This window comes from Strigops habroptila, chromosome 7 (genome assembly GCF_004027225.2).
Source record: "Strigops habroptila isolate Jane chromosome 7, bStrHab1.2.pri, whole genome shotgun sequence".
NCBI classification, from domain to species: Eukaryota; Metazoa; Chordata; class Aves; order Psittaciformes; family Psittacidae; genus Strigops; species Strigops habroptila.
Window position 1 is genome coordinate 26135040 of NC_044283.2, and position 71796 is coordinate 26206835.

General features: G+C 38.9%; 2 protein-coding genes across 10 annotated transcripts; one reads left to right on the plus strand and one right to left on the minus strand.

Annotated features, from left to right (window-relative positions):
- Positions 1 to 13965: 13965 nt before the first annotated feature.
- Positions 13966 to 31102, plus strand: GUF1 (GUF1 homolog, GTPase). 7 transcript variants are annotated; one of them, XR_004389932.1, is made up of 18 exons: positions 13966 to 14355; positions 15325 to 15436; positions 16878 to 17026; positions 17259 to 17339; positions 18058 to 18135; positions 18372 to 18455; positions 18952 to 19016; positions 19978 to 20181; positions 21715 to 21854; positions 23109 to 23232; positions 23617 to 23749; positions 25279 to 25422; positions 25991 to 26124; positions 27947 to 28048; positions 28664 to 28783; positions 29341 to 29451; positions 29683 to 29719; positions 30753 to 31102. XR_004389932.1 is itself a non-coding variant. In XM_030491866.1 (17 exons), exons 1-17 carry the CDS (start codon positions 14218 to 14220, stop codon positions 30888 to 30890), a joined length of 1983 nt encoding a protein of 660 aa, XP_030347726.1. In that variant the 5' UTR covers positions 13966 to 14217; the 3' UTR covers positions 30891 to 31102. The 7 variants fall into 7 exon arrangements, 3 of the variants coding, with proteins under 3 accessions (XP_030347726.1, XP_030347728.1, XP_030347727.1); XR_003992205.1 differs by having other exon boundaries at positions 29341 to 29390; XR_003992204.1 differs by having other exon boundaries at positions 29341 to 29719.
- Positions 31103 to 34045: 2943 nt separating this feature from the next.
- On the minus strand, positions 34046 to 42214 carry GNPDA2 (glucosamine-6-phosphate deaminase 2). 3 transcript variants are annotated; one of them, XM_030491869.1, is made up of 8 exons: positions 42046 to 42214; positions 41689 to 41739; positions 40383 to 40546; positions 39970 to 40071; positions 39287 to 39469; positions 38762 to 38946; positions 38492 to 38666; positions 34046 to 35081 (listed from the first exon to the last, which is right to left on the minus strand). In XM_030491869.1, exons 3-8 carry the CDS (start codon positions 40504 to 40506, stop codon positions 35023 to 35025), a joined length of 828 nt encoding a protein of 275 aa, XP_030347729.1. In that variant the 5' UTR covers positions 40507 to 40546; positions 41689 to 41739; positions 42046 to 42214; the 3' UTR covers positions 34046 to 35022. The 3 variants fall into 3 exon arrangements, with proteins under 3 accessions (XP_030347729.1, XP_030347732.1, XP_030347730.1); XM_030491872.1 differs by having other exon boundaries at positions 34046 to 36345; XM_030491870.1 differs by lacking the exon at positions 41689 to 41739 and having other exon boundaries at positions 42083 to 42214.
- Positions 42215 to 71796: the final 29582 nt, after the last annotated feature.

A 71796-nucleotide genomic window follows, 5' to 3' on the forward strand; every position in this document is an offset into this window, starting at 1 on the left:
ACTGAGTGACATGGACTGGTGGATAGGGATAAACTGTTGACTCTTTCTTCTGAAAGAAGAACAAAAGCCAGTGTTAGTATTAGATTCAAAGCAAAGAAACAAAACATTCATGGGTGACAGACCTGTAGAACTGCTCCTCAAAGAAGTTATGCATGTTGAATATTTACATGGATCTGAAACAAGTCTATGAAAGATAAATCCATCAAGACTTACTAAATGCATAGGAACAGTATGCAGCTCAAGAAATCCATAAACTAGAATTAGTAGAAAACTGGGAAATGTTTGGGGGAAGCATTCATTTTCTTTCCCATGCATTCAATCCTTGTCATTGCTAAAGAGACTTTCTGTTTTGACTTATATGACCATTCCTATTCTTCATGTTTGTGAAGGAGGAAAGCACCCAAAAGAATACAGATTCAAATATAAGAAAAGGGCAGAAACCCACTGCATGAGACCATAACATCCTTAATTCTATGTGGGATGAATCTATTGACTTCCAATATTTACCAAAACTCCTTCTATGTATGGCTTTAACTATACCCCTCCTTCCACACAGCTTTTTACTTCTGATTAGAGTCCTTGTTCTCCTGTCTCTGTTCTGAGTTATCCACTTTTCAGCTTCTGACTCATAATACATATCTTCCCCATCCAGCTTTTTTCTGCTGGACGCTGGTTTTATAGGGCTTTTGCTCAATAGATTGTGAAGCGTTTTATACAGGAAGAAGGTATCATTGCTGTTACACAATTGAAAAGGGGGTTTAGGAAATCTAAGTAAACTCGCTAAGCCAGAATACAGCTGAGACTGAAATTTTAAACTTCTGAGACCTAGGACGAATTTTTTTCTATTATTGTATTGTAATGTTGCTTCTGTGGCAGCCTTATATTAGACTATTGACAAGCTTTAAAATAAAATGTAACATTATTTAAACAAACACAATGAAGATATTCAGCATTTGAGAAGTGTGTTGCATAATATCTACTTTTCATGTGCCTTTTAGCAGAATATCAAAACTGCAACACTGCACCCTGTGTAATCATAATGACTCTTCCTAAAGTGGACTGTGAATAGCAGAGGTGGAAGCATTTGAGCATCAAAGTTTCTTCTGTGTGGAGGTCACAAAGTTCCTAAAGACAAACTGTAATTACTTCTTTAGAATAAGCACACACAGACTCTGTAAACTGCAAAGGTTTCAAAAGAGCAGCTACAGCATTTTGTGTTGATAATCTATGGATCACAACTTGCCTAGAGGGAATGTTAGCTACAGAAAATGAGTTTTACTTTTTGGAAAAACACATAGATTAATTTGGCATCCTTAAAAGGCTTCTCAGGCAAAATTTCACCTTCCTTTCTGTACCGAGTAATTATGTACAGAGAAGCGTAGCCAGGCGTGCGGCCAGGTAAAGGACAGAAACAGGTGTTGGTGATTTGTAAAACATGCAATAGACTTCTGGATATAGATACTGCTTTGCTCATATTGTTTCACACATATAGGTGGTGCATAGGACAGAATGTTAAACTAAGAGAAAAACATACAGTAAAAGCTTTCGTTGATTGCTGCTATTTTGCTCCCACAGGAGGCAAGGAAAGGGAAGAAGAAATAAATTGAAATCTTGGAAATAAACTTAAATCACCAGAGAAAGCCTTTACTAATAATTAATCTGGGCCTCCTAATGAATTTCTATTCAGCTGAGTATATCCTGACCTTGCCAAAAGTCAGACAGATGCCACACAGATCCTGCAAGTTACTAATAGGAAGAAAGGGGATAGCAGCACAGGGTCTATTCCCTTGAGCAGCAAAATCTGCTGCAGACGAGCCCTTCCTGGGCCCAGCCCAATTCGAATAGGAAAAAGATATATGAGACACATTTGTCTACAAAAAAATCCCACACACTGACAGTATGCTGGATGACAAAATGGTGTGACAGGGATCTGTGAATTTAGGATTCATCCCAGCTGAGGTCATTCAGGGTGCAGGCTTGTCGTAACACAGCATGTACACTCATTCATAATCCAAGCAAAGGATTACTGCCGCAGCCCATGCTGTAATTGGAGACCTTACATAAAGACCTTGTTGCTTATAAATCTGTAAAATCTTAAGTCTTTGAGCTTAGACTCTCCATGCTTTTTATTTTCAAGGTGAAAATTGAGTGAAAAAATATTTGCCATTTTCTAAGGCTCATTTTAAACATGATGGTTTATGAAAGAAAAAGTACTCGATCAAGTATGAAAATGAATGATCAGCATTAATTCAAATCATATCTGTAAATAGAATCTCATTCTCAGTGCTTTCAAACTTCCCAGACTTCATAGTTAATATTTCCTTAGCCCAGGTTTTATGTGTTGTTACTCTATATCACAGTAGCCATTATCAGAGATGGATACAGAAACAAGATAAAACATATCAGCTAAAAGCCAAATGCCGAAGTTCAACAAAGACCCAGGGTAATTTTTTCCTATCAACATCAAGAAGATCCACAGCATAAAAAACAAATAAAAATATATACTACAACTATAGGTGTATCAGAACCAAAATTCTAATGGGTGAATTGCTTTTGGAAGCACTTATTAAAATCATCACTATTCACTATTAAATTTATTTTAGCATTAAATAAGGAGAAAAAAATCCCCAAAAAACAACAAACCTGTTTTGCTAGGGTAACTATGAAAAGAAAAAATGTAAATTTTTTAAAGCAAGTTTTACTACAGTGCTTGCTGTATATCACCTTACTCCTTTTAAAACTCATTTCTAAAAGATAAAAATGAAAAGCCTGGCATGAATTGTACTGTTGCGCAGCTCTTACTTATTGCTACATATTGAAGTACCCAGAAATATATCATGTAATTTTCAGAGACATTCATTTATCTTGGTGGACAAGTCATACAACATAGATATTGCTAGCTATTAGGAAACTAATATACACAAAAAAATTAAGCACAATGGTACAGAATGCGTGTATCCTTCTATTGTCATTGAAAATAAAAAGCAGGCATACAACTGTCATTCAAAAGATACCATGTTTTAAAAATCAAATCTTCAAAGCTGCCCTTTTGGAATACCTTCAATATTTGTGTTCAGTATGAACAATCCTTTCTCTTCTGCTCAGAAACATTTTCTTTACCTGCAACTTTTTTTAGGCAATAACCATCAAAAAGATTTTAATTGTCCCTTCTCCACAGTTGGATGTATCTAGCTTTCTAACACAGACAATTAATGAGAGAGAAAAGCAATTAAAATTGGGATTAATGACCTTGGCCTGATGTATGTCTGGAGGGAACAGAATAGAAATAGCAAGGATTGTGGATTTTATTCTTTCCAGATATGGTTCATATGCCCTGATGAATACTGTTTTCATTCTCAGGACTATCGATATATTGGGACCTCATGTTTAAACAATAAAGTGCTAAATTGCCTTTTATGTTTCCAGAAAGTAAGACCTTAAGAAGAGATGGTGAGCCAATAGAGCTAAAGATGATATAATGAACAGCAAGAAAAATGATGAAAAGCGTGGAGGCAGAGATTCTTCATGCTGGTGAGAAGGCAAGGGGGGCATGATTGAGGGCAAGGGTAATGCACTAGAGGCCTTGGCTAAGATTTCATGCTCCCAGTAAATACCACCTCCTGCTACTGCTGCTGAAGGAAACATACTGGTCTGGGCAAACCGTTCACCTCACCCAGTGAGGTGTTTCTTACGTTCTTACTGCTCTCAGCTACCATTGTAAGCTATCCTAAAAGTATATATTTAATCATTGAAAAGATAAAGGTGAGTTAGGCTTATCAAGTTATGTACAGTTTTGTTCTATTAAATGTATGTGGAAATTTAAGTGAGGCCATTTTTTTGTGGATAATGAAATTAGTCATATTAAGCTGTATATATCCTCTTTGATTTTCTCAATTTTAATTTTCCCAATTTTTAATTACTGTGGGAAAGTATTGCATTCCCACAAATATTTCTGGTTAATGCAATTGTGACTCCAACTGGGTTTATAACTACCAAATATGAAGGAAGAGTTAACTTCAGGTAGCAGTTGAGCAGAAGAATGGAATAGATCCAATACAGAAGATGAAAGACCTTGGGGTGAGGAGAATTGGGGATGTGACAATATGTCACAGCATGCCACACTTCATGTGGCACACAGAGATTTTGTTCCTACAGCACACAGTCAAGGAATCCTGAAATGGGGACAGATAGCAGACGTGTCTTGGAAGTAAGCCTAATGAACCAGCAGCTGCAGCAGACAGTAACTGACTCGTTTGCAGTGACACCAAAGGAAGTACCTATTTCCTTGGGGAGCTTAGTAACACCACATTTGCTCAGACTTCAAATGCAAATTGGGCCAAAAGGCCAATGCCTTAGAGAAACTGAAAAGATACCAAACACTCAAAAGGCTGAAGTAGCTCAGAAATTGTCTTTTGAAGGTGGAGATGGACCAGGAGCACACTTTGATTTTACAGGTTCTATGCTATTCAGAATGTCTATAATTAGTAGGTACTCACTCTCATATACTGCTAGTAGCTGAAACGTATTGCTGCTTAAGGGGCTTATCCACCCTTTGCGTGACTAATACTTTAAAAAAAAATTATTTATTTATTTCATCTTGACATACATGCAGCATTGTTTTGTTTGGTTGGTTTTGTAAATAATTTTTCTGTCTTTTTTGCTGCTTTCTGTTAATCATCAAATCACTTGTTTTCCACGCAGCTATTGTGATTGTATAGATGTAAAATAACATGCAAAGAACTGAATTTTGTCTTGAAAGTCAGTTCATACTGACTTATGTTGGTTGAACGCCCTACGAAAAAGCAGAATCAAAGCCACTGATTTAAAAAAAAGTCAGGTCAAATTGTAAGTAGTCTAAAAAAGCCATATGCTTTCTGTAAATAAGAAGATGAGAACTACAGGTACATGGTAAGAGTTGTTTAGCAGAGTTAAAGATGGTTAAGTGCTGACTCTTTAATGTTTTCAGGAATCAAATCCATTTCCTCAGACAAAAAACTTCCAAATACATTGATCCATTAGGTGATTCACTTATTAGATGAAAAATAATATTTGTTATACGGAACAGTTAATTTCCAACAAAAACCCAATCTGGCAATATTTATGTATGTATGTCACACAATAATGAGGGTTGAATTCTTTACATTCTAATAGCAATACCAGAAAATATTGCAGAATTAAATTTTAAAATAGCTGTATCCAGAAAATTTGCATACAAAAACTTTTAAAAGTGCTGCCTGACAAGCTCTGTGCACCATTAACATGGCTTTTCAGCAACTCTGTCAGTTCCAGAACAGTGGTAGAGAGCAAACATGTTACAGCTTTTAAAGAGAGCAATTACAGACCTGTCAGATGGATGTCAATCATATGCAAAATAGTGGAATGGATGCTACAGGACTATAATTAAGAATTAAAGGAGGAGAACATAATTAATGCCAATCAATCTGGATTTGTGAAAAATATATCCCATTAAAGTAACTTGATCTCTTAGTTAAAATAAAGTTATAAGACAGCTTGACAGAGGTGATGGATAACACCCTCAATAGAAAACATGTAGATTTCTATATGGTGTGTGAGTTTGAAAACATGCAATATTTGACTATGAAATTGCAACAAAACAACATTTACACTGCAGATCAAATGGATTTGTATACTTATTAGGTCTCAAATGTACAGTGAGAGGAAACGCTCATCATCATATACTTCTGTTTCTAGTGGAAGTCTAGCAGAGTTTTTCCTTGCTCGTATGTATTTTAACAATTCTGTTTAACAGTGGGTAACAAAATAATTTCTAATCGTCTTAAAAACAACACAGAGATTGAGGATTATTTAGATAATGAGAAGGACAAGTTACTGATGCAAAGCAATCTGAATTGTATTGCAAGGTGGGTATGATCAAATCTGGTATTTATGATGTGGCCAAAGGTAGTTACCCATCGAGGAAAAAAGCAGTGTCTGCTTAAATGGTGTCAGCATCAGTTTCAGAAACTTTGTAGCAAAACGATTACCCTTCAAAGCATAAATAGGTCAATAATGAGAAAAGGAAGGCTATGCTACTAGCCTTTCCTCATTTAAAAATCATTAGTAGAGAACGATGCAAATATGATAGGAAAATCGATTCCTGGGGAAAAAAGGAAGAAAAATAATACTAGAAATGTAATTCCTTCAACCAAAACCTCAGGGAACCTAGCCTGGCTTACAAAGAAAAGCTTAATGCAGGCCTACTGATCAGGTAAGAACTTATACAGGAGAGAAAGTTTCATTGTGGTCTTTTCAGTCCTGGCAACAGGCAGCAGATAATAGAATAATTCAGAATAGAAATAAATCCACCTTTTTAAGGATATAAAACTAGGAAGCTGTTAGAGTAATTGTCCCATGTGGCAAAAGATTCTGCATCACTGACAGCCTTCTAAATCAAGACTCCTTGCTTCTTATTAATAATGATATTCTAGCGCAAAGAAGAATGAAATCCAGAGAGTCTTAGAAACTTTCTTATGTATAGGTGAAACATAAAGAACATCCTCCTTTTTTTCTTTTTTTTTTTTTTGACTTTTTATCCAGATGCATCTGGCATTTTTTCAGTATTTTGAAATATCTAGACTGAACATTAGCTCAAATGACTTTATTAAATGTATGTTTTATCTATTCAGCATGCTATAATATATTGTTTACAAAGCATCCTCTAAAATTTAGAACATTCCTGCAAAACTAACTGGGTAATACAAGGGTGAAAACACACTTTAAAATGCCACATTTGTACAAAGAAAATATTTCATTAGAAACAAAACACTGCTAATCAGTAATTTTTACCGTTCAAGCATTTTTCTCAATATGCAGTTTGTTAAAATGATGGAACCTACTAAACACGTTTGAACTATTTTGTAAACACCAATAAAGCTAATAGGAATCCATCTAATATTGATTAAGCCTTCTCAACAAAATCTTAGGATAGGCAATTTTCCATTAGACTGGTAAACTCATGGAAAGCTGCTAATCACAGTCTATATTCTAAGAAATTATAGGGGAGAGGAAGGGAAAGAAATATTCTTGATCACTGATCATTAAAATATTTTTGAATTATGAACCTAGGGAAATAAACAGAATATAAGTCAAAGATTTCCAATATAAAAAAAAATAGCAATTATTCTGTATGTATTTTATTATATACTCTTTTTCCTCTGTAGGGCTAGAAGCATGTAATTTGGCATCACAGAAAAAATGGAAGCATTCTCATTTTTTCTTTTTATCAGATAGACTATAATAATCTCAGGTGTTTTCTTTCACAGACTGAATCACTACTGTTTCACTTGGAGAAATCAATAGATAACTTGAGGAAAATTTGGTGACTCATCTTCTGGTTAACAAACAGCCAGACCAGGTAAGTTAATTCAGGTGTCTGCTCAGGCACCACACTCTGCCACATAGACATATATTTAGAAGATGAGTGTTAGTGACCTGTCCTATAACGTATTTAGTTTAGGAGTTCCAAGGCTGAAATTCATTAGCCTTGGTTTTGTTTGCTTGTTTGCCTAGTGTCTTTTTTTTAGGGTAAATTTTGTCCTTGTAATTCATTTCATTCAATGTAAAGCCTGTGAATTTGGCTTGGGAGAATACATTTTTCAGAAAGGGGAAATTTCTGCTTATCTTTATAATAAATACCTTTATTATAAATGATCTTTAAGGAATTTATTCTCTTTTAACATCTGCTGGCAGTAGTGCTTCCCAGTGACAGGAAAGGCTTTTGCCACAGCTATTCCATTTGCGCAGTAACTACTGGTGGAGAATAGAAATCTGCGATTTCGTTTACCCAGCTCATGTTACAGAAACAAATGAAATAAGGAAATACTCCTTCCTCCCCACCCCCCCACCCCCCTTTTTTTGGAGGGGGGGCGGGAGGGGTGTTCGTTTGTTTTTTGTTTTTGTTTTTCCCAGTGCTGCATGGAATCTTGTTCTGGTTTTATTTCTACATTTCCACAGTCTCACACTGCTACCAAAAATTGCTTCCAAATGACGTGCATTGCTGATAGCAGGTGATACACTCTCTGCTGTGCTTTGCTTCACTGATTACCAACCTGCTTGGCCTTGTGCTTGCATGTATATATATTACACTAAGAAATCTTAGCTGCATTTTACCAGTTGATATTTTTACTACGGGATAAATGCTTCTTTACCATGTATATTATTCAGTGCATTATGGTATGCTATTCCATTCTGTGACTGTCACAGTTACACAGTTAAGAAGTTGAGCAGATGACTGAGATCACTGACTGTGTAAATGCTTACTTTTGCAATTTTGTCAGTTTATGGGAAAACATACAGCTCCTGTTAAAACTCAGGCTATGATACCATGTCAGCTAGGGAACATATTTTTTTCTGTTGAACACAACTTCCAGGAAATAATACATAACACTGCCTGATTTGCAAGTATGACAGAATTACATTAATTCTTCAGCTGAAATAATTATTGATAGGACATCCAATGCTGCGTTCATGTGTAGCCATAAATACTTGGGAATTAGGCAAGAAATTAATAATCTTTTTCATGTTTTCAGTCATGAATCTGTAAATATTTGATTTTACTATTTTATGTGGTTGGCTTCAATGCTACTCAATATAGCTAATGATAGGTACATTCAATTTATCCTCATTATAACTAATGGCTTTTGAAGTACAGGAAATGTTAACCGTGTACATACATCCATCATATTTTGACACACAAATGGATCACTTGAAAATTCATGTTTATGCTACTGATTTGCTGTCCCATAAATACTTTTACATTAATTATTCTGCTGATGTGGACATCTTTCCATAATTGTTCTAGTAAGTGTGTTCCATTGCATATGGAGCTTAAGGCAAATTGATGAAAAAATATTAATATTTGCTTCATACATTTATCCAAGGTGAAAAGTGGAGATAAAGACAGATGGCTTTGTCATTTTTACTGTGCTCTATCCTGATGGACCTATCTGAACTTAATGTATTGTGTTCACATGACTGGAAGCCATATTTGAAACACAGTTCCATTCCAGCTTTTCTTAATTTATTTTAGAATTCTAAAACACGTGAACCTGCCAATAGCTTAACATTAAGGATTGCTGTCTCCCTGCATGGACCAGCACACACTCCATAGGTATTCACTCCATGCCAACAGGACAAGAACGAGTTCCAGCACGAAGACACAGCAGATAAGCTTATTCAGTAACTACTCCAGCACACCTCGAATCCTGGCTGTATTCAGCTAGCTTGGTGTGCAGGCAGTGCGAATACAAGTCTTGGTTCCTTAAGGAGTAGATACAGAGGGCAAGCGCATCCTTTAGTCAACCTTTATTTGGGTTATAATAACTTTTGCAGGTGTTTTTGTGACTATGCGTTTGCTAGTGCAAACGCGCGATTTAGCTCACTCTGCAGTTGCTTCCTGGAACTGCTCACAGGTGCTCTCCATAAGCAATTGCCGAGGTGAGTACCTCCAGAGAGGACGCCTTTAACACCGGAGCGGGGGGAAGCACCGCATCCAGGAGCCTCAGTTCGGAGCTGCAAGAGCGACCGAGGGAGCCTCAAGCTCTCGACAGGACTTGCCCAGGAGCCGGCAGCTCAGCTGACGCGAGCAGCTGACTCACAGGGGGCGGCGCCAGGAGTGACGGCACCAGCCCTCAGCGGGTAAAAACCCATCCCAGGGAGCGCGAGCGACCAGGGCGTGGCGCGGCAGTTTGCGCAGGCAGGGCGAGCGGGCAGCGAGCGGGATGGTGAGCACTCGCCTCAGGACCAGGGCCCGCTCTGGGAGCTCTGCCCCGGCGGTGGCCAGCGTAGGCACCCAGACAGAGCCGATGAGAGGGGAGGCTGCGGCGCAGACCTCGCAGTGTAGAGTGTGCCTCGACTGGTCTCTTGAGGCGAGGGTGCACAATGGACAGGGCTGCACTCGGTGCGCCCTGGTGGAGGTCCTCCTGCAGCAGGTGGCTGAGCTGCGGGAGGCTGTTGGAGAGCTAAAAGATGCCAAGGAAGCTGAGAGGAAGGTGGGCTGCTTGCTCCAGGCCCAAACTGTGCAGGAGCTGCAAACGTCCAGCATTGCTCATATAGGAAAGAAGGAGGGCAGCAACCCAGGAAGCTGGGAATTAGTCACGAGAAAAACTAACAAAAAAGGAGGAAGAGGACAATTAACGGCAAGGGACTTCCTCCTAAATCTGATGTCCCCACCCAGAACCGCTTCGCAGTTCAGCAGGGGGCTAATGAGAAAGCACCCACCACACCTAATGAGCATCCTGCTGATGCACCAGTAAAAAGGATCACTACTGGTGCCTCCAGGAAAAAGTGGAGGGTCATAGTAGTAGGGGACTCTACTTTGAAAGGCACAGAGGCACTCATCTGCCAGCCTGATCCAGTCTTGAGGGAGGTGTGTTGCCTGCCAGGGGCTCGGATCAGGGATGTTGCTGAGAGGCTGCCTGCTCTAGTAAGTTCTGCTGACTATTACCCCCTTCTAGTGGTCCATGTGGGTGCTAGAGGTATAGATAGCAGTAGCCTGGAGAACATTAAGAAGGACTACAGAGCCCTGGGAGAGGTGGTTAGGGGCTCTGGAGCTCAGATAGTTTTTCATCGATTCTCCAGGACAAAGGGGAGGACCTTAAAAAAGCTAGGCGCGTTTCGCAGGTTAATGAATGGTTAGAATGGTGGTGCCATAGTCAGGGGTTTGGCTATTTAGAACATGGGGCTCCATTTGGGAGGCCAGATCTACTGGAGGCTGGTGGAGCTGGTCTGACAAAGGGGAAGAGCTGTTTTGGTAGGAGGCTTGCCAGGCTGGACAAGAAAGCTTTAAGCTAGATGTGTTGGGGGAGGGGAGCATTGATCCATCCCAACACTCCTGGTCAGTTGCCAGCACCTGTAATAAGTGCTTGGAGCGATGTAGAGATGTTCCAGCTACCCCAGCCATTGAGTCGGCTGCATTTGGAGCTCGGCTAAGGTGCCTCTATACAAATGCCCGTAGTATGGGGAACAAGCAAGAGGAATTAGAGATGTGTGCAAGGCTATGGGAATATGATGTCATTGGTATCACAGAAACATGGTGGGATGGCTCCTATGACTGGAGTGTCGGAATGGAAGGTTACAGGCTGTTTAGAAAAGACAGGCCAGGCAGATGGGGAGGGGGCATTGCTATCTATGTCAGTGATAGGCTAAAGAGTATGGAACTCTGTCTGGGGACGGGTGATGAGGTAACAGTGTTTGTGGGTCAGGATCAAAGGGAAAACAGCAATGGGGGACATTACGGTGGGGATCTGTTACAGGCCGCCTGATCAAGAGGACTCTGTGGATGAAGCGCTCTACAGACAGATAGGAGCAGCCTCACGCTCGCAGGCCCTTGTCCTCATGGGGGACTTCAACCATCCTGATATCTGTTGGAGGGACGGTATGGCCCGGCACAAGCAATCCAGGAGGTTCCTCGATTGTGTGGAAGACAACTTCCTCTTTCAAGCAATAGAGGAGCCGACGAGGAGAGGTGCCATGCTTGACCTCGTGCTCACCAACAGGGAGGGACTGGTTGGAAATGTGACGCTCCAGGGCAGCCTTGGCTGTAGTGATCACGAGATGGTTGAGTTTGAGATCCTCAGGACAGTGAGAAGAGCATGCAGCAAGCTCACTGCCCGGGACTTCAAGAAAGCAGACTTTGGCCTCTTTAGGAACGTCCTCAGTAAGGTTTCATGGGATACAGTCCTAGAGGGCAGGGGGGCCCAAGACTGCTGGTCGATATTCAAGGATCACCTGCTACGTGCTCAAGAGTGTTGCATCCCGACTAGAAGAAAGTGCAGCAGGAGGGCCAGGAGACCTCCATGGATGGACAAGGAGCTGCTGAGGAAACTTAGAGGGGGAAAAAGAAGCTTATAGAAGGTGGAAGTGAGGACAGGCGGCCTGGGAAGAATATAGGAGCATTGCCCGGGAAGCTAGGGACCAGGTTAGGAAAGCTAAGGCCCAGCTAGAATTAAGTTTGGCAAGGGATGTAAAAGATAACAGGAAAGGATTCTATAGATATGTAGCAAATAAAAGACAGACTAGGGACAATGATGTGGGCCCTCTCCAGAAGCTATCAGGAGAACTGGCTACCATGGATTTGGAGAAGGCTGAGGTTCTTAATGACAACTTTGCCTCAGTCTTCACCAGCAAATGCTCTGACCACACCATGAAAGTCTTCGAAAGCAAATGCAGGGACTGTGAGAATGAAGACCTTAGGCCCACTGTAGGAGAGGATCAGGTTCGAGACCATCTTAAGAACCTGAACGTGCACAAGTCTATGGGACCTGATGAAATCCATCCACAGGTCCTGAAGGAGCTGGCGAATGAAGTTGCTAAACCACTGTCCATCATATTCAAAAAATCCTGGCAGTCAGGTGAAGTTCCCGATGACTGGAAGAAGGGTAATATAACCCCCATTTTCAAGAAGGGGAAGGTGGAAGACCCAGGAAACTACAGACCAGTCAGTCTCACCTCTGTGCCTGGCAGAATCTTGGAACAGTTTCTCCTGGAAAACATGCTAAGGCACATGAAAAACAATGAGGTGGTTGGTGACAGCCAACATGGCTTCACTAAGGGGAAATCCTGCCTTACCAATTTGGTGGCCTTCTATGATGGAGCCACAGAACTGATGGATAGGGGCAGAGCAGTTGACGTCATCTACCTGGACTTGTGCAAAGCATTCGACACTGTCCCGCATGACATCCTTGTCTCTCAATTGGAGAGACATCAATTTGATAGATGGACCACTCGGTGGATAAAAAACTGGCTCGATGGCCGCACGCAAAGAGTTGTGGTAAATGGCTCGATGTCCAGTTGGAAACCTGTAACGAGTGGTGTCCCTCAGGGATCGGTGTTGGGACCGATCCTGTTCAACATCTTTGTCAGCGACATGGACAGTGGGATTGAGTGCGCCCTCAGCAAGTTTGCTGATGACACCAAGCTGTGTGGTTCGGTTGATACGCTGGAGGGAAGGGATGCCATCCAGAGGGACCTTGACATGCTTGTGAGGTGGGCCGATGCCAACCTTATGAAGTTTAACCAAGCCAAGTGTAAGGTCCTACACCTGGGTTGGGGCAATCCCAGGCACTGCTACAGGTTGGGCAGAGAAGAGATTCAGAGCAGCCCTGCAGAAAGGGACTTGGGGGTGTTGGTTGACAAGAAGCTTAACATGAGCCAGCAGTGTGCGCTTGCAGCCCAGAAAGCCAACCGTATCCTGGGCTGCATCAAAAGAAGCATGACCAGCAGGTCAAAGGAGGTGATCCTGCCCCTCTCCTCTGCTCTGGTGAGACCTCACTTGGAGTACTGTGTATAGTTCTGGTGTCCTCAACATAAAAAGGACATGGAGCTGTTGGAGCGAGTCCAGAGGAGGGCCATGAGGATGATAAGAGGGCTGGAGCACCTCCCGTATGAAGACAGGCTGAGAGAGTTGGGGCTGTTCAGCCTGGAGAAGAGAAGGCTGTGTGGAGGCCTCATAGCAGCCTTCCAGTATCTGAAGGGGGCCTACAAGGATGCTGGGGAGGGACTCTTCCTTAGGGACTGTAGTGGTAGGACAAGGGGTAATAGGTTCAAGTTTAAACAGGGGAAGTTTAGATTAGATATAAGGAAGAAGTTCTTTACAGTGAGGGTTGGTGAAGCACTAGAATGGGTTGCCCAGGGAGGCTGTGGATGCTCCATCCCTGGCGGTGTTCAAGGCCAGGTTGGACAGAGCCTTGGACCACGTGGTTTAGGGCAAGGTGTCCCTGCCCATGGCAGGGGGGTTGGAACTAGATGATCTTAAGGTCCTTTCCAACCCTTACGATTCTATGATTCTATAACCACTGCTTAGCGGCGGTGACACCTGAGGTGGTCTGTACAGCCTCTCAGTTTAACCCGACCTAACGCCGCGCCCGCCCCACTTTGTCACGGCCACCGCGCGGCCAGCCGCGACAGGCGCACGCAGGGCGCGGGGCTATGACCACGTCCGCCGCCGCAGTGGGAGCGCTTCCGGCGCGCGGGGCGGTGCGTTCAGCGGCGCGACCGCTCGGTTCCGTGTTGTGCCGTGCCGTGTGAGTCGCCCTCTTCCCGCGCGTGGGGCGGATCGCTAGGCAACGCCGGGGCGAGAGGACGAGAGGGGCGGCTGCGGAGCCGTGCGCGGCCGTGAGGGGAGCGCGGCCGCGATGCGGCCCGGGGCTGCCCAGCGGCCCTCCGCGCTGTGAGCGGGTCAGCCCAGCCCCGAGCGCCATGGCCCTCGCCGGCAGGACGGCCATGTGGTGGGCCCGTCTGCGGAGCCCCTGCCCGTCCGCCGCCCCGCTCTGCCTGCCTCCCTGGCTGCTCGCGTGGCCGGCGGCCTGCGAGCGTCTGTACAGCTCCCGCGGCAAGGTGAGTCCGCACTTGGGTGCAGCGAGTCCCCGAAGGCGGCCGGCGGTCCCGCCTGTAGAAGGGCTCTTTCCACACAGGCGGTGTCACCTTGGAGATAGGGGCGTTTGCGTCCCGATGGCAGTAGCAGGACTTGCCGCTCCAACCCGAGGCACCCTGCAAGGGACGCGGCAGACAGTGCTGCTTAGTACTGTGTATTAATGCTAGCAAAGAACTCTGGGCTTGCTTTCTATTCCTCTTGTCCCGGGGCTGTGTGCATGGCCTGTGTGAGAGAGATGAGCTCTGTGTATCTGAAATCAGTTTTTCGGTGAAGTGTAACTGATTGCTTTTGGGGGTCTCCTGGTTCCTGAAGCTGAAAGCTTTGAAAAGCAAAAAAAATTATTTTTCTTCGAATTGTCAAATTACTTGGAATGAGCAGGAATAGCAGAAAGGAAACTTTTTTAGCGTTGGATCTTTCTGTGTGTGAACCAAGGAAGTCAGACTGGTTTTCTGCTTTTTAATTTAGCCGAGATAAGTGTTACCTGTAGTTTCCTTTTCCACAAAGTCTGCTTGCTCCTTATGATAAGGTCACTGGTACCTGAGCTGCTGGGTAATGTCAGTGTATTCTTATCATGCTTGTAAAGAATGATGTCCATAATGGGCCTCTGAATACAGTTTTCTTAATCCTTAAGTTTAACAGTTTCACAAACTTGAAACTGTTTTAAATTTTCCAACTCCCTATATTCGTAAGAACATGGTACCTTTCACAACACTTCCCAGCATACTTGCTGATTATTCAGAGCAACAAATGATGTATGTATGTATGAGTAAAGTGAAATCCTAGCATTTTAAACACTGATGATTTAAGGTTTTGTGTCTCTATTCAATCTATGCCTCTTATAGAGCAAAGAGATAATTCTTTTCTAAAGGCCAGGTCATATTGTACATAGAGACTGTAACCATGGTTTATGAAAATAAATTTCTGTTTTTCAGGAAAAATTAGATATGTCGACGTATCCTGTTGAAAACATTAGAAACTTCAGTATTATAGCTCACGTAGATCATGGCAAAAGTACGCTAGCAGACAGATTGTTGGAAATTACAGGTAAGTGTTCTCACTTACACTACCTTTTCTTGACATATAAGATGATGGGTAAGTTTCTGTAGCTTTGATTATTACTAAAATTTCTAGTGTCTTTGCTCTTCTAGTGCCAGGTTGCTAGTGCTTTTGGGCTGCCAGTTGTGTAGTGCTACAGATGTGAGTATGGAGGAAGTGTGTAACTCACTCAAGGAAGTATGTATTTTAAAAAGAAACTGAAAAGGAGTGTACTTTCTTGTTCAAGATGCTATTTCTGTGATTCCTGACCAGTCTTCCATTAGACCAGTACACAGCAAGTTTATGATATTTACTACCAGTGTTTGGAATGGAACTCTGGATAGAGTAGTTTTCAAGTATTATTGAAACAGAGGAAGTTCAGCTGCTTGTTTTTAGGTGAAAGTAATGCTATGTCCTCTTGTGAACAAACTGTAAACAGCTGCCTTTCATGGTGGTGGTGCTCACTGGTACTGAAGCTGCTACTTTGATCTTTTAAGATGCTGTATTGTAAGTTTTAGAAATGTACAGCCCTATGTTGGTTTAGATTTAGTGAGTAGAATAACTGTCAGTAATTAAGTATAAATTCCACGGATTCTCAGCTGCTATATATATTTGCTTTTTCCTTCACTTTATTGGTGAAGATGTAATACTTTCCTCTCTAGAGGTATTTATTTTGTCCTCACTGGAGTGCTTCTTGGACTTCAGTGTTTTTATTCCTTTTAAAATGAAAGCGAGAAACAGAAGTGCTAAGGGATCTTCATAACTGTAAGTGATTCTGAAACTAGGCTTTCCTTGGAAGAGAGAAGCAGAGGTTGCCATTGGGGGTTCTCTAAGGTAAACTGTAAAGCAATTGCTGTATCTCCGAAGAGGAGATTAATTTCAGAGAGTCTTGCTTTTTCTCATTAAAGGGGTGAACAAAACAAAACATGGGAGAGAAGCTTTTGATAAAAGTTACTGTTTATGATTACCTCCTATGTGTCACTATGGGCAGTTTTACATGGTGCCTGTGATAGAATGGAGTTTTGAATTCAGGTCTGTCAAGCTCTATGATAATGCTCTTCTTACACTTGGCAGTGGTTGGAACTGTGAGCCATGCAGCTGTTCTCCAGTGACAGGAGGTGAAGTTGCTTTAAACATCAAAATTATTTAGCACCAAGTGGAACTTCTGCTACTTCTTAATCTGGTGTTTTGTATCCTGCTTATTCAGGAAAGTATTTTATATAACTTTATATGTAAAAAAATATTTCATAAATGTTAAGAGTTGAGGCATAATTTTATTTTTGAAGTTTAGCCTAATCAGATGGACAAGCTTCATCTGCAGCTGCAAGTCCCATGTTCTTCTGGTTAATAGCACTTTCAAGAATTATTTATTTTGAGAGCTTATCTACTAAATGAGGTAAGAAAACTGTTGTGGTGTTGGTTTGTTGTTTTTTTTTTTTTTTAATTTTAGGAACAATTGCTAAAACGGCCCATAATAAGCAAGTGCTGGATAAACTGCAAGTTGAACGTGAAAGAGGAATTACAGTTAAAGCACAATCTGCATCTCTCTTTTACAATCATAAAGGAGTAAACTACCTCTTAAATCTTATTGACACGCCAGTAAGTTAAGTATAAACAGTGTTTAAATCACACAAAACTAAATGTCTTTATATTTAAAAGAGGAGATTTGTAGTTTCTTGTGTTTATCCAATTTCTTTTTTTTCTTTTCTTTTTCTTTTTTTTTTGTAAGAGCTGTGAACATATATACAAATGAAAACATCATAGTATAGAAATCTTTGCAAAAGACTCTAGAAATACTTAAAATTGTAAAAATCTTTTTTTTTCTCCACAGGGCCATGTAGATTTCAGCTACGAAGTATCACGGTCGCTGTCTGCCTGTCAAGGTGTGATACTTGTAGTGGATGCAAATGAGGTGGAGTTCTTAATTCTTGTTTTCTACTTAGAGTTTCAGCAATTTCTTTAAGTAAGCTAGAGAGAAAGTCTATCTCCGTAGAAGTATTATGTTGCAGAAAAAGTGTTGAGAGTTTTAAAAAAAATCTAGAGACAAATACTTGTGTGTTTATAGACATAGCAATAAAAGCAGAAGATTAGTGAAGAATCAGATCTCATTTTACAGAGTATGAAATTTGCAAATGGCAGTCTGGAGATAATGATAATGTTATTATTAAAATGTTATTTTAATAACGTTATCATTTATTAAAGATAACTTCCCTTTGTCTTAGTCCATTTGTGAATAGCTAGTTGTGAACAAAGAATCTGCTCTTTGAGGTACCTCTTATAATCTTGGCTATTCAGAAATAAATAACATACACAAAAATATGTACTAGGTGCATAATGTATGTATAATACTGTGTTCTCTATAAATAATTCCATGCAAGTGGTCACACATACAGCATTATTAGTTTGTCTACTTATATTCAGATTATGTGAAATGATAATTAGGAATGTTGTTTTCTTTCTCAGCAATGTGTATAATCAATAACCTTGACTTATTTTCCATCCCCCAAATGAGGACTGGATAGAAGTATTCTATTGTAGAACCTTGTATTGTATAGTAGGCCTAAAAAAATCCCCTACTACCAAAACTCAGGAAGATTCCATTTTAAACTTTTATAATGCTTATTTTCTAGGGTATTCAGGCTCAGACAGTGGCAAACTTCTATCTTGCTTTTGAAGCACAGCTTGCAATAATTCCTGTCATAAATAAGGTAATAAAGGTTTTAGAGTTTCATATTAAATAGTTGGGTTGTTTAAACGTATAGAAGATTGAAATGTATCTTCAAATAGAACAGCATAATGAAAAATAACTAGAGTGTAGTAAAGAAATCTGTGTATTTACTCTGTTTAATATTTTACAGTAATTGCTGTGAACTAAAGGTTCCTTGATTTGTATATTTGAAATTTACAGTGCTGGATCATATGGAAGATGTTTGTTGTTTTTCAGATTGACTTGAAGCATGCAGACCCTGAAAGAGTTGAAAAACAAATTGAGAAGCTGTTTGATATCCCTATAGATGAATGTGTGAGGGTAAGATCTCATAAAGTTTTATAACATTTATAACATGGCATAACATTTTATAACATTGTATAACTATATCTACTTCATAGCTAATGAAAGACATGTACATGTGGGAAATCAACATTTGTCTGCCTGTTTTTGACATATGTGAATTTCTTCAAAGTTTGTCTCTTGGAAGAGTGGAGAACATACTTCTCTGTTAAAAAAACTAGTATGTCTTGATGAATTACATCAGATAGATTTTACGTTATTTCTCATTGTGGTCTATAAATTGTTTTAATTTGTACCATACCAATAATTGCTATTCAGGAGAGAAAAAATCTGTTACAGAATAATTTATAACCAAAGAAACATTTCATAGTCATAGCATTCTATAGCGTGCTTCAGAGTGTTTTTATGGATAGAAGTATTATCTGTGGTCACCAAAACTGTCTAAGTAAACATAACACTAATAGATACCAAGTATAAGACGCATCTTATAAAATTGTTGTTGGACTTGTTTTAGATATCTGCTAAACAAGGAACAAATGTTGAAAAAGTTCTTAAGAAGATCATTGAGAAGATTCCACCGTAAGTCTTGATTTAATTATGAAACCTTGTGAGGTTAATTAGGAAACCATGAGTTGCATTTATACAGTATTGGCAGTAGTTTTGCAATTTAATATTGATCTGATTTAAAGTCAATACTTCATAAAGAGATGTGGGAGAAATCTTATGTTGGTTTTTGACAAACTTGTTTGCCTTATATGACAAAGTAACCTGCTCAGTTGATTTGGGACCAAAAGTGGATCTTGTCTGTCTGGGTTTCTCCAAGGCTCTTGATAGGGTTTCGCACACTCTCTTCCTAGAGAAAATCATACATTATGGTCTAGAGAAGTGGTCTCTGCAGCGGGTGCATAGTGGCTGCACCCAGAGGGTGGTGGTGAACAGCCTCTTTTCAAATTGGGAACCTATCACTAGTGAGGACCGCCAGGGATTGATACTGGGCCCCAGCGCTGTTTAGTATCTTCATAAATTATCTGGAAAATGGGATCAAGTGTACCCTGACCAAGTTTGCTGATGATAACAGAGTGGGGAAGTGGACACTTTGGGAGAGCCACCCTGCGGGAAGATGTGGATAACAAGAACCTCATGAAGCTCAACAAGGACAAATGTAAGGTCTTGCATCTGATAAAACATAATCCAAGAGTGCAGCACAGGATTACAGTGCAGTACAAGTTACTCACAGGGAGTTTCCAATTGGACACGAGGAAGATTTTTCACAATGAGAGCAATCAGCCAGTGGAATAATCTCCTCAGGGAAGTGGTGGATTCCCCAATACTGGACACTTCTAAGATTCAGCTGGACAGGGGGCTGGGCCATCTTGTCTAGACTGCATTTTCCCAGAAAGATTGGACCAGATGATCCTTGAGGTCCCTTCCAGTCGGGGATTCTGTGAAATTTTTGGGGGGTGGGAGTGCTTGCTCATTAAATGTTGAATGAGAAACACACTATGTAATATATGGGTTTATTTTTTTTTTCTTGTGACAGACCCCAATGTAATACTTCTGATCCTTTGAAAGCTTTAGTATTTGACTCCACCTTTGATCACTATCGAGGTGTCATAGCTAACATTGCACTCTTTGGTGGGGAGATTCAGAAAGGGCATAAGATTGTGTCTGCACACACAAAGAAAAGATACGAAGTTAATGAAGTTGGAATTCTGACTCCATATGAACACCCGACACATAAGCTGTAAGTAAAAATTTTTTAGAGTGGAACAAATAATAAATTGGTCTAAGATATAAAATCCTGCATTTCTGGTTGATTTTTGCTTTGAGTGGCTGGGAGACGTCTGGGATTTTAGTTCTTATTCTTTGGTGGTGGTTTTTTTTTGATTACTTGTAATTTATTGCTCAGTGTCAGTCTTCTTATTTTGGGCATGCTGCGGCAGAAGTTTTTGGGGACTGTTTTTAGGATGCTGCTAGGGGGAGGAAGCCATTCTGTCATCTATAGTACATGGAACATCTGGGCAGCTAGGTTTTCTTAAGACTTAGCATTTGATACTCTTATTCAGCTGTCCAATTTATTTCTAGGAACTACCGTGTTTGAGAGTGGAAGGGAATGGGGCTTCATCTTAGTTATTGCTGCAGCATATTTTGAGGGTGGAAAACTTAAAAATCCATGAATACAACAGCTTCCGGAAACTGGCTTCTCATAGCAGCAGTGGGAAGAAAAACAGGTCCTTAGAATTAGTGGAGAAGTTTTATCAGTTTGGATCTAAGTATGTGTTTATGACTTTATTGGGAGATTCTCAGTGAACCTATGTTACTGTGTCTGGTGGATTGAACCCAGCCAGCAACTAAGCTCCCAGCCAGCCATTTGCTTTCTCCCCCAACCCTAGTAGGATGGGGAAGAGAGTTGTAAGAGGAGGAAAAGTGAGGAGGGACTCATGGGTTGAGATAAAGACAGTTTAATAAGTGAATGAAAGAGAAAAAAAATAAAAACAAGTGATGCAAAGGCAATCAGTAACTCACCACCTCCCACAAGCAGGCTGATACCCTGCTAATCTGCCAGTAATGGCTACCTTGGAAAGACTGCACTGATGTTATATGGCTTAGAATATTTCTTTGGTCAGTTTGAGTTTGCTGTCCTGGCTGCGTCACGTCTGTCTTTTGCCCACCCCCAGCCTATTTGCTGTGAGGGGCAGAGTGAGAAACAGAGAACACCTTCATGCTGTGCAAACACTACTCAGCAATAGGTAAAACATTGGTATATTATCAACACCATTTTAGTCACAAATCGAAAACATAGCATCATACTGTGCTGCTATGAAGAAAGTTAACTCCATCCTATCCAAAACCAGTACTGTTTTTTATCTACCATGGATTCCTCTCCTAACAGCATTACGTGCTGATGGAAGGCATTTGTCTCTTGTTTCTCCCTCGTAGTATACAAAACTTGCTGTGATGGCACCTGAGAATTCTTCTGGCTTCTGTGTCCTAGATCCTTGAGAAGCTCCTTCTAGCTCCAGCTTTTAAACTGGGAGTAACACAGAATTCAAAATCTAGAACTACAAATGTACTATTTAAATGTAACAGAAATAGAGTTACTTGAAAAAGTTCACAACTCAGAGGAGAAATAGCTTAACTTTGGCTTCTGGACTGTGTATGGGCTTTTACGGGGGTGATTTATTTGAATTTCTGGCTGGGCTAAGTCAAGTAGGAAAAATAGTGGAAATACTAATAATGCCAAGAACCATGTCCATATAACACCAATTTTATTTAGATATGCTGGACAGGTGGGCTACGTGATTGCTGGAATGAAAGAAGTAACAGAAGCCCAAATAGGAGACACACTGTTTTTGTATAAACAACCAGTGGAGCCTTTGCCTGGCTTTAAGTCAGCGAAACCAATGGTTTTTGCAGGTGAGGAGTAAACTGATATAAAGTGGAATTACTTTTTTCCAGTAACAAAAGTAAGAGAGCCATTAGAGCTTTTAAAAGAATATATGTGAATATTTAGAGTTGTGAGGAATAGAATTTTAGCTAAGAAATTTAATAGAAATATAGCTAATGTTAAGCTACAGAGGCATGTCATAGCTTTAGGTAAGTTTCCCTGTGACTTAACAGGATCAATAATAGTTGCAGACTGGTTTTATATGAATACAAGACTAACATGTATTTTTAGTCATGATTATTGCTGCTAATACCAGTAAACTCTTGATAGCTTGTTGAGACTTAAAAAAAAAAAAAAAAAAAAAAAAAAAGTCAATTTTGGGGAATTCTTCGTCTTGATAATCAGGTTTCCATAATAATTGTGATTTTATCTTTTGCTTTTAAAATTCAGCAGCCATTTAATTTTTGCTAAACACAGTAAACTGCCAAAGCTAATACTCAGAATGATTCTGTAAAATATTTGACTTTTTAAGCTTAAATAGTTCTGAAGAACTGTTGCCACCAGCTTCAGTAACTACTACAAATGCTACACAGGGTAGCTTTAGAAAGAAACAAATTCTATAGAACACTTTCTGGACTTCTGAAGGAATAAGTAAAACTCACTTGAACTGTCTCATGGAGAATGGGTGGCTTGTCAGTGAATGTAGAAAAGGGTAATCCTGTAAATAATTTTTTGGTGTACATGTGTGATGCTGCTTGGTGTAATCTGCTTTTTCTGAACACGTGGTGATGTGATACAGTAGAAAACCTATTTCAGGCAGTAATTACACAAGCAGATGTTTTTATTGATTTAAGAAAAAATATAGAAACATTTGCAATTTGAAATGGCACTTTTTTTTTTTTTCCCATTCACTCTTAACTTTGAAGGAACATCTTGGTGAAATCAGTCTGCTTACTGATTTATGCTTAAACTTTATGTTTACACTGCATCCCTGCAAAACAACGGTTAATTGTGCATCTTTCACAACTGTGAAGGATTAGATGAATACAGTGTCCCTACCATTATGGTTTGAATGTTAATTGCGAGGTAATCTAAAACTTTATTGCATTTTAACTAATTAAAAAAAAATCCTTATTTTTTTTTTCACATTTAAAAACAGTTGGAACAGAAAGTAAGCTATTTCTGATTTTATTACTGTGTTCACTGTAAGATGCATATTTGAAAGGTGAGTACACACTAGATAAAGCTCTGTCACATCACTTCTATCTGATGTGTTTTGACAGGAATGTATCCTGTAGATCAAACAGAATATAATAATCTCAAAAGTGCTTTGGAAAGGCTGACATTGAATGACTCCAGTGTAACTATTCATCGTGACAGTAGCCTTGCCTTAGGAGCTGGATGGAGGTGAGGCTTTTATACTGCTTTCATGTTTGGACCTGTTCTTGAAGTGAGAATGGAGGTTTAAATCAACTGAAGGTAGAATTAAAATGAATTAAAGAATAGGAGCTTTAATTCAATTTCGTTATAGGTAAAGATCAAAAGCATTTTATTTTCTTGCATTCTGTGTTTGTGCAGAGTGTGAAATTTGTTGTGTTTTGATAGTTTTTGTTTTCCAAGACTCATACAACTGAATGGTGGGATCATTTGGAGGTTGTTTGCTGTGCCTGATACTGCCAGACTAGCAATGTAAACATGCTGGAGGGTAAAAAAACCGCACAAGCAAAACAAACCACTGTGACATTCCAGAGGATATACAAATACTTTTACCAATAGGCTATTTTCTTCCAGGTTGGGTTTCCTTGGTCTTTTACATATGGAAGTCTTTAATCAACGTTTGGAGCAAGAGTATAACATGTCTGTTATTTTGACTGCACCTACAGTTCCATATAAAGCTATTCTTTCCTCAGCAAAGTTGATAAAGGTATGCTAAATTTATTATAGCTTTGTGTAAATAGCAGCTTAAAAGCCTCCTGTAATAAACATCTACACCTTTTTTTTTTTCTTTTTTTTTTTTTCCTCCTAAATGTAGGTTAGTACTTCATTTTATGGTAAACATTAGAAACACCAGTACTTAACTTAAAAGGGTTTTTTTTAATGGAAATGGATGATTTTTATTTTTTTCTTTTTTTTTTAAAGAATGTTAACTTTCCTTCCTCCTTCCACTACAGGCGTTCTCTTTTTATGTCTTACACCTGCCCTTGAAAATGGGAATATAGGACACATTTCTTGCATTCTTTCAAGTGTATACTGACTGGGCTGAGGTTAAAGCAGGTGAAATAACCTTTAAGGCTTTACCTGTCAGAAAACAATGTTTTTAGGAATAGCTTATAAGGCACTGTAGACTGGCAGGGGCTGGTGAAAACAAGTGAATCTGATTACAGCAAACAGGCATGTGCAAACTTCACTGAACTGGGTACAAATAAAATTACTGTGTTTGAGAGAGACAGATAATGGCTTGTGAGCACTGGCTGACAGAGGAGGCTGGAAATAAGACTGGCTCATTATCCAATATGTGCCTTTAAACTCTGCATAAAATCTGTAAATTACTAACAACACGTCATATATGAGAGGTTGCTGTACTTGCAAGTTGTAATGCATAGACCTTTTTTTTTCTCAGGTTATTTTGATTTCTTGCTTAGGCAGTGTAGCAGCTATGAATGAAGTAGTTGACACCTTTGGTGCATAAGTGATTCTGGATTGCTGATGTGGGATTATTTTCAGATGGTACTGAAAGTGGGTCCTTGTCAGTGGAAGCAATATAATAACTTGCTTTGGTGGGGAGGTTGTATGTACATGGTAAGAAACATGACCTTTTCATTCTTACTTTGGAAGAATTAACTCCAGCCCATATTGGGATGATAGACTGGAAAGAATAGGTCATGAAAGCACTCGCACAGTAATAAAACACTTAATTTTTAAGTGCACTGTAAGGGAGCCTGAACGCAAAGTTCTGCTTGGAGAAGAATGTTTCCTTCACCAAACTCCAGAATACTTAGAGCATGTCTTTTGTTGAACCTGTGTTTTACACCTTACAGAACCCCGATGGAGTAAGAAGGAAGATCGTTGCTTTACAGGCAAGAGAGAGCTGGAAAGATGGACAGAAAGGCTTTTTTTATTTCTATGGATAATCCTAGGTTGTAGTCCTAGTTCTAAGCACTTCTTCTGTTTAAAATTCACTGGATAAAATGCACTAAAAAAAAAAATCCCAAAATGAAAAGTCATTCCTGTAATATTTCTGTATAATATTTAATGATACGTTGATCAAGGATTTCTATATGTGGTGTAGAAATCTCTTTTAAAATTATGCTTGGTATAAGTTTGGGTTACGTAATCCACACAAGTCTTTCCAAGCAAGTGAAATATTTTTTTAGCATTTTTTCTATTTATCTCCTTTGCTACTCAGTCTACTTATTTGTAAAATTACAGTACGTTTTTTTTGTTTGTTTTCAGGAGTATGGTAAAGCAGAGATTACTATTATCAACCCCGCTCAGTTTCCTGATAAAATTTCAGTATCACAATATTTGGAGCCAACTGTTCTTGGTACTATTGTAACACCTCAGGAATACATTGGGAAAATAATTGTTTTGTGTCAGGTTGGTATATAGTTTCAGTTTTGTCATTTGCATTTTATGTTCTTCATATCATACTTAAAGTGAAGACACTAGATAGTAAAATGCTGGATACTAGTACTTAAAGAGTATCTTCAATGGAAATTATTAAATGCTTTTGAAAGATCTGTTAAAAAGAATTCCTAAGATAACCTTAAGAACACCTTCCTGGCAGGAAAGAAGATGAGCCTGCAAGATGAGCCTGTGTAATACTCCAGTGTGTGTGAAAATCTAATTTCAGTGAGATTTTATGGACAAGTAATTATACATTTAAAAGGCAGCAGTAAACAGAAGCTGTTAATATTTTCAGAAATTCAGCTTTTGGAGAGGATAGACTTGTGTCATATGTCCAGTTAAGCTACAACCACTTCATTTACTATGGTGCTGTAATTTGTTCTGGGACTTTAGTGAACTACCAGTAAGAAAGTTACTTCTGGGCTTGAAGTACTGGAGTTCTCTTGTGTAACTGGATAGTTGTTTATTTTAATTTACTTTGTATTTATTTGTAGCAAATTTTGGTCAAGGGGAACTGAAACGATTTTTATTTGTCTAGGATCGTAGGGCAGTCCAGAAGGATATGTTGTACATTGATGAACACAGGGTTATGCTAAAATACCTCTTTCCACTGAATGAAATTGTGTTGGATTTTTATGATGCTCTTAAGTCTCTGTCTTCTGGTTATGCAAGGTAACTACCTTCCTCTGTTCCCCCCTCCCCTTCACCCCCCACCCTGCATCCTGAGGGAGGGAATGAGAAAAGATCTGAGAAGAATATATGGTGCTGCACATCTAGTCTTGCTTCACCTTTAACGGATTAGATTCACTGTGAAAATGTATGGAAGTAAGTCTGAGGAACACTCGAAGTGCATCACTACCCAATAATAATTTTCTTTGGTGATTCATGTATTTTTCAAGCATGCCCTCTAGAGTGGCACTCACTCACCCACATGAGTAAGATCTGGATGGTTCTTTCTTGTCTTGAAGTGACAATGAGCATTTTCTATCAAAGGAATCACTGAAACTGTACTTCTGACTGTATTCATTGTCTCTTGGTGGAAAAGAATACTGATTCTTTAAAGCCAGTAAAAACAACCAACTATATTTAAAACAAACAACACTTACTTTACTTACATGCTTTATTATGGGAATAAAGTAAATCATCTGTATTTTGAGACAGAATGTTCTGTGGTGGGTGGATTCTGGAAATTCAGAGGCTAGAACAATGCTCAGCTGTTTGTGAAGGGCCTTTGTGAGTTTAGTGGAAGGAAAATGTTGCATGGCATTATGCCTTCATGGCTTTATGCCACAGGAGGCTCTTACAAACCTGGTGTGTAGACATGTGGTTAGTAAGATACATTTTGACAGGAACTTGTATACCTAATTACATGATTCATTTTATAAGAATAAAACTGTATTTTATTGAAAGACTGAATTTAGTTTGTGAATAAATGAGAGGTAAGATGTGGTTTGCCTAAGTCTAGATATCTATTTGCAGTAGAAGCATAAGCAAAACTGGAGAGTCAAGGACAGGTAGAAGAAATGGGGGGATGAAGATCTTGAATTTTTTCTCAGGATCTAGCTGTCCGACCAAGTGAAAACCAACCTGTTTACCAAGAAGCTATCTCATGGGTAGAATTGTGCTGCGTTTCCTTTGATTTGGGTGTGACAATGTTGCATTGTGTTACTTCTTGATTTTTATTTCCTAATTGACTCCCTAATTTTGTTATTGTATTTAATGCTCTCAATAATCATACTTCTGTTATATTTACACAACTATGGTTTATTAAGCCTATTAAGATAAAAGTACTTTCAAATACTCTCAAAGGATTTTCTTTTTTCCCTCTGTTCTGGTATTCCAGATCTGACCAAATTAGTGGTACTGGTATTCTCCACATTTATACTTCCATACAAGATGCAGATATATAAGATACATACACATCTTGTACATTTTAAGAATTTTTCCAAACTGATACACAGACAGCAAGGCCCATACCTACCAAAGGACAAATACGGTTTGGAAATTAAGAGAAAAACTTAGTTGTCAGAGAGAATGATAATTGGGGTCGTATAAATAGTCTCTGAAGTGAGAGGATGAAAAGAAAACAATCCAGGGTGTTAGTGTTTGATTCCTGTGACATGAAGGATATATACTGTTCAAAAGCTGTGTTGAAGAGTTTCCAGCTGATAGAGAGTAAGTGTTTGAATATACTCTTTTAAGTGATTGCATTAAGCATGCAGAATTTTAAATTCACTTACCTTGCTCACTAGGCTGGAAGACCGGATGATGTCTTCTGTTGCATTGGAGATGAGATTTATCTGCAGTAAATTTCTAGTCCAGTCTTGCATAAAGGAGACATACCGAGGGACTATTAAAAACTGTGCTTCTATTTTATTAAAAAGTTCAAGTGTTTTATTAAGAAATGTGTCTTTAATTTAAAATTCATGGAACAAAGAGTGCAGAATATGATTTTTACAAAATCATCACTAACTTTTAAACTGCTTTAATTTAGTTTTGATTATGAAGATGCAGGATACCAGGCAGCAGACCTTATCAAAATGGATATTCTTCTAAATGGAAATCCAGTTGAAGAACTGGCAACTGTCGTACACAAGTAGGTTGACTGGATTCTCCATTCCAAATAAATAAGACTTCCAATTAATACACAATGTTTTCATTGCATGTTAATAGAACTCAATGATCTTAAGGGTATTCCAGCCTAAATGATTCTAAATGACTGACTCTCTGTATATGTATTACTAATAGATGACAAATACGTATGAAAACAGCAGTGAGGATTTTGCCACATCGCCACTTTTGGAAATGATCTGAAAAAGAGGGGCATTTTATAATAGAAAAATAAGGGAATACGTACTATAATTAAAAAAAAAAAATCTACTCCCCTTTCTCAATTTGAGCACTAAACATAATATTTTTGTGGTAATGTAGGTATTAATGGTTTGTGTAATTTATGTGTAATCAGGGTGCTCATTGTAAGTATTTTAAATTTATTTGAAGACCTTCTGTTAATACAGTCTTATCACCTCTTTGTATGACACGGGTGATATACAGTGACCATTCATTAGATGTAAAATTATGATCTCGTCAGCTTTATCTTTTGAGTTAAAAAGAGGAAAACCTCTACTAAAATCCTTTTATCAGTTTGATCCGTGGATATATTTTGGGGGTTGTATGACTTTCTGAAAACACTGATGACTTTCTTTTTCAGTGATAAGGCATATGCTACTGGTAAGCTCTTGTGTGAACGTTTAAAAGATGCTATACCTAGACAGTTGTTTGAAATAGCCATCCAGGCTGCTATTGGCAAGAAGATCATTGCAAGAGAAACGTAAGTGAAGCCCTTCTGTTTCCCTCCCCGCCTCTGTTTTTTTTTTTTTTTTCCCCCCTTATTTTAAGATAACCTAAAATAGGGACTTTAAATGTTTTTCCTAAATAGTTTTATACGTTAAAGTACTTTGATTTTACTGTAAACTCCTATTTTTCTTGTATATGCTACCGGGACCTCTTGGGGATAGGGGAAAGGCAGTTAAGCTGTGGCTGTGCCTAAGGGCTTTGTATAAATTTAAGTGGAAAAAAAAAAAGTATTTTAAATTGCCTGTGGTCTGCATTGCAGTTAGTGGATAGAGTATAACTGGCAACACCCATGTGTCCACTTCCTCTTTGGCAGTGGAAAAAAAGTTTCTTTCTACTGAAAAAATCCCCAGCTAGTTCTGGAATAGTTTAAACTTTGGGAGAGTCAGCAAAAAAAAGAACTGAACTGTGCTGTTCCAAAGGAAATACTTTGCAAGCTGAACACAAGTATTTCTTAGCAGCAGTCCTTTTAAAGCAAACTGTTTCCTTGATGTTGTGTTTATTGTCACATTTTTGCTGTTGCTCTTTAAACAGGATTTGAATTGTGGTAGAGATCCAAGCAGGGGTGCTGTAAGAATTTCTGTGTACGTATCTCTAAATACGTAACACGTACTGTGAATCATAGCAGAAATCCTGGATGAAAAGGCAAGGCTGTAATTTTTATGTACATATTATACACCCTAAGGAATATTTCCAGAATTGAGAAATATGAAGTCAGTCGTCTGCTTAGAACTTCATCTTCTGTACACAAAATATCATAATTCCAATTCATCTCACAAAACTTGCGGAAAAGCAACACTTAGAATTTTGACAACTCAATGTTTAGCTTCATATACAGATATTCTAATGTGTTAATGTATTTATGTTGTTTTACAGGCTGAAAGCTTACAGAAAAAATGTTGTGGCAAAATGTGTAAGTAAAGTATTTCTTCTTTTTTTTTTTTTTTTTTGTTATGTTTCTGATGTTTACAAACCTAAGAGTCCTGCTAATGTGATAGGCCTCTCTTCTAGAAACCCAGCAAAGACACATTCTGCTTGTGTCACTGGGATATTAAGAGATGCTTTTTTTTTTTTATTTTAAAATTCAGCTCATGTAACCTGTAGTTGCAGCTTGCAGTAAGACTGGATCAGAGTAATGGCTTTTGCAAAATTACACACTTAGAGTGAACTCAGCAGTGTGTGTTCACACCTGTCTTTTCACCATTTCCTAATAGTTGTAGACATAGTAAATGTGTTTGTGTGTACACACACACGTGTAACTTCACACATTTCCTAAACTGTTTTTCTGCAGGTGATTAAAGAAACTATAAAAGTGCTTCTTTAGAAACTTGATTGTGATTATACTTCTACTTGGCTTTTCAGTAGTATATCATGAGAAGGTCTTAAATATGCAATAGCCGACTGCCAACAAGACTTGAAAAAATGTAGGAAAATCGTGATGTTTCTTACTTAGCTTGTGTTTAGCTCTCTGAAGCAAAAGTTAGAAAAAAAATAAAGTGTCCCCTTCTCACAGCTATTACAGAATTCTTCTGCTAGGCACATACATGGGATGGTGTTTGTTCAACACTGTATAAGGGTTCAGTTAATTTATCCAGACGTAAGCACCTAGGGCTAGTCAGGATGCCCCAGTGAATCTCAGCTGGCAACCTGCTGCTGTTCAGAGAGGGTCTGGATATCCTATAGGTTGTGTCTAATGTCAGCCAGGGTTATGTGAAAGCATGCATTGAGGTAACTGAATTCAACCTTCAGCTGTACAAATGAACACGCTTACTTGCTCCTTTGTTCTTTTTAACTAGTGGCCTGTTGAAGTAACTATTTGGAGTCTAAAATAATCTTCTGTCATAATATAACTAGATTTTCTGGCCATTTTTAAGCCCTTGAGTTTAACATTTCTGAAATATACTGTAGTTGCATTTAAGCTCGCTACAATATTTTCCTTTTCATAGTATGGTGGAGACATTACAAGAAGAATGAAGCTTTTAAAGAGGCAGGCAGAAGGGAAGAAGTTGATGAGAAAAATTGGTAACGTAGAAGTACCGAGAGATGCCTTCATACGTGTTCTAAAGAGAGAACCTGAGAAGTAGGGATCGGTGACATGCAGCTGATTCTTCTCTCTACTTTTTGTAGACAGTAGTATAATGAGCTAATGTATCGCTGTGAGAGGGAACATATTTGACTTTAAATAGTGTAAATTAAGTATATGGGGGAACATAAATTGAAAGGACTATATACTTAAAATGTACAGATATTTGTAGATTATTATGAAATTAAAGTAATTTGACTTGACTGGATTGAAGTTTTCGTCACACTTCATATTTTTTTAACATGCAATTTTAATATAACTATGTTTTATTTTTGCATTGCAAGTCTGTATGAGAGAACAGGAATATGTGGCAAAAAGTTTATAAAAATAATTGAAAGGTATGTATAGACAAACAATGCTGCTTTTTTCTTTAATTATTAAAAAAGTTTGAACTGTTGCCACAAAAATATCAAGCTACTTCCTATTTTACTTTCTAAAGTTGCTGTTGTCAGGAAATCATGATGATGCTGGGAAATAACATCAGGAAAAACTAATCATAACTTTTTTTTAATGTACCACACTATTTATTTTAAACTTGTTAAAGTGTGTCAGTTTACCATTAATACAGTCTTGCTGCACTAGTCTCTGAAGAAATGTCAGGTTTTAATATATTAAAGCACAAGATATGTAACTGCTCCACCAGTAAGATCAATCACCAGGAAAGGCTGCTTTTAAATTTAGGCGTGTAACTACAATTTGATTTTGATTAATCATAAGCTAGTTCTTTTATTTCAACCTGAGTACAAGGATTGGGAAAATCCTTGGAGGGATGGAATTGGAACAGGACACATTCAGAGGCTCCTTTCAATGTATATTACTCCTGAGTCTGCAGAAAGAGGAGGGAGGGAATCCTAATACTGTAGTGGTTTGTTGATTGCCTGGTGTGTTGTGGTGGTGGTTTTTCTTTTTTATTTGAAGCTGTTTCAGCTGTACTAAAAAAAAAATCAAAAATCCAAAGATCTGGATTGAACAAGGTGTCTCAGATGTCTAATATATGTATATAAGCTGCTACTGATCCTGAAGAAGGATGCTTATGTGGCTAAAGCCTTATGTGGATGAAGGCTCTCTAACGTTATTCCTCCCCTAAAAAAGCTAGCAGGAATGCTATCTTAAAAAAGATGAAGATAGAAAAGATATTTTCAAGTAAGCACAGATACAGTAATATCCAGTAAAAGCAAAGGAACTAAAAGCAGTATTATTCCCTCCTTTTCCCTTTTAAATAGACCTAAAAGAGAAAATACTGGCTCTGGCCTGAGGAATAAGGCAGAAGCTAAACTAGAGATTATCCAAACAGTTAATCTTTCATAAAGTCACTGAGTATGACACATCAGATATGTTACCTAATTAAATGAAAGTGACATGCATGGATGAAGCTGCCTTCAGAATGAGACTGGAAGAACTCAGCCTTTTAGCCTTATTATAGGCATCTGAAGCAGAAAATCATACAAATTTGTAGTCCGGTTTTGAGAGGACTTGTACATGATGTCAGGTTTGAGAGCAATGACTTCAAATGAACTGCTAAGTACTATTACAATAAATGAAGTATTAGGTTTTGACAAAAAATAACCTTATTCTATCCAGTCATGTGGGGTTTTTTGTCTCCCCCTCTGCCCCCCCTTGAAACACTTTAAAATCTTACTGAGAAAAAGAATAAAATGCTAAAGTAGATATGCCACGCTGTTAGAATTTGCTCATTTACCCAAGATCCAATAACTTAAGACTTACTTACAAACTTGAATGTTTTTGCCATTTGGATTTTAAGGATGGACTGCAGGGTAACAGATAAAACTTAATTTAACTTAGAGGGTTGACTTATTTTTAGTAGTTGACAAGTTTGGAAGGTACTGTCACTGAAGAACTGGCATTCCGTAAGAAAGTAACTGGAAGTATCTTAAGGACTGAAATTAATAGAAACAGTGTAGTAGCATAAAAAAAAAAAAACCAAACAACAAAACCCACAAACAAACACTGAAGCAGTGAATTTACAGAGCCTAGAGTAGAATTCTGTTTAACAACAGAAACAAACTGGAGAACTGAAGACTATTCATGGAAAGAGGCAGAAACAGCCTTAAACCCCCTCAGACAAGTACAGGTACTGTACTACTGCACCAGTATTTAAACTGGCCTGTGCTTCACCGAAGTTACAGTATTTACAAAAGGAGAAGAGATGCCCATTCTGTGGTCTCACACGTCTTGAGAGAACACAGAAGAGGGCTTTAGTTGGAATGGTTGCCCGGAGAGGCAGATGACTGAAAGGTGTTCTGGAATAAAGAACAAAAACAAGGAGCTGCAAGGAGGAAAAGCTTTTAGAAGTATAGGAGTGTAAAAGCTATGGATTTGCACTCACGCTTGACCATCAATTCTATTGTTTCCTCAACAGCATTCCCAATTTTGCCACAAGATGGCCCATGATCACCAAGATAAAAACATACTTGAATTTCTTTAATAGCAACCTAAATTCAAGATTATTTTTAGTCTCACACTTAATGTAACACAAGTGTTTATTTTTTTATGAAGTCTTAACTGTAATCACTAAGCATGACTAGCATTTTGTGGGTGATGTGCTACATCTAACAGCAATCTCCTAAAGCACAGTCTTTTAAAGTCAGTCCCTCCTACCCCCCAGTGTTGCACCATGCTTCAAGAATGCAAGTGCAAAACAGAGACTTAAAACAGGTTTTCAGGTTTAAATGTTTGTTCAATCTACTGTTAAGAACGGAAACACTAGGCCTGACTTCCTACCCTGCTCTAGACAGACTCTTCCATCCTTTTGTAATTTCACAGAATCATAGAACAGTCCAGGTTTGAAGGGACCTTCCAAGACCCTTCATAGGAAAGCTGAGTCTAGGTGAGATTCTCTAGCACCCTGTCCAAGCACATCATGAAAACCCTCCAGCACTCTGCCACATCCCTGAGGAAGTAACCTGGGTTGTAGTAAAAGGCTACATCTAGGTGAAAAGTTGAACTGTTGAAGTGATGCTTTGTTGCACTTTCTCCCAGTGAGTATTTTACACAAGAGCATGCTCCCCTTATTCCCCTCCAAGAAGTCTTAATCAATAACTCCTCCTTAGGTGGAACGCAGCACAACATTCCTAACCCTTCCATGAAACCCTGATATATTTATTCATGTCTGAATTTATATTAGAAACAAAACAATTTTGAAATTAAAGATTTATATTTAAGTTTTACTTACATTCAAAAGTAGGAAATGACATTCCTTGTAAGAGCTCAATGTTTATAATGATACAATGAGAGGTAACTATTGCAAAGTGATCAACAGTTGACTTCAAATGATCAGGTATTGAACTTGCAGACATTATATTCCTGTAAATTAACCTCTTTTCAGGCATTTAATAGTAACATCCATGGTACAATTAAACAGGTACCTCCAGAAAGGAACATTTCTTCATGTATAAAGCTCAAGTACCAAAAATATAAAAATGCTAAAGTAATTTAAAATACATGAGAGGAAAAAGTGCTATGGCAGAAGTTTTTAATATTTTTATCTGTGGAGTAAGTTATAATTTTAAAGAATTTGGTGCAGTTTTAGGCACTGTTTTTGTATTTTTATTTGCCTGAATTGTACAACAGGACTTGAGATGCCCCAAAACTGTTTAAGATACTTAAGGCAACCAAGTGCAAAAGCTCAGTGTACATTAGATATATGTAAACAGAACATTTCATAGTAGAAATTGTACAACTATTACAAGTCCATAAAGGCCAAAAACATTCTGCCTAAAGACACAAATGCAAAATGTAGTTACACTAATCAAGCCAAAAATTACAAATGCTTGGAAACAGAATATCATCTAACACAAGGCAGATGCATTACATTGCTGTGCTAGAAAAGTGCTCTGCTTTTCTCCCCCTTACATAACATGCAGTCTCCCACAGGTTTGTTCTCTTCCATTTAGTTATGTACCAGCCAACAACAGAGCTCCAAATGTTAAAGCAAAATGCACAATGCAGCAAACAGATGGAATGTAAATGTACAGATATTGGACCTTTTAAAAAATACAGTACCTAGGATTCCCCATTTTAAACAGTTTTCAGCATATTGCATAGCAGTGAACTCATCTGCTACCTAAAACTGCTGCTGTTGACCCACATGGAGTTCCTCTTCAACTCTTCTTTCAGTTTTCTTTCATACTGTACAGTGGGTCCACAAGCTTATTGTGCACATGCATTAAACCTTGGGGGGAAAGCAACAATGCCAGCTTTACATTAGTTATACTTTTTCAATGTGTCCTTCTATCCACATTTTTATTAGGATTTTGCTTCAAAGTACACATTTTAAATAGCTCACTGGAGAGACTAACAACAGCTAAAGTAGTTTAAAATCGAAAGTTAAAGACAGCATATATATTCCTGTATCACTTGAATACTAATGAAAACTTCACTATAAAGAGAGCAGGTATGAGAGAGTTCTCTGATAACAGACCATCAAAAAGTAGATCTGGAATACTTCCAAATGAATTGAATACATGAGATCCACCCATCTTTCGTGTTAAAGACTGCATAACAGCAATATAAAGTTCCCTCATACCACATTTGGCATAAAATTCAAATGTACATATACTAATACTTTTACAGCTTGAATTGCAGTGTTCTAGCATTGCACCATTACTGTCTTTGTAATTAACAGCATACTTGTGGTCCTAGACAAGCAAAACCAAACTGAAAGTATCCAGACTGTTAATGAAGAGTCAGAACATCAGCTCAACTATTTTCTATTTTAGCTGGGCTGGTTTTGGTCATATACCAGTCATGGTTGTGATTAGAGGAGGTTTTTTTTCTTCTATTTAGAGACTTATTTTTGGAAAATGATGAAGAGAAGGGCAATAAAAAAAAAAAATGCTTCTTTCTTTACTTTCTTACAATTTAGTAAAAAAGTTACCTACATCTAGGTATGTCTGACATTCGGTCTCTGGTATATTTGTAACCTCATTTCACCTGAAGGACTAGTAACAGTAACTGATCAGTGTTCACAATCTGCAAAGTGAAAGTCCATTTTAGCACCAAACTAAAGATTAACTTACAAAGTTACAAATGGAAGTAATATGCAACATTAAAAGAGAAATTTTCTTAAAAACTATAGAAGTCTGACAGTAGTGCACATTTTCATGATTATTTATGGTGATGACTATTCAAATACCTTTTGCTACATGATGCATCTGGTAGCAAACTTAGTATCACTCCAGCAACATAAAATTTGAGTAACTACAATCTGAGGCCATTATAATATGAAACCACAGCAAAAGGCATTTTATACAGCATCTATTTCTAATCAGTGTGTGATTACTTGATATAAATCACAGATGTTACTATTTCCTTATTCACTTACTGACACATTCAGCCATACTACACAGCCACCTGTAACTGACTCAAGAACCCAGCTTATTTTGTCTCTAGAGGTAATGACTTAGCTTCAGGTATTTGTGCAAAACCCTCCAAACCTCAGAAGACAACATAAAGAAAAAAGTTTCTTAGATTTCATAAAGGATAACTACTGGGTTGATGTGCATGGAAAGATCAAGTCTAATATTTTCAGGGAGGTTAACAGGGAGTGAGAAAATATTAAGTATACATTCAATACAAAAGCCATTTGTACTGAAAGAGTAACAGCTGCACACACTATTCAAGCTACAGCCACATTTTGAACTTTAAAGCATCTTACTTCCTACCAATGTTTTTCCTCTTCTAAAAAAGGGAAATGAAAAGGAGATAATTATGCACTTCCTAGATGCATGAAAAATGCTTACAAAGTATTGCCTCTGCCATATTTAATGAAGGATATTTAAATCCTGTTAATGAAATTGTTTCAGGAAAAAGTTAGAAACAAAAGGGTTTTTTAAAGGTATGCACCGGTCCTTACTTGAAAGATGACAAAAGAACTATTTCAAAGTAAAGTCTCACTGTATATTCAAGTATGCTTTGGATAAACAGATTTCTGCATACAGTTTTAAGACAAGCATGCACAAGTATGGAAAAAAAACTATCCTGGACTGACTTTTCTGCAGACTAATTAGTAAATTCAAAATTAATTTTCTGCTTTATCCTGCATGGAAGTTGCCTTTCCCTTTTCCAGTAAAAACATTTAAGTACACTTGATAATTTTAGCCTCTAGCAGGGTTTTCAGAAAGTTAGAAAAAACTGAAGGAGAGTAAGAGTTATTCTCATTACCAGCCAGTGCGGTACTTGATTATCAAAAAAATTTGGAGTTTCATACAGTACCTTGAGATTTTTTAAACAGTGAAAAACCATGGTAAATAGCTACCACAATGAGCAGTATTAAGAACTAATTAAGAAGTCTAACCTGAAGATCAAGATTCAAAAATAACTCTGATTTTGACTCACACTGATTTCTCCTCTACCTTTAAAGGGAGGAATCTCACTGATTTGAGGGCAGGTAAAATTTAAGCAAGTTTAAAGTAAATAATCTTTTTAAGAATTCTATTGCTCTGTATTACAGGGTAATTAAATACAGTGTGACACAATAGCACGCATTCATATACTGTAGCCCTTGATGTTTTTAAAGCAGTGTTCACTGTCATTCATACCTAGTAATTCTACATTAGTTTTATATCTTCACCAAGCAAAGCTTTTGTCTTTATGAAATACAGGATAGTGTTTAAAATTCATCCAAGCAGTTAAAGAAATTTAACTTTGAAAACTACAAATACTACCTAGCAGTGTGATACAGGTAAAGACCAACACACACCCCAGTACACAGCAGAGAACAGCATACTGAAAGAATCCAAAATTAATAAGCTGGCCACAGTGATATGAGGATAAAAGTCATATTAATGCCAGAAATGCAATTTAATACATACATGGACAATGGTGAAGTAATGCTCTAAAAGATAATTTCCTAAATTACAATCTCGATCTCTGATGCTTCAGCTACTGCAGGTATCCATGCCAGTGAGAAAGATAACAGATTTACTCAATTGCATTTACTGTGCTATTATAGCTAGGAGAAAACTACTTTTTAGCTTCTACAATGAAACAGAATTCACATCCAGGAAGTCTCAGTAACTATCGAAAATCTCAACTTAGTTTAAGTTTGCCTTAATATGCCTACTGCCAATACGAAAAGCACAGTAGAAGGGTGCAATGTATTCAGAGTCAGGATAGATTGTTACGCTAATTGCACTGTATGAAAAGTGTCCTCAGGTGGCTTCAAAGTTGGTATCCCACATTTCAAGTTTACTAGACGGCACATTACAGCACATAGCAAAAGCAGCATGAAAATAGATCAGGATTAATAAAAGGTATCAAGTTTTCTTTGAGTGAAACTTTCCAGTATATTTAAGACAAGTATTCCGGAACACCAGACTGCTGCTGATCTACAAACTGTTGGAGATGACTAAGCTATCATTGCAAATAGGAAGCAAAGGAAATATTTTTGAAGTAGATTTGTCAGGAATGTAAGGAACATAAGTTCAGCGTCCTAGCACTTTTCCATTCACAAGAAATAAGTTAACAGTATTTTTAATATATACCATTAGACATTAGCTACTGTAAAGTGTTAGAAAGCTCACACTTAATATAATTTAAGTTTTTCTGAAAGATATGTGTAACTTCCGATTTAGTGCTCACCTTTAAAGTACTTCACAGTTTTAACTCTTAGTTCTAAAGTAGCATCTTCATCACACACGAAGATAGTACGAGGGTGTTGCTGGAAAGCAGAAACTGTCCACATATGATTGACTCCTTCTTCAATTGCTTTGTACAAGGCAAATGCCTTATGTGCACCTGTTATAAGAATCATCACCTGCAAAACAAAGGTCTCTTTACTTTCAATCCCAGTATCAATACCAATTAGTCTTGAAAACAGACACATGCAACTAGAACTAAATAAGTTCTTACTTCTCTAGCATCCATCACTGTACCCACACCAACTGTTAGCGCCATAGTTGGTACTTTAGATAAGTCTCCATCAAAGTATTTAGCATTTGCCAAAATGGTGTCCATTGCTAAAGTCTTTAATCTTGTTCTTGAAGACAAACTTGATCCGGGTTCATTGAATGCAATGTGGCCATCTGGACCAATGCCTTTTCAAAGTTAAAAAAAGTAAATCATTCCAGACCTGTGAGTCAACAAATATCCTCAAACATTGTAAATGATTAAAAAAGTTTTAGGAGTCAATCTTCCCTTTTGCTTCCCCATTTGTGATAAAACAGAAAACAAAAAACATTCAAAATTTATTTGAAATTAAATTATTAGAAACTTGGACACCAACCATTCTGTTATGGAATTCATACTGGTTCTTTGTTAATCACAGAACTTTCTTATACCACAACTGAAAAAAATGGGTTTAGCTATATCATGAAAATAGTGATTAAAGAGTCAGTATATTCATTTGAAACCTAGCTACAGAGCATTTCCTCATACCTCCAACAAACAGATCAATCCCCCCTGCTTCTTCAATTTTCTTTTCAAATGCATCACATTCCGCCTGTAAGTCTGGAGCATTCCCATCAAGGATATGAGCATTATTTGGATCTATGTCAATATGTTTAAAGAAGTTATTCCACATGTAGGAATGATAGCTCTCTGGATGGTTTCTGGGAAGCCCTGAAATCATTCAGTGTGAAATTAGCATATTACAAGATTTAACCAAACAGCCTTAATTCTAGTCTATGTGTAACCAGTGTAGGCCATACAAGCAAAACCTAAGCAAGTAGGATGAAACAGTATTTGAAATTATATTGAGAAAAAAAAAATTTCCTGTAGGCATGCACAAGGCAATTGGCTTACATTCCATTCGCATACATCTTACCACAAAGAGTGTAAAGTCTTCAAAAGAAATGCAGCCACAACATTACATGACAACATACTTTCTACAGAAGTACTGTGAAGCACCAATTTTAGCCTAGGATCTACTTGTTTGTTATTTACATTTTTGTGGATAAAGGGATAGAGAAAAATGCTTAACATGACCCCACAGATAGAAGTCTAACATAGGAGTGCAAACATACTAGACTGACCTTGTGCTTTGACAAAGTATTTAACAGCTTTAATAATGGAAAAAAGTTACCAGGATAGTGTGTTCTGAAATAATTAGCAGATCTTACCTACATATTCATCCATGTTGAAAGTCTTTACATATTTGAAAGACAGATCTCCTTTCTTGTGATATTCTATCAGCTTTTTGTAGCATCCCAGAGGTGTACTCCCTGTTAAATAAAATGTTTCTAGTGTTCTATGTATCCACACAACATTTTGAGTGTATTTAAATCTCTTTATAGTTAAATTTTGCTACAAGGCTTTTCAACATTTAAGAAATCTGTTATTTCTCATTTAATATTTCTTAGTTTCTCAAACTACCACAACTTTTTACACAAATCAGATCCGTATTTAAAAGGAAATATGTTGGAGTATTATCAAAAATATACTTGTGGGGTTTTTTTTAATTCTACATCTGTTAGCAATGATACAAACATTGTTCTAGGTTTAATCATTTACATAGGCTTTGAATAAAACTTGCCTGTTGGTAGACCAAGCGTGAAATATCTTCCTTGACTTGGCTTGAACTGGATAATACGATTACAGATGTATTTTGCTGCCCATTCACTAGCCTGATCGTAATCTTCAAGAATTACCAGCCTCATTATGGCACTGATGAACTTGTATGATAAAATAAACTTTAACCTGGAGAAAATGTCAAAGTTTTAAAAATAAGTACCATATGAATAGTTGTAAAACTTAGATTATAGAAGAGATAAAAAAAGGACCTTTTATATTGATGACTTATAGTGCTAAATAAAGGATCTTTTTCTTGCTTAAGCACACTGCACTCTTGCAGTCCTAGTTCAAGCTGGACTTTGGACAATCAGAATTAAAGCTACAGAATCCAAGTGATAGATTACAATCAAAATATTTATTAAAATTCACAGGCCAATTTAAAGTAACTTATAGGAAAAAGCTAAACAAAAATGAGAAAAGGCCATTTTGAACATCAGTCTTTTAATTATTTGTTGCTGTTAGGAGAGGAAAAACTCTGCTTGAAATAAAAGCAAATAAGTAAACAAACATTGAAATTAACTCCTGTTTCTTATGACCAGCTGAATGCCTAAAACTTCAAAAACAAGTCCCAAAATAACCACATGCTTCTATATTGAAAACATGTAATTGGAAGAGAACAATTAAAACTCCTTTCATTCCCATTAATGCTCCATAACAACACTCCAGTAAGCTTATTAATCTGCAAAAAAAAATGTTAAAGCAATAGACATATTTGAAATCTTTATCATTCACAGGAAAAAATACCTATGAGGTCACTGAGGTCACATTTTTCCTTTTCAACATAACTTCAAACACAAGTCAGTCACTCTTGATAGGCTCTGATTTTGAGTACAGCCATATCAATTACTAAAACAAATATCTAGAAAACAAGCTTGACTATTAAAAATACACATGCATCTCATTTAAGTGAAACTCATTTTTCCATAAGTTTCTGCTTAACAGAGTCAGGTAATTGTCAGAAAGACTAAGACTCTTTGGCCAACTTGCAATGTGTTACTCTTCTCTGCTCTGAGCATGCTTGGTATTAGCCAGGAAACAACATAGCTGTCAGAAGTCTAAGGCCAACTAAGTGCCAAATCAGCACCAGCACACGCCACTCTCAGCTGACCCAAATGAAGTTTTAAAAGCAGCATGAATTAAACTGCAGTAGAGCTTAACAGGGTCACATCTGTTTGTCCCACCAAAGAAGGAAGGAAGTGAACATCACCCTGTGCAGACTATGCTGCTTCCTCTCCCTGGACAGGAGAGCAGTGACAAGTCAAACTCACCTTTGCAGAGGAAATGCTATTCCACAGACACTGAAAAAGTTAACACATTCCCTCGAGGAGGACAGAAAACCGGGACACCCGGAAGAGATCCCGCGGCTTTAGAGCTGCCTCGCCAAGCTTTAACCATTTTACCCTTAGAACATGGTGATGTTCTACAAGCACCAGGGCAACCGCGGATTTTCGGCTTTCCCTTGCTGGGAAGGGTGCTTCAGCCACTTCTGCTGAGTGGTAGAGGAAGAGGCCGCCTGTCAGACGCCCCTCTCCTCCCTCCCAGGCACGCAGCCTCCCTCACTCACCCCGCCCGGGGCCTGCAGCCGCTGCTCCACCCGCACAGCGAGCAGCAGTGCCCAGCCTCACCCCGCCGAGGAGCAGGACCCTGCCCGGCCCCGCTCACCTCCAGGAGAGGCGCAGCAGGCAGGGGTAACGGCGGAGCGACGCAGAGCGGTATCGGGAGGGAGGACGGGGAACACCGCCCGCCCCACAGCACCGGAGCCTACACCGCCAGCCGCTCCCGCCGCAACCCGGATGCACCCGGCCAGGACCGGAAATAGCTTGAGGGGCGGGGCCGCGCATGCGCGGCCGCAGCGGCGCTTAAAGGCGGGAAGTGTGGCACGTCAGGGCTGCTCAGGGGAGGTGGTGGGGTGTGCTGTGCTTGTGGTTTTCCTGGTGCCCATTGTGGCGGTAGGATGTGGGTAAAGGGGGCGTCTGCCCTCAGAGGGAGTGCAGGGAGCTGCTGATGGCTTGGCTGGGTAGAGGCTGCGGTGAAAGCGTTAACCTGCCTCATAGGCTAAGCTAGAGTAGGGCCTTTGTGTGAGGCCTTTCCCCAGGGCCCCAGTTTAGGAGGGAAGCAGGTGGCATACTGGAATAATAATGAAATTTGCCCTTTAGTGTAGGTATTTGCTTAAAGCAGACAGAGAAGCTGGTGTTCATAGTTATTGTAGCAACAAAAGGTAAGGCATTTGCTTATTTTTTGCTTTAAAACCAGTCAAGTAATTTTATAGGCATAGCTAAGCTAGACTCTAAGCAACCAAGGTGTGATAGCTCTTGCTGGTTGGTAAAGGGTTAGTGGTCTCCAAGGGTGTGAACTCAGAATTGAGTAGGGAATCTGGTGGGATTAAAACACAACAGAGCAAGCTGTGTAACTCCTGAGTATATATGTATGTACATACCATAGGCTTTGCTGTGGCCTTACCATATTAGAAGACCAGCATAAATCTGTTTACTGGGCAGGGGTATAACTGGCTGAGGAAAAACATCATGACTGAAGGCTAAAGGGAGGGCAGCTAATACAAGAAGGAGGGAGGGGTATCAAAAAGAACTCATATGTGAACATAACATATTTCTGCTAACCTTACTAGAACTGTTGCTAGGTAGTTTAGAAAGATTGAGTAATACTTTGCCAAGGGCATGAAAGGTGTATTTGGAAACTTGTGAGGAGAGATATATCTTACTGGAGTCCCTGGGGCTTAGCATGCAACCAGTAAAAATAACCTTTGCTTCAAAATCTGCCCTTTACTTGAATTTAATTTAGCAACTTGATTAGCTCATGTCCGTTCTTCTGATAAAGACTGTATCTGAGAAATTTTAGCAGGTCCTAAAGAACACTGCTTTTTCTTGCGCAATTCTTGAGTCATGCTCTGAGCCTCTGTTGCTCTTCTTGTTTCAGAGTATGCTTGCAGTGGAGGTTGTGATTTTCAGATCCTATGTAGCAATATAAGTTTTGCCTCTAGATTTCTATTCTGGTTTTTTTCTACCTATATGGACCATGTGTAACACTTCAGTGGTAAACTACTTCTGCATATAGCAGACTAGTTAACACAGTTCTTTGGTATTACATGCACCTTGGTACCTATAGGCCTAAAATCATACCCCCAGGATTGTAGGGGTGTGATAACAACCTCTTCCTCTGGTAATCCCTATTCTTGCAAATGTAAACTTGAGGTGCGAGATTACTGAATTATTTTCTCGTGGTCACATATCTGTCTGTGCTTATCTCTTTGTCCTCCTAGAGTTGTCTATTCACTTTCTTTGCATCGTTAGTTTTGCCAGCTTGTATGTGACAGTGCTTTACAGTACCCCTGATCAATGGGCTGTTCTACTTCCCCAAAATCTTTACTAACCTACCCTGTCGTCAATGTCAACTGTTTCTGAGGATGTTTACTCTAGTGTATGCTTACTACCTGCTACCTTGACAAGGTGAGAGTGGAGCATGCCCGAATGGATGGTAGAGAAAAAAACAGGTGTTTTTGTTGGCCCCTTTTCCCTTGGGAGAAGAGCCAAGGACTGTTCAACTCTCAGGCTTCCCATCTTGGATCCCATTCCTAGCTCTACCCTGTAGGTATAAACCTACCATATATTCATTATCCTACCACTGTTGGCTTTGTTCAGCACTCTGCACATGCAGTTGTTACAGGGAACTGAGGTTTTTCACACAAGTTCTGTTGGTTTCTAGACCTTGAAAAATCACTTTGTTCATCACTAATGAAAAGCTTAAAATTCAGATCATTGTCTCCCAGGTTGCATTTTTTCCAGGAGGTCAGAGACTACATGATGTACTGTTCTACAACTTCTTGAACTTTTTCCTGCTGTCTCTAAATTCTGAATAACATTCTGCGTCTGTTGCTTTTTAGCAAACTTGCCACTATTATCAACTGCTTCTATTAGACACTCAGACAAATTCCCTATCTTTTGTGGGCATATTCAGTTCTGCCTCTCCTTGTTAGTATGCTAATGCCAAGGCTGTGATTTTTCCCAAGTCATTCTTCAGATTTTCCTTTGTAATTAGTAACAGATGCAAAATGCTCTATAGGCACTGAATGTTTCTGCTAGCAATTAGGCAAAGTCTTAATTCCTTATTAAGTTTCATTGAGTAGCATGAATAGAGATTTTAAGAAATCTCGCATAGTATTTAAAATCCCAGCATCTTTCTTTTGCTTCTGGAAATAGTCTGTCTGCAGGTTTTTTTTTTCTTAATGGCCCTTTCTGTGAAGTATTAATTAATATACTCTAGTCATGGTGGTCTGATTTTTCATATATCTGCTTTATTTGACAAGGTATTAAATATAGAGGTTGAGAAACAAGTAATTGATGAAAAGACTTTAAAAAAAAGACTACCTCTTACCACCTTGTGAATCTAATTCTTGTGCTGTGGCTGAGATAATTTTCCCCATAGCAGCCCCTCTGGTGTCTTGTGAAACAGAGCTTTGCCTGAAGGTGAACATAAAGGGTACCAAGCACAGGGTCCTTTGCAGGCTTAAGACAAAAGTTGTTCCCCTACTTCAAGCACTGTGTGATGAAGAAACGCTTTTTCTTCTTTTTCTTTTTTTTTTTTTTTTTTAATATACAGGGTATCCCTGTTTGTTCCAGTGCTTCATGGAATTTTTATCAATTAAGAAGACTGATTGTTTTGGAGGTCTTTTTGCATGGTGTGCTGTCACAGCTGTTAAGGAGCAAGAGTGAATGACAAGGGATTTGAGTGTGGGTATTTGCCCAGCGTGCTGACTCTGGCTTGCCCAGTTAGGCAGCCTGATTGATGTGTGGGTGGCCTGATTCACAGCATCTGCAGGACCAGCACGATCTGCTGAGTGATGGGAGGAATAAGACATCTATCCTGGGTGGTGAATTCTAGCTAATCCTAAACATCTCCTTCAGGAAAATGTGAATAGCCTGAATATGGAGGTTTATACAGAGTGAATATGGAATGAATATATGAATATGGAGTCAGATGAATTGCAACCCAAGTGACAGTGTTTCAAAATTTAGCTAGCATCGGTCATTTCAGATTCTTACATGAATAGATGTTCCATTTTAACTGCACACATGATGGGAAAATCAATATCTGATTATCTTTCCTCAAGAAGTCACAGTGCAGGCACACTGTGTTTGTAGTCCTGTGTCACAATAGACTGTCAGGCAAACAGGCACTTCTCTGCCTCCTCTCCCATCATGTTTTGAGAGGATAGGGCGGCCATGGTGAAGTGCAGAGGAACGCGACGGAATGACCTGGATGCCAAGTAATGCAGCTAGAATGGCATATTGCCATGTGCTGCACAAAGCCAGTGAGAAAGCACCAGAGGTTGTAGGTGTTTTTGTAGAGAGATTCACGAGATTGGGCACAAAAACATGCAGGAGATTTTTAATACTCCATCCTATTCCAGCTATGCACATGGGAAATAAGTTCCTTGGTTTTGCAGCCAGCAAACTATCCACAGACTGTCCTGTGCCAGTCAGCTTGGTGCTTAGGCATGTTTCTACGTATGTGTGATATGAGCATCGAGAAAATCTGAGTCCCTGGTGCTCACAAAAATGTTATCCTTTGACAGTGTTTCTTCAAAACTAAGCCAGGATTCAATATTTCATGCTAGGCTTGCAAAGATGATAGCACATATCCAGAAAAATCATGCTCAGTGTCTTTTATTGGTTCTTGTAAGGAGAATAATGTTGCATCCCATTTAAGATTTGCTCTTTTTTGTTATGAAATCAACTTAGCCATTTTTAGAAAAGCTTGGAAAGACCAGAATCACAAAACGGTTTCAAGAAATGTAGTTTGGACTTGCTAATCTCTCTCTGTATTGATTAAACCTTTCAAATATCAGCCTTGGGGCTTTGTTTTTTTTTGTTGTTTGTTTGGGTGTATTTCCTTAAATGTCATTATTTCAACAGGCTGACTTGTATGTGAAATGAACTGTCTTGTTCTCAGCAACAAGGCCGGGGGCGCAGACCGCCGGCAGGTGGCAGCAGGGGGCCGTCAACCGGTCGCGGAGCAGAGCCGGAGTGGGCAGAGCTGAGCTGAGCGGAAGGGGGAGGAGTGGATCGGACCGGGCGGGTTTGCGCCGTAATCTCTTGGGATTGGTCCCTTCACTTACAGGCCGTTTCTGCTCCTGCTATGGTTTTCTGGTAGTCGTAGCGTCTGAATTCAGCGTTGCAGGTCATTAGTTCGTTAAATAGTGTTAAATACCTTGTGTTCTTTATAGTCTTATTGCCTTGTCTTTGCTTCAACAGAAACGGCAATAATCAACTTTATACTCTAAATTTTCTAAAAAAAAAAAAAATCGTATTTAAAAGAAAAATAGACTCAAATAGACTCCAGTAAAATGAAATTAATATATTATATTTTCAGGGTAATTTCTTTCAATATATAGGAGCTTCCTTTTGGAAGCTGATGGCATCCTTGCCATGTCGCTATTCAGTCAGGCTAGTCTGAGGCATGGCTGGAGCAGATCAGAAGTGTATTTGCACCTAGTTTACAGAATGTGCAGCAATCTACTGATGGATGTTTATGTGGATTGACTGAGTATTTATTGGGCCTTCTGAATCTACTTCACACTGCAACAACCTGGTGTCAAGTCCAGTTTACAAAGTGGTTATTCTGCAGTGCAGCTGCTGAAACTTGGGTCCTACCTACGTCATTGATTCCTGGAAGAGTAGATAATGGTTCTTGCCTGACCTAGGGATGTTGCAAACAAACTGAAAAAACAAAAGGTTTAAACAAATTCTGCTCCTAGGAGAATTCTTTTTTTGATCTCTACAAACAGGAGTGCCTGCCTGTCCCCAGAGGGTAGGCTGTTCTCTGCTGACTGTACCGTTTGTAGTTGTGCACGTACCTGGTTTGTGCAGTTCCTTTGACAAAGCAGCGGATCCCCAGATGACCTCCAATTACAAACCCTTTTTCTCTCTTAATACATAGATGACTTCCCCACCCCCCGTGATTTTTCCTCTTATATGAGGACCCAAGGATCTCCTATGGGAACGCAGGTGTGTGGCTGGGGTGGTTCCTACCCATCCTACCCCCATCCTGGGGCCAGTCAAAACTTCCCTCAGACTGTGGCACTGGAAAGTACTGATTGTTCTTATCAACTTATTAGTATAATCTTGAACCTTGAATTATATAAATTCTTACAAAATTAAATATTCCCTTTAGAAATTTATTTATATGTGCTAAAGCTACCTTAGTCTGATTTGAGTGGTCATGTGATGAAACATAGGATGAGAGAGGATATTGGGACATAAGAAAGCCTCCAAAAAGTATATCTTTTATAGTACCAAACAGAAATAGTCCATTTTTTTATTAGACTTGTCTGACTTGTATTGCCACCTCTCAAGATAAGGGGGTGGTGATCAGCAGGCAGAGGAGTTGAAAGACCAAAGGCCAGAATTGTCCCTGACTCTATAACACTGCATCCTTTATTTCTGTAACAAAGTCCTCATAGAGCCTGGATTTCCGAATACATATTCTTTTCTGAAGATCTAAAAATATGTAGAATGCAACCCACTTACTTCAAAACCTATAAAATCTATTCATATTCTACAGATGGGATAATGCTGGCACAAAAGACAGACTATGAAAAAACGTGCATGTCTTAATTCACCTCAAGGTTAGTGCAGTTTTGGGAAGGGAAATAAATTTGTGTTTGACATTACTTTTGGCTTTAAATGTTGCTTTTAACAGGCACTCAGGGAAGCTCGAGACTGCACCAGGATCTGGCTTGAGCAGGTGAAAAGGATCTACCACTCCAGCATCTCCTGCATGTTTTAGGAGCACTGGGAGGCAAATCACATAGTCACAAAGTAGGAAAAGCAGGAAAGCATGGGCAAATGCTCGGGATGGCTACTGTTTGCGGAGCTCTTGACACCTGCAGTTGTACCCACAGCCAATTTGACAAGAAGAGCAACCTCTCTTCCCTGTGGGCATGGATGTAAGGGGGTCATGGGCATGGCCAAATGACTCGCCGGAGCAGGGAGTTAAGGCATGTCACTGGTCTTTGGTTAAGAGTTTGCACACAAGACTTTATAGAGTGTGCCTGTCTATGATCAGTGTGCCATCCTTAAAGATCACACTCATTCCACCTTCCTGTCATAGTCTTCGTCTGCTGAGACGTACCATGCTTGAGGTCCTTCTCTGGCAGTAAGGATAGGGCCTCTCCTAGTCTTGCTTTGAGTTGTGTAGGCAGCTGCTGCAGACAGTTTTCAGTGAGTAACGTGTCTAGTTCCATATAAAACTAGTCCCAGGCTTCTGGAGCTGTCACACTGCTTGTTGGCACAGGTTATTTTCATTCTATTAGGCAATGTTTATGATAGTGGCCCATTACAATCAATTTGTATGTTATCAGTGATATGAATGTTTTGCTTGTTAGTGGAAAACTTGTGCTTGTTGCTGAACTCCTTTCAGAAGTTTCAGGTTGGTTGCTGCCTGTGTTTAGTGGGACAACAACTAGTATGTGGGAAGCTGTTTTCTTTACTCTGACACTCCCCCAGGATGTTTAGATAATGCAGAAAATGGGCCGCATATAACCTCTGCTAGCTTTCTGTGAGGGGCAAGGGGTACTTTGGCAGGGTACAGGACATATTCTGGGAGTTGGGGTGGCCTGCAGATTTGTAAAGTGTTTGAAGAATTTGTAGATTCCCAGACTTGTGCTGCATACAAAGCTGTGGTAAAACTCACTGCTGTATTGATCCTGCTTTCATCTAGGGTTTTTACCTTGGAAGGAGACTGTGCTTGTGTCAATAAGATTGTGAATAGAAAACAAGATGAGGCAGGCTCAGGCCAGTTCTTAACATGAGGTAGACCTGCCTGTGCTGATTATTTGGATTAGCATATTCAGGATTTTCAAAATGTTTTCCTCTTTTCACCTGTGCAGAAGCAGAGATATGAATTAAAAAGGGTGCACATTTGTGAGTGATGGCAGCACAGAACTTGCGGAAACATTTCTTGCCACTTGCTTTAAAATTCGATAGATTAAAAAAAATCTGCCAGTATGATTAATCTCTAAATTTTGTTAGTCTTATTCCCAGAATGATTGTCCTCTAATAGAAATGAGCCTGTGTTTCTAATCTCTTGTTGTCGCATCTCCACCTCTCTGATTTCCATACCCCTGGTAAGGTTATAAAACCTTACTAGGAAATAAAAAGCAGTTTATTACTGTGATATGAATGTGTTTCCACAAGGCAAATGAAAGTAAAGGGTGCTGTGAATGTGAATGGTGGTTGCAAATTGTAATTTTCAGCTGTTGGTCTGATTTGTGGCTGGAGCTGTTGGAACTTATACATGGCACATTGGGCTGCTTGCACTCTGAAATTCAGTCTCATGCTTGTGTTGTTACAACTGACATCTGTTTTGTTAACCTGCAGCCAATGTTCCCCATGAGTTTCTGTAATTGCTGTTGGCAACTGACACAGCCAGAATATGTCTAGGAGTAGATGCTCCTGCTGATTTCAATTTAGCCAAGGCATGAATCCACAAACAAGCCACAAACGGTTGGAAGGAGTCAGCTCTTAACTGATTCATTGATGAATGATAGGAGTGTACTGAGAACAAATCACATGGATTTTTTTTTGCGTACAGATGACCATATGCTTACTGAGGACCTTGTTCATTCTGGGAATATGTCAAGTACTCTATGATTAAGAATAATGGACAATTGCCTCCTGTCATGGTCCTGAACCCAGGACACCTCCATACATTCAGCTGCTTCCAGTTCAAAAACAAATGGCACCTAAAACTGTAAGCTTCTTTTCCTGTCATAAAATCTTCTGCTGTGCTAGATGGACCTTTGGTTTGTCCCAGTACAGCTATTCTTCTAAAAAAGAAATTCTTACAAAAAAAAAAAGAAATTAAAATCTGTGGGCTTGCAAACATCCACAGATAGGGACCATTCCTGACACAGCAGAAGCCAGCTGAGAAGAGCATGCTGTTAGTCAATGCTGTGGAAAAACAGTGTAAGCTGGAAATACAAAGAAAAGGTGAGAGACCCTAAGAGAAAAGTGAAGATGGGCATGTGGGAGAGAACCACTGGAGCGAGGAGGCGATACGGAGAAGCATGGTCCTACTGCCTCCAGAACAAAGAACTCGTCACGTATGGGTTGACCGTCATCTCTCTGCGCAACAGTCCAAAAAGAAGTTGGTGTCAGTGTTGATGTTACATGGTGACCTTTTCCAGGTTTTCAGTCATGCACATGCATTTAATTTGCAAAGCCTTTTAACTGTACGTTTCATTGTGCTTCTTGTATTACCCTACTTTACTTAGTGAACTTCCCCAGGAGAGATTGCTTGACCTCCTCTTTTTCTAGTTCACTCCTGTTATCGTTATCAAAGCCCAAATATAGTGGTTTCCTTTTTTTTTTTTTTTTTTTTTTTTATCAATCCACAGCTCACGTGCCTCTGAGCTCCACTTCTCCCCACATTCATAGGGCAGCTGGTCTGCATGACCACATTGGTTTGTGGGACAATGGATCTATACAGCAAGCTGTGTATGTCCCTCTCTTTGGTGAGGGTTAACAGGCTGGGCAAGTGACCCTCCGAATCTAGTAATACTAGAGTCCCAGCTGCTGACACCCTGGTATGCATTTAGGGCAAGCAGCAACTAAAAAGGTACATATTTCACCACATAGTCCCTGAGGTTATTCTGAAAGACATGGCACTTGCTTGAAGTGTACATCCTTCCTGCATGCCTCCCAAGTTAAGAGACCCAAATTTTTGGCTTGGAAATTCCTCTGACAATTCTCCAGTGCAGAGCATCACAAAGAAATATTATGCTGTGCTATTTAAGTCTGAAATTTTAATTTGGACAGTAATTGTAAAGTAAAATTCTGATCCAGAGAAAGACTTGTCAAATCTTTGTAATTCACATTTCCTAGCCTACATTTTGAATCTATGCATGTTTTTCATACAGAAAAAAGCAGAAAAACTGGGAAATTGCTGGGGTTTTTTGTTTGTGGTGTTTTTGGGTTTGGTTGTTTTTGTTTGTTTGTTGTGTCGTTTGGGCCTAATTATTGTTATCTGGGGAAAATGTACATTTTTCTTTGTAGTGAATAATTCATAGAAATCGCTTGTGCATCTCATTTTTCTGACTTCCTAATTCTGGCAGTTGATGCCCTGAAAGATATTCCATGAAAGACCATTTTGTCTCCTGTGGCCTCTTACGAAGGTCAGGTGCTGTTTCGTGGCTGTTGCATGGAAGGAATTTTTTGACAATTTCTCCTCAAAATCTGTAATTTTCTTTCTCTTCCACTTACATCCTTTCCCTCTTCCTTTCTGTCTAGCTCTTCAGCTAGTAAGGTGCTATGTTGTGCAATATATATCATACTGAAGATGTTTTATTAACCATCTGAGGGTGCATGGTGGTATTTTGTTACAACAGCTGAGACACCTGTATCATAGATTTAGGAGTTTGAAGGCTTCAGAGAGCACATGGCTTTGCATACATGAGGAAAACATTTTTTGGCATCAGATGTGCAATGTACTATGCTGTCGAGAACTAGGATTAAAGGGTTTGCCCTGCCATCTGTCGAGCTGTCATTGCCAATAAATGCTGTGTCACAGAGATGTTATTATGGCACAGACCTTGGCCAAAAGTGGAATGCACACATCATCCTAGGAGGATATTTCTGAAGTAAAATCAAAAAAGTTTACAAAAAAGGTAAAAAAAAACCAAACCCATGTGATTAAAAAAAAAAAAAACCACACCAAAAAAAAAAAAGCAATGACAAAAAACCCCCACAACAATGTGGGGTGGTTTGGTTTTTTTTTGGTTTGGGTTTTTTTTTTTTTTTCACAGTTGTGGGGGAGAAGAATGGCCAGAACCTGAGAATCTCTCTGGAAGCCACATACTGGACAATGAGGAACTAAAACTCTCTTCTTGACCCAGTTACATATCATGCACATGATATGTGACAGTCATTCAACACTATCAGAGTATCGATGCAAGCTTGACCTTTTGTCTGTGTTTACACGTGCTCCTAGCTGTGAAGGCTGCAGTCCAATGAAAACAGTCACATAATTGCTCACCACTGTTCCCGCTGCTTTGCAGGTAGGAGGACAAAAGCATTCCAGATACTTTGTCGTTGGGGGGTTATTTCTTACAGGAGCTTATTCGGACTCCTTGAAGTTACAGGCAGGTTTACATTGGTGGGTTTTTTAGCCATGTGTTGGAAATGCAGCAGAAATTCCAAGATAAGCTCTTTAATTGATAAAGTCAGTTTTATTGCCATGGAAAATGGCAAAATTGATGCAAAGGAAATTACAGAGACTGCTGTGGGCAGTTCCTCTCAAACTGATAAGTGGTCTGTGCGAGGCAGATCAGGTTTTTCACAAAGATTTGACCTGCTGTGCCCAAATTCCCTAGTAAGACACATGGTCTGGGATGATCTCTCTAGTAATACCTGATGCTCCTGTCTACAGCCGGGTAAAATTATAGCACCTTTATCACAAATATTCACTTTGTGGTGAGTCTCAAAAGTGGTCAGTTGGGCTTTTTCTGTATGTGTTAGTAATGCACATAGAGTAGAGTCTATCAGCAATGCAAGGTGCACAGATAGATGTGCAGCCAACAAACTTAGTAGATTTAGTTTGGGATGCTGACTTTCTGGCTTGCAAAAACTCCAGCCAGAAAAGGAATACCAAGACATTACAAAGCTGTACTCTGCAGTTCTTGAGAATTGAGGCAAGAATGGCAGAGATTTTCTGGGTTGTTATTGTGAATGAGAGGGTCTGTGTTCTCCAAAACAACTTTTCCTGCCTACAGTTTTTTGTGGGAACTTTTTGTGCAAACTGAGTGTATGAAAGCTATGTATCTCTCTTTAGGAGTGCTTTTTTAGCCCACTGTTTGCTGCTGCCAGAGCTGGCTTACGTAACTCGCAGTATGATAGGGATCCTTTCACAGACAATAGTAACCCAACCATAAAATCAAGATCTTTTGATCATGTTTCAAGGAAGCACTTGTTTTTCTTCTTTTGCTATTGTATTGTGCTGTCCTTTCTCTTCTGGTGTCATTGAAGCTATGCAGTCATAAGTACAGTTGCATAATATATGAAATAAACCACTCATATAGTCATCAATAAAATGGCTAATTTTTTTACCATTCTGCTGCTGTCTCTGTCGCTTACCTCATGTTCCATACCAGGAACAAATTTAGATCACTTTGGGCTAAATGAGACATTCTGGAAGGTGTGGTAGGTCTTCATGCCAAAAAAATGCAGTGGACTGTGTAGCTAACTGCAGGTGCTGCAGGTGAGCAACAAGAGGAAAGGTACTTGCTGGATATCTCCAGGTACAAAACACAGGTGAAGGTTTCCCACTTATGTTTTGGATCAGGAGGAAAAATTTCAGTATGTGTTGTTTTATTATAGAATACAAGTTAAATAATACCGCATGTTTATAGTTTTACTTCCGGGATATGATCCAGGGCACGAATAGGTCATGTGGAATCACAAAGTCATTAAAAGGTATTGTACTGAGAGAGACCTTAGGGACCATTTAGTCCATTACTCAGCTTCAGCTGTAGCCATACCTTTCCAGACTGTTTCTTGTCTAGCCTGTTTTTTAAAACCTTCTGGGGTAGTTATTTCATAGTCTCCTCCAGTGCTCAATTATCCTTGCTATTTTAATGTCTCTTCTGATGTCTAACTGAAATTTCCACTTTGTGTAATTTGATGCCGTTATGTTTGCTCCTTACACAAAGGTCGTGGCATCAAGGATTCCTTTGTCATAGCAAAAACCTTTCTTCTCTTTGAAGACCCTGTGATGTTTCCTCTTAGTTCTCCCATCCCTAGACAAAACAGCCTGCAGTCTTTCAGCCTTGTTAAGATTTTTTTTCTCCTTGCTTCTGTGTAAGAGAAGAAAATCAGCTTGCTTTTCCCATTTCTCTGGCTAGCTGCATGTTGAGAATATTTAAGTATGTTTAAGGTTATTTTCTGTTCAATAACCATTTGGTATAATTTTCTGAGTGGGCCCGAGACCCATCTAACAAAGACAGGATAGAGGCAGAAGCTGCTCCAAAAGCATATTAAAAGAAAATAGGACATACAAGCTTTGAGTGTAGGGTTTAGTTTAATACCTAAGAAGGAGTTGCGTGTGAAGTGAAAAGAAGTGCATGGAATATCTCAGAGGGAGGTAACTTCTGCCTCAGCACTTAAATTGTTCTCTCTCCCAGCCCTCCCATGTTTTGCGGGTTTTTGTTTATTTTTAGAACCGTTCTGGTTCTTCCTACATTTCTGCAAGAGAGTTATGGTTAAGTTTGCAGCCACAAAAAGGTACTTGCAAATCTGTCATAAAGAATATGAGAAAAATACTGTGCCTGACGTGATGAAAAACCACAATACTTTTTTTTCCTCTCAAACTGTTGAAGAGTTAATAAAGATATGTCAGAAAGGCAACATAGATAGAGCAGGAGGAATCAGGGTGTCGCTTCCCAACACAGCACTTTTCACGAGTGCCAAATAGGTAGCACAGCTGTTTTTCTAACCTTTGTAGCTATAAGCATCAGTGCAAGTGTCTTTAAGTTTGATCCTTCAAAGCATTTCAGTTTCTCTAATTTTGGTGAAAGCATAGAATAGAAGGAAATGATTCAAGATAGCCACAAAGCTAAGGAAAGTAATGGGTTATGCTCAGATAAGATGAAATCACTCATCTGCACTGTCAGAAAGGGAGAAGAACCCATTTCCAGGTCTTTCCACTTCATCAGCGGTGAAGGTGAAGATGATAATGATTGAGTACTGAAAAGATGGGAAGAATGTTTTATTTCTACAAGGATATATGAAAGAGTACCTTCTCATCAACTGTACTGCTCTGAAGGGGAGGCAGCTGAGGTTTCTGATTTAAGCCTTTGCTATATCTTTAAGTCCTTTGCTAACATAAACTGCATCAAAATGAGTTTGAGATTTATTTAGAAATAAGAAAATTATGTTACTGAATAAGTAACTACATAACATTAAAGCCTAATTCTGTGATCTGAATTAGCAACCAGAAATCTTTATTTGGGCACTATTTTTATTACATTTCCACCAGGCAAAAACCAGTGCCCTGAAAGAAACAAACAAAACAAAGTTAAGTCCAAAATTCCTGAGGTTTCAGGGGAAGATTCAGCCCTGGTTGCACTGATGCGTTGAACAGAGATTTCATCAGGAATGGCTTTAGGGCTGATCTGCCACTCTGTGGTAGTTATTCAGTGGCAGCCTGCTTCTGGCTGGAGGAAATCAAATCTGAGTGCACCACTGCTGTGCAAAGCATACACCAGATGACTGCTGGTGTCAACAAAATTGTGTGTGGGAAGAGTCCCATTGCATGGTATATCACTAATGCAGATACCAAGGTAATCCAGGGTAAACTAGTATAGCTGAGGGACTTGACCTACCTTGAGTCCTGCTACGTGAATATCTCTGGTGCCTAGGGGCTTAGTAATTTACTCTTATCAGCATTTTAAATGCTAATTTTTGTTTTTGAAAGCTTAAATAAGAAACAAATGATGACAGTGTATGCTAGCAGCTTTACTCTTAGTCTCTAATGAAATGCGATTGTGACTTTACAATAGGAACTGAGACCACTGCACTAAATCAACTTCTAGAATGAAGCGACGAAATCAGGAGCTAGATCTATTTTTTTTTTAATTTTTTCTTCTTATGGGGACTGCATGCAGCGAAGAAAATGCTGTATAGCTGCTGTTATGCCTTCCCATCCTGCTCTTCAGCTATGCTTGTTGCTAAATTATACTTCCGTTAGCACTGAGAAGCACTGTACACACACTCTTCTCCCCACAGTCATTCAATTTAAATCTTGACTCCAGGTCTTAATAACTCTCACCTGCTAGAGAGAAGATACTGTAGATCCCATTGCATATTACCTAATTTGAGGCTTCAGTACAAAATGATTCGTACAATTACTGGGATTCTGCTCTCTACACTTCATGGACTTTCTGGCACTTGTATGAAGTCTATTTGTAAGCCAGCATATTTCTAATGCTTCATCCCATTCTGGTGAAGAGTACTGCATACAAATATTTTGCATTATGAAAGACCTTTTGAGAGCAGCTTGCTGTGTAATGAGGTCTTTTAGGGTTAATGCTGTGTGAAGCTCATGCTGTTACCATACATGTTGAATGGCGCAGCACCACACCCAGAACTTGGCTTTCTGAGCTCTTTTAGTAGCCAAATTGTGATTTGGGCGCACCTGGAAATAGTAATGTCGGGGGTGAGGATGGCTGGGAACTGTTAATCATGGGTTAGACACAATGTTCATGTGCTGTGGTTGAAGGAGAGAATTGTGATATATTTGATTGGAAAGAATCTACACTCCTAGGTGCAGGTGCTGACAAGGTAACAGTAACGTGAGGGCATGAGTGCTTAAGCCAGCTCTAGTTGGCTGCATTAAGGCAGCTGTATCTTTGTCACTTGGGATGTGCAGAGGGGCAATTCTGCACCAATACATGTTGCTAACATTGACCTTCAGCAGGAAATCAATGCATTTTGGTGGTTTTGATAGGATTGTTCAGGTTAATCCCATGGTATACACGGCACAGTAGGAAGAAGATATTCACAGACTTTTGGAAAAAGCCATCATTCTGCTACATGAAATATGTGTTTAAATCTCAAAATAGCAAGTATTCAATTTGCTTTTTTTCATTTTGTGCAGCTCTCAGCTGCAACAATCAACCAAATTATCTTTCTCTGTAAAGGTGAGTAATATTACAGTTAAAAAGTAATGATTTCTTCAGTAATATCTTTCTTACTTGCTTGACCTAATGCCATCTGTAAGCTGTGCTACTAGCTCCCCTTAGAGATCCTATTTGTAAGCCCAACTGCTTTTTTAAATGTAATTTATAGGGATCAGTGAGTGACTGACACATCTACAGAGACATAATAAAAACCTATGAATATAAATTACAGTTTTTTCTATGATTTTTGACTGAGGCAGTTTCTATATTAAAGAAAGCATGAAAGAAACTCTAGATCCATGTTATAACTCTTTTGGTGACCAACCTTAAGAAGTTCCAAACCCTTTTCCATCATCACTTCTGAGATGTTATCGGTCCTCTCAGTTGGGCTGATTCAGTAGCTTGGGTGTACTTGTATTGCTAAATGGTCAATTAAAAAAGATAAGAACCAGAACTCCTTCTTCCTGGCTTTCCCAACCTGTTTTATTTGGTTCTTTTTGCAGATTTTATTAACAGTACTGCCACAGAATCACTCCCATAAAAAATGCTAAATCTGTTACCAAAATCAGGAATGAGTGATGTGCATGACAAATCTTACTCTTGATCTACTGCTGAGGAAATAAGTGACATGGAGCTGAGTTTTGGTGTGGAAATTGTCATTAGAGGCAAGACTTTAGACATATCTTTGTTAGGTCTTTGCTTCAGAAAACAGTTCTGGTATGTTGCAGAGACGGGCTTTACATCAGTCAGACAGCAGACTTTCAATACTTGAAAACATATAATCCCAAGAGGGTCACTGGAAATATAACTTCTCGTCAAGGAAAGACAGGTTGATCACACCACACATGAAGTCTTTTAGAAGTGAGAGGAATATGGATTTTTGTGCAGGCAATGGGAGATCTTTTTCAGGAATAACATCAGTTGTGATTCGGATAAGCTTAGTAAGTAGATACCATTGCACTAAAACCACAGTATAATTTCACTGTGGTTTTGACTTCTTAAATATGTTAAGCATTGAGATAAATCAGGCCTGGAGAGAAATGGTTGTTACAGAAAGCTCCCACCCCTTTCTCTATTATCTCTGGATCTAAAAAAGGTGCCTTTTCTTATCAGCACTTTCATGCTAATCCAGCTGTAGAAATAGCGGAATATCCTCTTCCTAAAGGAATGTGACATCCAGCAAATTCACCTTGGATCTTCATACTGTCAAGAGCCTTGAGCTGGTTGTGGTCCTCCATACTTTGAAGACAGACAGGATTTCATCTCATTGCTTGTCTGTCACCTGCTGTTCCTGCTTCTCTGCTATGTGTTCCCTGGCTTAATTACATCCCCCACTTCCCAGATTTATTCAGGAGATCTACAGTCACCTTCCCCACTTTCCAGTATTTTCTCTCCTGTTGGTACACTTGGAAGCCCCACTAATGGAATAAGGTCTGTAAAATGGTGTACATCAGTCGTTTTATCTGTTGCACTTCCCTCCCTTGTTATTGTAAACTGGCTCCAGGGAGGTGTCAGCAATACATATCCCAGCTCTCTCTCAAAACAAAGTCCAGTGACTGTATCATTGTATCACTTGGGCACCAGGGTGGGACACAAAGACTATGAAAGAGACACAGGCATGGATAGTTGGTTTTAAGCCAGTTTGTAGAAAGATCAACTGGGTGTCATCAATCTGACTGAAGTTATGTTTACAGAAGTATCTATAATAAACAGTAGGGAAGGACTTGGGCCTATGAGAAGGGGAAGTCTGTTCTTTCTTGGAGCCTGAATGAAAGGAAAAAAAAGCAGGTGTTAGTGTAGCCATAACCGTCTAGAGATATGCTGGGTTGTGGTCACTGTTATCTCCTCCTTTTTCAATGACCCTGAATTACTAAACTCTGCTTTGATCTACAGTTACAGTTTTCCTGGCTTTTAATATCTATAGTTTAAAGAAAAGCCTGTATTTTAAGTTTTAAGATATGGCAACAAGGTACTTTAAAGCAGACTGTTCTGTGGTAAGCTTGTCATTGCTCTTACACCTTAAGTGATTTGAGTTAGTATAACTGTCTTTCATTGCAAGCCAAAGTAATCCAAAGCACCTGTCCCTTGAAATTTCCTAAGTGGGGGAGCAGCTGTGTGCGTGTATATGTATGGACATTCAGTTCCTCAGACAACTCAGAGGGACTGCAGGAGGAAGATACACAGCATGAGCTGTAAGAAAAACAGCTATATCTTTTTTACATTTTTTTTTAAATAATAGTGTTCTCATGGGCGTTCACGTCTGAGTGCAGTCAAAACACGAGACAGCAAATGCTCAAGATTGCACTGCCTGAAATAAATGTCTTAATTTTGTATTCATTTTTAGTATTGAATATTAAATTTTCATTTTCTCTGCTTAGACTGAATTTTAAGGTAATTCTTGAAGTTAATAACATTGAAGGCAGGAGACTATGCTTTTACAAGTGCAGTAACTTAATGTATATACAAAACCCCAGGAAAATATCTCTTGATTCTGTAGAAGAGTGAGATAAAAGAGGCTAAAGGCATTGTAATAAGAGATTATTCTACCACCACAGCTATTTGGGATGAAAAGAGGATTTGCCTTGAGGAAATATTAATAGAAAGTTTTAAATCTTTGTAAATTAACTAGGTTGATGCTAAGGACCCCAAAGGAAATGTAGGTGTGAAGTACTTGGATTTGCTTGTAGTATTCTGTGCTGATTTTGGGACTAGAACAGAATGGTTTTCCCATGGTGGAAAGATAGGTTCTGCTTTTGTCCTGGTGAATAAGGAAGATTTAAAAGCAGCTGTACGCCTGCTGCTGGTGCAACCTGCTGACCTGTGTACTGTATAACATCGGATATCTGTGTTCCCATGCATGTCTTGGTGCAAAGAAATTTGCCTCACTGAGCAAACTGGAGGAAAGAATGTGTCCTTTTTCCCTAAGAAAACAAGTACACAAACAAAGAAAAAAAACCCAACCCTCTTTCTTTGCTTGTTGAGTCTCCTATTTCCTATGGGAGCTGCAGCATGCTCTCCTGCTTTGCTTAGTTGAGTGGTGCAGTTACCCTTTCGCCACTTTCAGAATGACAAGTTACTCATTCGTGCTTCTCCCACTGCTCCTATGAACATGGCACGAGTCCTTGCAATAGTAATTTTATGATGTAATTTGAATTTGTCAGTTTCTTGCACTTTGTGGGGAGGCCTTAGAAGAGAACCACAGATTTGCAAGAAAATCATAGGTACTGTAAGATTTTTCAGGGTATAATGACTATGTAAAATTAAGTGGCAAAACCATTAAATTAAATTAAGCACTTCTAATTAGGAATTGTTCAAGGACGAAGGTGTGCCAGAGTTCAAAAAATGTATAAAGAAAAATCTCTGCCTTAGGAAAGACCAGCAAAATTGTTATTGCCTGGTAATTTACACAATAACACGACTGTATTTTATAAACTCAAAACTGCAAAAGCATTTTGGTACCCAGAAGAGATTTTTTTTTTTTTTTTTAAATAAATTCAAAATTGCTATCAGTCAAATGATCTGCAGGAACTGGTTAATCCTGAATTTGCTAGGCCTCTTCCTTTTAGGCCTAAAAATGCATTAGGCTGTGTCTGTCCTGAGTAGCTAAGCCCCTAAATCCTGCTGAAGCCCTCATGGGATTCACACACACGGCTATGTGGTATGAATACCCACAGACATCTTGTGCAGGGATTGTGATCAGAATATGACTAATAAAACTGGTGCATACTGCTTTAGTTTTCATAACAGCTAGAGAGCCAGTGGTTGTATAGATGGCATTACACCTGCCTGCTATAGTGCTTTCTCCAGTACTCCCACTTATTTTGGAGACGGAAAACCTTAATTTGCCGCCTCTGCAATAAATGGGGCCCAGATCATATTCCCAAGGTTACTTCTCAGGGCTTCCCTCCTTGGCTATGGCTGCTGAATACATTCAGTATAGATGTAAAGTTAACATCTCCCGTATACTGCTTAAGTGAAATTCTAAAAATGGTAATGTCCCATAATAGTATTTTGATAGTCACACCTGTATGGCGCTGATTTCTCTGTCACAAGTGTTATGTGACACTTGAGGCTTTTCTTATTCACAGTATGGAAGGTTGTTGCTTTTAGTTTTCTAGGCTTCTAGATAGAGTGATGCAGCTCAAGAATTCCCTCACTAGGTGAAGTGAGAGAGGGATATTTCTCTTCTTCCCACAGTTTGCATAATTTTCTTCTGATAGCATCAGCATTTAAACAATGTGAGGTATGGCAAAAAAAGACCTATGGTCATTTTAAATGCTCTGTTAGAAAATAGAAAGCTGCTGACTCCTGGCCAATGCACAGTAGAAACATGTATAGTTTTTATATTGGCTGAAGCAGGAGATTCCAATTTGTGCTATATCCGTTATAGGCTTGAGTCTTGTAACAACACTGATGTCCATTAAAAGTAGACACCTCCAAGGCAGAGCCAGATGCTTGCATCTGAACTCCAGCTGGGAAAATGAGATAGTTCACATCCCTCTAGTTCTTTTCAGTTCAAGACTGAAAAAATGCTATGTGCAAGTACAAAGGGAGAGTGCAATGTCTTATTTATTAAGCAAGGTAATCATTAATATTGAGAAATTATCAACATAAACTTTCAAGGCCTGACAATGTATGTGTTGATAAAATAAGGAAGGAATAGTTTTAGGATATTTATATATGTGTGTGTGCAAAACAATTACGTTATCACTTTTATATTTTGATACAATTACTGGTACTGTAGATTGTTTTAATCCTGCTTTTACCTTTTTTTTTTTTTAATGATAAGATATATATGTATTTTAAAACTGAGCAGGCATGTTGTTAAGGAGGATCAACTGCAAATTGGCAGGGATACAGATTGGATCACTTACAAAAATCATACCAAATCTATGCAGACTGAAGTATCTAACAAGCCATAAAATGTGGGTTAACACCTTGGAAAACAAGCATGAACAGGCATTTTTGAGAACTTGGAGCTGATTTGAATGTTGGGAATGCAACCTGTGCCACTGAGGCAAGAAAGCTGTAGGAGGGAGCAGGGCCCTGCTGTCCTGTGCTGTGTTGCTTTCACAATCCCTAGGAGACAAGCATTGCTTTATACTGTTGATTTTGAGCATGAGCTAATGCTTGTTCAGATTAGTTTTAGAATGTACTAAGCAATTTGTAGGTATATCTCTAGTGTCCTTAATGATACCGGCTGGTCCTAGCTGTCTGGTAACTACTTGTTCTGATGACTTGCATGGGCTTTCTCTAGCCTTGGTAAGCATGTGAATGCTGAGCTTATTATTGATCACAACAAAGAAATACTTTAGCAAATGGATGTCCTTTAATTTTTAATGCAAAGCTGGCTTTTTTTTTTTGTTTTGTTTTTTTAAGTTCATACAAGATCTACAACCCTGCACAGATCAGTTGTATGTGAACAATCCAGAATATCAGTTGTTTAGGCATGAAGTTCAGACTGTCTAGAAGAAGGCAGTATGTCTTTCATCAGTCTTTCAATGCCAATATTTTTATTGTCATTCAAAGTCCAGCAGTGTGTGCTTTTAATTTAGCTGATAAATCTGCTACAGCCTGTGAAATAAGAAATGACTAGGCCCATTAGAGGCTTTGAAAAATCAAGAGTTTCATTTGGGGACCATTAGGTTTCAATGCCACCAATTCACTTACTGGATTTTCAACTTAACAGGTTTGATTTATCGAGCCAGAACTATGAAATATGTTTTTTTATGGTGATGGCCTGGCATGATTCACCCAGTAATGGCACAGCTAAGCAAGCTGATGCTGTCTCATATGTGGTGCTTGGAATAGATGCGCGTGATGCCTGTTTCTGACTGTTGGCTAGACAAAAGAAGACAGTAGTTGGTTGGCAGCACTTAGAAATTATTTAACAGATAATGGATTATAAGAACTTGGTCTCTGTTGAGCAAGAGGACTTGGAGCTTGTCCCTGCTATCAAATTATTGCAGCCTTTAAAAAAGCTTGCTACAGCAAATTATTTAGCCTTTCCACACAACAAAAAAGAGATGGGTGAAGGAGTAGAAGGAGATTTTATTTGCACTAAATCTGATCCTATTAAGATGTATTTAGATTGTTAAATACTCAAGATCTCTGTAAAGGACAAACCATTGCAAAAGGTCTCACACTTTTCCTGTGTTTGGAAGCATTACATTTTAAATGAGGTAGGCTCTACTGCTCTTTCCTAAATCACAGGTGACAGTAATGGACAGCTTGTTGCCCAGCGTTCTTTCCTATATTACACTTGGGTACATAAATTGAGATTTACTTGAATGACCTTGTTAATTTTATTCAAAATCAAACAGAAACCCTAGGCCCCCCACATTTTTACATGAATAATTACACGGTTTGGGTTAAATAAAAATTGGTTCTCTGTGACCTTTCTCTGGAACTGTAAAGGTTCAGTTTGCCCAAGACCAGTAAACTTAGAAGATGCATATAGGAATTACCATGGAGTAACATGCAGATATACTAGTATTCGTCTGTCTTTATTTCAGCCCAGCTGTTGCTGAGCTTGGGTGTGATCCTGGCAGTCCTGGGCTCCTTAGCTAGCCTGCCAATGTAGGAGAACCAACAATCTGGGAAAAGGGGGCAATAAGCAGGGTGTAATGCTGGAATCTTGGGAAGGCAGACTGTAGCCCCTGCTGGGACTCCAGTCCTGACCAGCACCTTTGAGGTGAGGTGGGAACATTTCCCTTCCCAGTCTTGTTAGAATATTTTATACACTGAAAGACCAACAGAAAAAAGCTGGTTTTGTGGTGCATAAATATTTTTTTAACTAGTATTGCAGTTAAGCTTGTGAGTCTGAATGCCTCAGCCTTCCATGATGGCTTCTGGAGAACTGGAAACATGTCAACTCAGGGTCATCCTAACCAGGTTTTACTGCACATGGCTATGCCCTTTATTGGTCTGTCAAGGGAGCACATACACAAGTCTCTTTCTCTGCCACATCCAACAGGCAAAGCTGTTACGACCTCTCCCAAGTACGTGTCTGAATGGAGGCAATGTGAATAATGTAGCTCTGCCCTTGACAGGGTGCAGTCTGCTCACAGATCACTTAAATGTACAGAATCTGGCTACTGACTAGCTGGGACCAGCTTTCTGAGTCATAATTGTCTTCTAGCAAACAGGCTAAAAAAAAGTCTGGAACAACTGCACTTTATGATGGCACTGCTAACTCAGGTCTACCGAAAAGGTTAGAGAAAAATATGCAGTCCCTACTTAACCAGCTCTGAGGGTACAACAGAAATCTGTAGGCAGAGGCATAGTTTGGATTATGAAAGAGATACGTCAGTATCTGGAAGACAGAACAGCCTTGTTTGTTTAAGAATTTATAACATACCTCAACTGCTGGAGAACTTTTCTGCAGCCAAGGACAGTTCACGATGCTGACACATCTCTTTTACAACTGAGGAATTAACTGCACTATCATACTTGTTCTCAGAAATGGGAAATGTTCTGGAGGGCCAAATGGGCGCTTGGCAAAAATGTGAATTTTCCTGGGAAGGAATGCCAGCTTCAGTCTGAAGAGCAACATCTTAGTGTTGCCAATAATAACCAAAAGAAACAAAAATTCTGAAATGGCTTATCTGAAAATGCTGATGCTTCTGAGAAGATGAGCTAGACAAACATTCTGATTCTCACTGTATGGCAAGAGATGGAAGCATATGGAAATGCATCAACAGACAAGAAGTTAAAATGCCAACCTGCTTCTTTCTTCCTTCAGAAGGCATCAGTTCCAAATAATGAACAGAATGTTTCAGGAAACTGGGAAGAGTAAAACTACCTGGATGGAACCCCTCTTTGAGCTCTGACATGTGATCAGTCTGATTACAATGAGGAACGAGGAAAAAACAAGATTTGTGCTATTTCCGCATGACTTGGATGATGCATGGAGGTTGTTGCTGGACTGATCACTGCCTTTTGAAATATAGGCTATACATCATCTTTTCTCCATAAGCCCACAGACAGCCATCTGTCAGGGGGCCCGATGTCAGCAAATTCAAGAAAGATATTGTAATCACCACCTTCCAAACGTAGGTGCAGTTTTAAATTATGAAGTGCGGCTTTGAGGATAGCATTACTGAGGAACTGGGCAAAAGATTTTGCTCCATCTGACTCTGCAGTTTGCTGTGAATATGGAAGCTGATTTAATACTCTTAAAGCATGCCAACTCTCTACCAGTAACTGGAAGAAGACTTTAGATGCAGATATTAGCAGGCAAATCTATAAGAGACTACTGTATGCTTTAAGACAAATCACGTGGAGAAGAGGGAGGCAAGCAGGGAGAAAAGATAACTCAAAAAAGCTCAGTAAACCTTGTGTAACCATTAGAAATCTTTGTACTTGTGTAACTTTTCTTGAGCCAGAACTGACTGAAGACATCCTAGATGTACAGCTAATGCTGAACCCACAATCAGTGTGCCTTCTCCACCATCACAGGTGTGCCTGCACACACTAAATAGAGCCTTTATTCTCCTGTTGGGACTGAGGAACCACCCCTACCAGGACCCAGGCAATGGCAGCACTCAGCAGTTGGGGACCTAAGCAATGACCACCATCACCTGGCACTGCTGCTGCTGCTCAAGCATGAAAACCATGATGGGTGGTAGTGTTCAGTGCAGTGGCAGCCTGTTTCTGTCTTTACTGTATGGCAACTTTCTGTCTCAGCTCTGGAGTGAAGGATGAATGATGAAGAAGGGGAGAGGGAGCAAATGAGGAGGGTGGTCTTGCTGATCTGTTGGCCAAGGCAACTGCCCAGATATTGGAAGTGAGTCCTGCTTGGTTTTTGAAGCCAGTCTGTTCTCACATGATGGAGTTCACAGCCAGCAGAAGACATTATCAATATTCCTCTGAAGAAATGACTTTTCAATGAGGTGGCAACCATATTTGAATGGGAAGTACCTGGATTATTTCCTCCAAAACTATAATGCTGTATAATCAGAGTGAGAGAGAAATAAATAACAAGGCAGGTGTTGAGGTCAAATATGTTATATTCAGTTGGCGGCTGTTTCAAAAGCAGCATGTTCTAAAGTTGCTCTTATACTAAACTTAGAAATGTCAGGAACAGTTGGGGAATAATTACTCTTTTAAGCAGACAAAACCCTTCCGTATGCTACAGTCAATTTAATTAAAACCATATGAGAGTGAAATTCATAGAATCACAGAATAGTTAGGGTTGGAAAGGACCTTAAAATTGTCTAGTTCCAACCCTCCTGCCATGGGCAGGCATGCGTCACACTAAAGCATGTCACCCAAGACTCCATACAACCTGGCCTTGAGCACTGCCAGGGATGGAGCATTCACAGCTTCCTTGGGCAGCCTGTTCCAGTGCCTCACCACCCTCACAATAAAGAACTTCTTCCTTATATCTAACCTGAACTTCCCCTGTTTAAGTTTGAACCCATTACCCCTTGTCCTATTGCTACAGTCCCTGAGGAAGAGTTCCCCTCCAGCATCCTACAGACCCCTTCAGATACTGGAAGGCTGCTATGAGGTCTCCATGCAGCCTTCTCTTCTCCAGGCTGAACAGCCCCAACTTTCTCAGCCTGTCATAGAATGATAGAGGAGCTCAGAAGTTTTGTGGGAAAGGGAGCCTAGATGAGATTAACTAGCATGCTGTCCAGTCACATCTTAAAAACTTCCAGTGATGGAGACTTCTCCTCTGGGGAGGCTGTTCTATTGAAAGATTGTTTTTATTGTAAAATAAGGTTTTTACTGTAAAATGAGGTTTGTGGTAAATATATGAACAATAATAAGGAAGGCTATATGTAGCCATCCTGTGTAGCAGCAGAATATGTTCAGTGTTCTTGAGTTTGGGGTCTGGGGTTTTTTTAACAGTTAGTTAACTTTGAGGCTCCTGAGCTCTTCACAGTGACATATGAGCAAGGTCAGACCACTTTTGCCTCAAAACCCATTTGTGCAGTTGAAATGGCTTCTTTGCACAGCTCCATGAACTCTTCCACACTGGTAACCTACTGGTATATTATCAAATTGCCCATCTTTCTTAGGTCTTTCTGAAGTTTATTACAATTCTCTGCTGGCTGGCTTTTATCACCTCTCTGCTTGGTCCCCCTTTCCAGGATGTGAACAAAATAGTCATTCAGGCATTCAGGTTTATGAGGTACAATCTGCTCTTTGCAGGCCCATGCTGTTGCTGTTTATTTAGCAGTTGTGTCTGCCTTATGCTTCCAGATTAATTCCCTTATCATTTGTTCTGTTGTTTTTACCAGTAGTGATGTCAAACTAAGTGATAATGGTCTAGACTTTACCCATCTTTATTACATAGTGATACCAAATTTGCACTCTCAACTGTTTCTAATTAATTTTAAATAAGTATGTGCTAACAGTACATTTGTTTCTTCTCCCTGGCAGATCTAAAAAAAACTAGCAGAGGTGTGACCTTGCTGCCTTGGGCTTTGTGAGAAGTCGCTGCATGAGCTTGGGTAGAGGAAAGTCATACAGGCTTGAGGGGTAAGCATTCCCTTTTGGGGTTTGCTGGCTTCTCAGCAGACAACAGCTAACATCCTTGGATGCAGTCCTCAGTCCATTTATTTTACAAGCTTAGACAGAAATCCTCTCACCTCAGAACATAATGGCCATATCCAAACTGAAATCTTGATGCTGGCAAGAAGCCCAAGTCCTTTGCTCCTGCTGGCATGGTCCAGCATATCCTATGCTCCTGAAGTGCTGCATGTTTTCTATATTTCATTTTTCTTAAAATTGAATCTCCCAAATAGGCTGATTGTCTATGTACTACTTATATGAGTTCATTCTGCAACCCAGAGGGCTGTACCTAGGGGCTTAGGCTGGATTTTTTATTGTATATGCTTCAATTTGCAGTTATACTTCCAGAAGTCAGTAACTTGTATTCATAATGGCAAAAATGTGGAAGAAACTAGCAAACGCTTTACAGTAAGCAAATTTCTCCCAGCTGGCAAAATGATGGAAGGAAATTCCATCTAAGAGTGCAGTCTCTTATATTTGCTTTTGTATATTAGTAATCTTCTGGAAGTATATCCTCAAACACATCAAACTCAACATAAGATAAAATCGCAGACATCATCAGCAACAAGTAAAGCAGATGACTTGTCTTTGAAATTTTTAAATTCCTCAGCTGACTTGTTTAAAAAAAAAAAATCAGCAGAAACTGCTTAGCATCTGTATTTCCCTCCTTAATAATCAGTGCATTGAACCAATATTGTGCTTTACAGTGGTGATCGTCTTTTATCTGAGAATAGGGCTGTCAGATTAAACCTCTTCTTAATTCCAAGATGACAGCATTTTCCTTCCTTCTGATTGCCACCATGAAAAATTAAGCCTTTTCTTTTGCCTCACCTTAATTTTATATTTATAGCTTCATCACCTTCCTCCCCCTGTAATTTGCTTTCTCATTCATCTTCTGCGTTTATTTATGCCTCAGCATTATTCCCCTTCTGTGTCACAATGCTCCTTCATTCCATCTACTTTTTACCAAAATATAGCAATGTCTCCCTGTAGAAAACTGTTAGGCTAAAGAGCTTGTGCTGGTTTATGATAACTCAGGTGAATATGTGAAAGAATTAATAATTGTATCTAACCTAGAGTACTCTTTATCTGCCTCCTGGCACATTTAAACTGTCTCAGACGAAGATACTGCCCATAGATTAGACTTAGGGCTGTGTTTTGTAAGTGTCCATTGAATTTAATCTTTTGATACCTGGAAAAATTGTTCTACCATCAGTTGCGTTTCCCTTTATAGGACATTCATATACTTGTGAAATAAGTCTAATAACTCACAGATGTGACTGATGGTGACAGCAAGAACCAAGTTTACTTGATTTGAGTCTCTATCACCTCTGGAATAAATGCGTACATATGTGCAGACCTTTTTACCCAGGCAACAGATAAGCTACAGTGAACTTCAGTGGTATCAGAGCAATGTCTTCATAGATGTATAGTGAACCAGCTATCTTTGAAGTAAACACTTACTAGATGAGGGTATTTTGTTTGGAATGCATGTCTTCTAAACACATTAGACAATATGAAAAACAAAAGAAACAAGAACGAGACACAGTGAACTACATTTTTGCATTATCTTATTATAGCTTTAAATTTTAAATTCCTTGGGTGATTGTCCTTTGTTTCCCAATACATAATAGGATATCTAAAGGACTGTTATGAAGACCATCTGTACAGCACAACTAGCAATTTTTTAACATCTTAGCAAAAGTCTGCGCTCAAGATGTTGGCTACACAATGCGTCCCCTGTTCCTCTCACAATCATACACCTGGTTTGATCTATTGCTTATAATGTTCCAGGCCTTGAAATTAAGGCTAAGGCAGTCAGCTAGACATTATAAAATCATTGCTATATGCACTGCATTTCAACTCTACAACATCAAAATTACAATTTTTACTTTGGCTGTTGTCCAAGCTTTTCCAATATGCCTTCCATTTCCTTTGCCACCTACCAGTTAGAGAGGCCATCTGTCTTCCCAGTGGAAGGTGAAAGAGGTGGTATATGGAAAACACCAGCTCCTTTTAAGATAACTTCCCCCACTGTTTTGTATTCATGTAATTTTATAGTGATGAGACTCTGTTTCTTGTTGCTCTTCCTTAGTAGCGGCAAGTTTTCTTAGCTATTGATAGTGTTGCTGTTCAGTGAATGTTGTTTGGGGTTTTTCCTTCGAGTGCAGCTGTCTGAGAAGACGTCAACTGGAACAATCTGGTGTTCTTATATGAAGATTTTCCCTTCTGATTTGAAAGTGACATATGTGTAGGATGAAAATTATATATTTCTTCAAGAGGATGTGCTATTTTTTGCTGTTTGAGATCTGTACATTCTGTTCGTGTTCCATAAAGGATAAATGTAGAAGGCCTTTTTTTTATCTTTGTTTGAAGTTCTTGGAGAAAGTCTACACTATTCACTCTGATATTACAGAAAGAAATTATGTCCCAGAAACATATTAAAAAGTAACATGGAACAGATTCTGTTGTGCAAGAGAAATAATAGATATATGCCAGCTGGGTTCCTGGACTCTCTTAATTTTCATTTATTTTCATCCAATCAATTCTTTGCGGTTCTGCCTGGTGGCTGATATAGTACATCAGGGAAATTACAGCTGATTTCTAAAACCTATTTCAAGGAAAGCATTGAATGAAACTAAAGACTCAGCACAGAAGTGACAGAAAGAGAGCTTTCCTGCTCCCTCATCTTTAAGGGCTGTACTGCAAAACACTGTAAATATTTCCTTCCTTAATTACTAAAATTGTTAGGGATACTGCTTAAATTACGATGCTGAAAGACTGGAGGTTAGGAAAGAATTTTTTTCAAGCCTTCGATATAACCAACAAAACCTTAAAAATTCCCCAAACTATAAAAAAATAGAATAAATACCATTTAAGGCTCTTGTTTCATATCTTGTGTCCAAAGGTACAATTTGCTTCTATATGGATGTTGACAGTAATTTCATAAAAAGGCATATTTTAAGGGTTTAGCTAATCTATATGGAGATGTGTGGTGCTAATCTCTATGCCATCTGTACTGTGAGTAATTAAAGGAAATCCATCTGAAAAATGCATCCTGATTCAATGGCTGATTTCTGAAGTGTAAGTTAACCACTTCCTTAGGTTTTATATTTTTTGAAGGCAAGAATAAGTGCTTCATTTTTAGCAAAACAGATGACACTGTTTAAAGAACTGAGAAGTGCAGATTATCAGGCTATAAGATCATCCTTTCAAGTTTTTCCTACATTTCCCCAGTATAGTAAACCAAGGATTGCGAATCAGGTTTCTCCAGTAAAAGTTAATCAGTTTCAAAATTGCAATTGTACAGAATTTTTACTGTTATGATTCATAATAGGAGTAGGTATTAATGTAGTATCCTAAATAGCATTTGGCCTGTTATACGATACAGAGAACAGATTAATAGTTAACCCCTAATTTAATGCCAGAAAAACTGTAATACTGCTGTTCTTTGCATAGAGAGATTCTACCTCTGGTTTCCAGCTCAGGTTGGTATTCATGCATTGGGGAAAAAACATATGCACCATTAGATTAATGAAAGTGGTGGCCAGTTTTTTAATCTGTTCTCATGTATTGCAACTTAATGCATACCATTAGATTGTTTTCCCTTTTGTTTTGAGTAAGGCAATTCGGATTAGTTTCTAAAATACTTATTTTTAGCAGCTGAGCCCCATATAGAAAACATAACTGTGTAGTATTTACGGTAGTACAAGAAAGGACTGCTTAGTTCAGAGTGACCAAATAGATTAAACATTTCCACCTCCACACACCCCTTTCTTTTTTAAAAAAAAACACAAAATAACAGAATTATATCCTTTGGGAAGAATGGGATTTTTTTTAACTGACATGAATTACTGTTCTTTTTTTTCCCAACAGAAATATTATACAAAACTGATCTTCAAGAATAGGAGGAAAAGTAAAAGTTTTAAGAATAGGCACTTCTATATATTTAGATATTCTAGTGCAAACTGTAGAAAACGTGGATAAGTTCATAAATGTCATTGACTTTTTTTCTCACCAAGTGTATTTAAAATGAAACTATACAGTAAAAACATGTTTTTGCAGAATGGTCTTGGTCAGAAATTTACCTTTTCTTTGAGAAAGTACTTCCATCCTAGGGCTCTTTTCCTTGGTAAGGAAGATAGAGGGGAAGAAAGAAGGT

What these genes read in the sequence shown, in the direction of transcription:
- GUF1 (XM_030491866.1), top strand. Translation starts at nt 14,218, where the DNA reads ATGGCCCTCGCCGGCAGGACGGCCATGTGGTGGGCCCGTCTGCGGAGC. An exon ending in GAACACCCGACACATAAGCT is followed by an intron (nt 20,182 to 21,714) that starts GTAAGTAAAAAT and finishes AATTTTATTTAG; the next exon opens with ATATGCTGGACAGGTGGGCT. An exon ending in AAAATGTTGTGGCAAAATGT is followed by an intron (nt 29,720 to 30,752) that starts GTAAGTAAAGTA and finishes TCCTTTTCATAG; the next exon opens with TATGGTGGAGACATTACAAG.
- GNPDA2 (XM_030491870.1), bottom strand. Translation starts at nt 40,506, where the DNA reads ATGAGGCTGGTAATTCTTGAAGATTACGATCAGGCTAGTGAATGGGCA. An exon ending in CACGCTTGGTCTACCAACAG is followed by an intron (nt 40,072 to 40,382) that starts GCAAGTTTTATT and finishes TTTATTTAACAG; the next exon opens with GGAGTACACCTCTGGGATGC. An exon ending in CAACATGGATGAATATGTAG is followed by an intron (nt 39,470 to 39,969) that starts GTAAGATCTGCT and finishes GAATGATTTCAG; the next exon opens with GGCTTCCCAGAAACCATCCA.